At 40.4% G+C, this 65,211-nt stretch overlaps 2 protein-coding genes across 3 annotated transcripts; one reads left to right on the top strand and one right to left on the bottom strand.

The window, feature by feature from the left end:
* Positions 1-5,981: 5,981 nt before the first annotated feature.
* On the bottom strand, positions 5,982-53,440 carry CDK5RAP3 (CDK5 regulatory subunit associated protein 3). Of its 2 annotated transcripts, none has more exons than XM_070727414.1 (14): positions 53,423-53,440; positions 46,691-46,736; positions 46,416-46,547; positions 45,354-45,454; positions 40,271-40,319; positions 30,879-31,057; positions 29,666-29,802; positions 28,025-28,169; positions 25,396-25,521; positions 23,473-23,539; positions 15,628-15,716; positions 12,856-13,061; positions 9,335-9,506; positions 5,982-6,267 (listed from the first exon to the last, which is right to left on the bottom strand). In XM_070727414.1, exons 3-14 carry the CDS (start codon positions 46,456-46,458, stop codon positions 6,202-6,204), a joined length of 1,380 nt encoding a protein of 459 aa, XP_070583515.1. In that variant the 5' UTR covers positions 46,459-46,547; positions 46,691-46,736; positions 53,423-53,440; the 3' UTR covers positions 5,982-6,201. The 2 variants fall into 2 exon arrangements, with proteins under 2 accessions (XP_070583515.1, XP_070583514.1); XM_070727413.1 differs by lacking the exon at positions 53,423-53,440 and adding an exon at positions 48,043-48,197.
* Positions 53,441-53,827: 387 nt separating this feature from the next.
* PRR15L (proline rich 15 like) lies at positions 53,828-64,421 on the top strand. The gene is made up of 2 exons (XM_070727416.1): positions 53,828-53,918; positions 60,576-64,421. Exon 2 carries the CDS (start codon positions 60,601-60,603, stop codon positions 60,922-60,924), a length of 324 nt encoding a protein of 107 aa, XP_070583517.1. The 5' UTR covers positions 53,828-53,918; positions 60,576-60,600; the 3' UTR covers positions 60,925-64,421.
* Positions 64,422-65,211: the final 790 nt, after the last annotated feature.

Below are 65,211 nucleotides of genomic sequence, written 5' to 3'. Positions count from 1 at the left end.
CCAAGCTACTGTGTATTCCAAGGGTATATAAGACAGTTTCTGACACCCATTCGGGGTTCAGGCCATTTATTTTGTTATCTTGTGCTTGAACCTGCGCAATAAACCTTTCCTTCATCTAAAGTGCTGGCTTCTGTCTCGTCAATTCTACAACATTTATATATTTATATTTAATTGGATTTGTATGCTGCCCCTCTCTGAGGACTTAGAGCAGCTCACAGCATATATAGTAGACATAACAATAGAATAAATCCAATTAATACAATTAATTTTTTTTAAAAGAAGTCTAAAACATTTAAAAAAACATTCATTAACATTCACCCAATAACTTACGCTAAAAACATTAGTTGGTCAGGGGGAAGATCTAATTACCCCAGGCCTGGTGACAAAGAGGAGTTTTTAAACTCTTTCGGAAGGCAAGGAGGGTGGGGGCAGTGGGAATCTCCGGGGGGAGCTGATTCCAGAGGGCCGGGGGCCTCACAGAGAAGGCTCTTCCCATAGGTGCCACCAACCGGCATTGTTTGGTTGATGGGACCCTGAGGAGTCTCACCGGATGCTGGCAATTATGTGGCAGAAGGCAGTCTCAGAGATAATCTGGTCCTATGCCATGTAGGGCTTTATAGGTCATAACCAACACTTTGAATTGTGTCCGGAAACCAATTGGCAGTCAATGCAGTCCACAGAGTGATGAAGAAATATGGGCATGCCTTGGAAGGCCCATAACCACTCGCACAGCTGCATTTTGCACGATTTGAAGTTTCAAAACATAACTCCACACTGTGATTCACGTAGACAATTCAGCCCCCAAAACCCCATCTTTGCCTTGAATTTTGGTTGGATTGGTTTAAAATGGATTCCAGGGCATGTGGACCAACTAATGAGCTTATGGTCTTATAGGATACGCCTGAACGATGGTTGATTTTGGAGGCGCCAAATAAACCAGCTTTGCCACCGAGTCTCTTGCAACGACATGCCCAATCCAGCAAGACACCACTCCGCCCCAGCTTGTCACTCTCAGCCAGAGCCTACTTGTCCTCCTTCCACCAAGTTTCTGCCGCCTGCCTCTCCTAAATTCAGGGCCTCTCCAGCGCTGCACTGGCCTCCAAATATAGTGCCACCCAAGTGTCCGGCAGTTCCACTGAGCACTACTCTGGTTTTTCCTCCTGTTTTGGCTGCCGGTCCTCAACTGAGGCGATCTGGGCAGAGTCAACAGCCGCCTGTGTACCTACACATGCCCAATCCAGGGGAGTGAGGGTGTTAAGTCCTCATAATTATGACAGCAGCGGCTGCTAATGGAGCCTAGCTGGCTCTGACACAAGCAGCCGGCGAAACAGGGAAAATGGATCCCTGTTATTTGCTCAGAGTTTGACAGCTCCATTATAAAAGGTGCTGTCAAGCCACCTGTTCTGTTTTGTTCTGTGGTGCTGAAAGAAAGGTTTACTATTTACTGTTCACCTCTGAGTCTGCCTCCACTCCTGTCAGCCCTGTCATACCAATTTAATAAAAGCACTAACTAAAAGTCGTTCTTTACTTTCTATTGATCAGCGAGAACAGGGATTATCTCTTGATTTCAAGACTGGCACACATGAATATGTACACAGATTAGTTTTTGAGAGATTTGGGGATAAAAATAAGAATGGCATGCAACTGGTCAGAAAAGGGAGGAGAATCAAGATTTTTAAATTTAGCTGCAAATTTACTATTTGTTAAATGAAAGCAGTCCAGACCAGAGCGAAGACAAATGACAAGATAAATATTAATAAATTAATACAACTGAATAAGGAAATTTTTATGGTGGACATGCAATAAAGCAAAAAAAAAAAAGGAATATAATTCATACTTTTAATACAGAAAATTTTGAAAATGGAGACAAACTTTTCCTTTTGGGTCTAATGGAAAAAACTGGGTGGGTGGGTGGAGTATTGGAACTTTGTTATTATATGTTGACAATAGCAAGACTATTGTATGCACAAAAATGGAAGGACACTTCGATTCATATGGACAAATGGTTGCAGAAGTTGCCAAAATTTACTACTTTTATTAAAGAAAAGAATACGAAGTAGTTTTTCTTCCACTTGGAGATCGCTTCTAAACTTTGTACTCGAAGTAGAAAAGAATGAAACTTTGATTTGGGGTTTTACTGAGTAGATTGATAGATCTTTACAGAAATGGCTTGTTCATATTATTACGACAAAGAAAAAAGTTATGATTTGATGTTGAAGCCTTATTCTACTGCAACAGAGTTGGAAGTCAATGCTTCTTTTTCTTTTTCTTATCCTTCCCCACTTCCCTTCCCCCTTTTCCTCCCCATAGCTTTTCTATTTACTTTGCATTTTACAATATATTATAACTCAATAAAATGTTAAACCAAGAATTTTAGTGTCCCTTAATCTAAGATTCTTGCGGGATATATTTAGGGTCACATTTGCCTGTCTATATTAATAACTTGCCACCTATTAAACAATCTTTACATTTTATATTATTCCTTGCATCAAAGCATTAAGCCAATAGTACATGGAGAAGGGCGGCATATCAATGCAATAAATAAATAAATAAAAGAACCCCCAAAATATAGTCAATTAAATTCCTACAGCACAAATAAAATTACAGCAAATTTTCTGAAGGAATATAGGTAGAATAAGAGCAGTTAGGCCTAGCCAACTGCAAAACCGGTGTCATATTTTGTTCAATTGGCTTCTCTCTTAAATGCAGTATATACTCATACCTTGATATAGGAATCACTCCGCATTTTCCAAGAAATTCATTTTTAGCTGCAAATTTTGGGGATTCTGCCAAACATATTTGAAAGTCACCAGTTTGGGCACAGCTAAAATGCATCGACAAAGAGGTGACTCATACATGATCCTTACAATAATGCAAGAGTTAGAATATGTTTGCAGTTGGCAATGAACTTAAGAGAGTTACAAAAAGAGGGACTGGAGGTGACAAACAAGATGGTGAAACAGAAACTTTTCCTTTTGGGTGGCCATAGCAATGGTGATCCAATTTGGCTCTAAACAACCCAGAAGGCTACTGAGCTTTGATGAAAAAAGTCAGGTCTTTGCTCATTTTCCAGCTGATGGTCCGAAAGGGTAGCGACCGTTTGCTTTCTCCCTCTCGCTCCTCCCCACTCCACCCCACCCCAAGACAACTACCTCTATAGCCATAAGAGGGTGAAAGCGAAGAATGAAGGAGGGGCCAGAGAGTCCCACTTGACGTTAATGGATTGTAGCGGCTGTTGGTGCCTTATCTCTCTCTCCTTCACTGCCGGGTAGAGTGTGTCCACCAGAGTCCGCAGGGTCGGTGATTAATAGGGCCCATCACTCACTGTCCAGGATGGCTGAAAGGCTGTGTGTGGGGGAGGGGGCAGCCCTCCCCCCACTGCTGAGATAACAAGCAGCAGGAATAATGAACGCTGTCATTCCACTTTTCATTTTGATGGGAAGTCATTACGAGAGTCAACACCACCGACAAAGAGCAATGAATCAACTGCTCTCCTATGAAATTAAAATCGAATCACCTCCCCCCACACCCCAAAACGATCTCTCTCTCTTCATCTCCACCCCCAACAAATAAGAGAGAAAAAAGGGTGGTACTGGTACTCTTCTCTTATCATCTGCCAGGGTAAAAGACAATGGGCGCAGACTTGAGGCCACTCTGCCAGTGACTTGCCGGCATCACTGTCTATCTACAGCTTAGGGATGACTTGATTTAGCCTCTTCCAGGGAGCCAACTTCGAAGGGAAAGGCTGATTCACTATGTGACTGGCTACTGTACCATTTAGTTATCATCCGAAGCTGAATCACAGATGGACAACGTGGAAATGGGAGACTTGAGAAAAAAAACATCTGTTGATCTCTTCACTTGATGCAAATATTTCAGAGAAACAGCAGGAATAGAAGGTGTAGACCTAAAGCTTTGTCTCACATCTTAGAGAACATCCTGTATTCCAGATGCATTGTATGTATGAACAGATGCTATTAGGAGTGAGGTGTGCCCTTGGAATCACGAAGGATAAATGTAGTAACCCAAAATGCATTTGCTTCCTGTGCAGAAATGGAAGCCTCTTGAAAAGTGGAAGTAACTTGAATGACAGCCAAACTCTTTTTTTACAATCAAAACTGGAACCGTAAAATTAGAATTTAGAGCTGAAAGTAGTTGAATGCAAGTTCCTTCGTAGTCCCAAGGGTGCTTTTGCCCAAAAAAAACAACTGGACCTCTTTGGATTTGGTTCGGGTTTTTTAAAATAAAGTTTTGCTTCTCATCCAAGAAGCTTCCTTAGTTCTTAATAAGAACCGAAAGAGCTTTTTAGATAAGAAATAAAATGTTTTCGGTTAAAAAAAACCTCAAGAAAGTCCAGTTGCCTTTTGGAAAAAGCACCTTTGGGGATGACTGGAGAATTTCCATAGATACAAGCTCCTTCAGACTTTATGTGAAACCATTTAAATAAGCGGCAGCATAAAAGTACAGAGCACTATGACAGAAGATTCTTCCTTAGCATAACTGAAAGTTGAATACATATTACACCAATAGAGACAGGCAAACCTACTGTATTTTTCGGAGTATAACATGTACTGGAGTATAAAATGCACCTTAGTTTTTGGGGAGGGAAATTGGGGGGGGGGGGTGTCAGCTTCAGCACATTATTTTATCCCCTGGTTAGGGCTTAAAAAAAAACTTATTCAGAGCAAGTAGCAATTTAAAAAAAGCCTGCAAATATTAAGCAAGAGAAAGATATTAAGCAAGAGAAATAGCAGATGACTTGATAACAACGGGTACAGTATTTCCCTCTGATCAAGGAAAAAACTATTATATTTTTCAGAGTATAAGACATAGCTCCTCCCCCCCCCCGAAAAAGGGTAGAAATGTCAGTGTGTCTTATACACCGAATATAGCCATTTTTGGCCGCCAGGAAGCTCCGCCCCAGTATCTCATGTTTGCAAATTATGGGCTCATATTTAGCAAAAATGGAGTGCACAGAGGCATAGTTCCCTCTAAGCTGAGCAGTGAGCAATCGCTCACTTAAAAATCATCATCAACTCAGTTTTCCAAACCTGCCCAGAAGCCGAGAGGGAAAGAGTGAGAGGGAAGGAGAGAGAGAGGAAGAGAGAGAAACAGATAGAAAAAAGAGAGGAAGGAAAAGAGAAAGAAAAAGAATGGGAGTAAGGAAGAGAGAAAGAAAATCAAAATCTAGTTTGAAACTAGCTCAACTATTTAAGTGGCATTTTGATATTGATAGAGTTGCCCTATTATGAGCTCACTGTTATAGACACACAGTACAGTATTTTATTTTGAAATTCTGAGGCAAAACAGGGTGGGGTTTTTATTTGTTTGTTTGTTTGTTTATTTATTTAATATTTCTGTGCCGCCCAGTCCCGAAGGGACTGCCGCTCAGACACTATACTTTTCTGCCCCCCCCCCCAAAAAAAAATTAGAGGGAACACTGCACAGAGGATTTGGGAGGCCTGAACAGTATTCCTGGGGGTTGGAGGAAGGCAAAAACACCTCTGGTTTTTTAATAAAAAACAGGCAGAAAACGGGCTTTTTTCCCCCCAAAAAAATGAGGTTGCTTTTGCCTTCCCCAAACCCCTGGAGCACTCCCCAAACATCCTGTGTGCCCCATTTTTTGCAACAATGCATGAAAAACTGAGTGCTCCTGTGGGCTGGGGGAAGGCCAAAATGCCAATTTTTGCAAAAAAAACCTGGCACACACAGATGGTTTAGGTGGCTTGCAGAGTGCTTCTGAGGACAAACCCCCTTTCCCCCCCTTACTTACCTCTTTGAAATCTTGATGTGTCTTATATACTAGTGCATCTTATAGTCTGAAAAATATGGCCATCCTTTACTGGCATTCACAGAATATTCCTGCTGCAAATTTCCCCAGAAAGCAAGGAAAAATTAAAAATGCAATTAGTACTCCAGAGTAACAGGAAGATAGTTTTTATCTTCCTCAACCAGAGAATACATAATATAAACAAGAAATATAGTACTGAAACATCAGCTTTATTGACTCATTAAAATTATTAAGACGTGTTTATAGCTGATACAAAATGGAATCAGAGCCACTACAGGTCCCAAACTCTTGTTGCAGCCCTTGTCCTCCTTTATTACACTCTTTGATACTTGTTCTTTTCCATAATTATCTTCTTCTGTTTGAGGTGATGCTTAAATTTTGCTGCGGTCTCAGGCATGTTTGAGGAAGAATCAAAGGCAGGTGCCCATCAAGTTCACAGGTCGACCGTTATACCGCTTAGAGATGTCAGCTTTTATCTGAAACAAGACTTCTATCAATTATAAAATATTTTGGATTTTTAAACACACGAATTGTATACCTATTGCTACTGAATTAAAAAGGCACAATCTTTCATAAAATTATGGCTGCATTGTTAACCACCTCTTAGGCTCTGATTTGTATGTCCCTCTTCTCGTTTCAACCATGAAACACTGTTGTCAAACTCAAATAATCATAAGGGACTTATGAGGTTAGGTTTGGCAATTAGAACAAAGCTTCCTGCAATGGCATAACCCTGGAAAATGACATTGTGGTTTTTAATGGGTCTTAAAGTCTAAATGCATAATACTCCCACATATTCTGATTCACCTCTTACAAGTCAAGTTCAAACACTGCATAATCCTAATGAGCAGCATACTATGAGTCTACGTATATACAGGTAGTACTCAACCTGTGAGCACAACTGAGCCCAAAGTTTATGTTGCTATGTGGAAAATGTGTTAATTGCTCATTTAGTGGCTTTTCTTGCCACGTTTCTTAAGTGAATCACTGCAGTTGCTAAATTAGTAGCATAGTTCTTAAGTGAATCTGGTTTCCCCATTGACTTTGCTTGTCAGATGGTTGTAAACTGGGATGCTGCAACCATCATAAATGAGTCAGCTGTCTAGCATCCGAATGTAAATCACATACTGTAACTATGGGGATCATGGTCATCAGTGCACTGGTGTGCCTTTCTTCCCCTGTCCAATTGTCTTTCCTTTCTTTCTCCTATCTTTATATTCTCTTCCTTTCTTATATCTTCTCCTCTAAGTTCACTTTCACCCTCATTTATATTATCACATGTCTATTTTTCTTCCTATGTATTTGTGTATTGGATGAATGAATGAATGAATGAATGAGTGTGAAACATGCTCGTAAGTTGCTTTTTTCAATGCAATGATCCCTAATTTAAGTGTTGAAAGCCGAGGACTATCTGTATTGATAATTACATATCTTCATCAATAAAGGATATTTATATAATAAAAATGAGCAAAACCTATACAAAGAAGGAAAATACTAATGGTATCGAAGTCTTGAGTATCACTATAATTAAAATACATATCCAATAAAACTCGGAAAAGGGAAAAAAAGGAACATAAGAATGAATATCTAAATGACAACTTATACACATTCTTATTTTTGTGGAAAATTAATTAGGACAAGTATCCATCAATAACTCTCAACATATTACCAAAATAAACTTTTATTATATCAGGTTTCTATATTTAGGAGACCCAGAAGAAGCTGGTCAGGTTAATGGTCTAAATTATTCACGGAGGTACAACCATTCAATTGTAGTTTCTAAAAAAAAAAAGTAATAGTTGTAAAACTGAATTCAGCCTAAAGATTTTCACATGTCTCACGCCGCACCCCCATATTTCTCCTTCTCCTCCTGAGAACTCTGCTGAAGGGAAAAGAAATATTTGTTACAAGCAAGGGTCATGAAAATATCTGGCAGAATTTGTGTGTAAAAAGATCAAAGGAGTAAAGGAACATGTGGTCTTGCAGCCTTCCACCAATTCGTTCATCGTGATTAAATATATTTTCTCCAGGGGCAACAGCAGTTGTTCAGAGAGGGCTAATTTTCAGTAATAAATAAGCAGATAGATAACCAAATAAATGATAAGGCAGGGTTAATTCAAATTCCATTTCATACTACCCCAATAATTTCTTCAGAAAACATAAAGGAATTTTTATTTTTTTAAAAATATCATTGCAGCCCAAATATTTAATCTTTCATATTGAAGGCAAAATGCTCTCAGATTGGAATTTCACTTCCAAGATTCTCAACTTCACATTTATACCTACACATACTAATATCCTCACTTACTGCACTTCAAATTTCTGTTCTTCGTGGTCTAATAGAATGCCTTCGGTTTGCAAAGCTTTGCTAAAAATATCAAGTGATGTTGATTTATATTTTCTTTCACATTTGTGCCACAAGGGTCTGTTCTGGGTCCTATTCTTTTTAATATGTTTGTGAGTTACACAGGGGAAGGTCTGGTAGGGAAGGTTTGCCTATTTGCCGATGACTCTAAAGTGTGCAATAGGGTTGATATTCCTGGAGGGGTCTGTAATATGGTAAATGATTTAGCTTTACTAGAAAAATGGTCAAAGCAATGGAAACTGCAGTTTAATGTTTCCAAATGTAAAATAATGCACTTGGGGAAAAGGAATCCTCAATCTGAGTATTGCATTGGCAGTTGTGTGTTAGCAAAAACTTCAGAAGAGAAGGATTTAGGGGCAGTGATTTCTGACAGTCTCAAAATGGGTGAACAGTGCAGTCAGGTGGTAGGGAAAGCAAGTAGGATGCTTGGCTGCATAGCTAGAGGTATAACAAGCAGGAAGAGGGAGATTGTAATCCCCTTATATAGAGCGCTGGTGAGACCACATTTGGAATACTGTGTTCAGTTCTGGAGACCTCACCTACAAAAAGATATTGACAAAATTGAACGGGTCCAAAGACGGGCTACAAGAATGGTGGAAGGTCTTAAGCATAAAACGTATCAGGAAAGACTTAATGAACTCAATCTGTATAGTCTGGAGGACAGAACGAAAAGGGGGGACATGATCGAAACATTTAAATATGTTAAAGGGTTAAATAGGGTTCAGGAGGGAAGTGTTTTTAATAGGAAAGTGAACACAAGAACAAGGGGACACAATCTGAAGTTAGTTGGGGGAAAGATCAAAGGCAACATGAGAAAATATTATTTTACTGAAAGAGTAGTAGATCCTTGGAACAAACTTCCAGCAGACATGGTTGGTAAATCCACAGTAACTGAATTTAAACATGCCTGGGATAAACATATATCCATTGTAAGATAAAATACAGGAAATAGTATAAGGGCAGACTAGATGGACCATGAGGTCTTTTTCTGCCGTCAGTCTTCTATGTTTCTATTTTTCAGGGATATTATGACACAGGAGAATGATGTAATTTACGGCACAAATATAAGATATAGTGAACCAAGAAATAAACTGTATACTGAACTACAGAAAAACAGAAATGGTCTAAAGAAATCTTATCACATGAAAAACTGTGCAAATGACTTCCTGGATACTCACCAGTTTCTGAAAATCTCTGGTTTTCTCTACAAGTAAGTCGAGTTTTGGCTCCAGGTTAGCCTGCTCTTCTAGTGCCTCCTTCTGCCTTTGCACCATTAAATCCTTCTTCAGGAGCAGTAGATTGGCTTGATTCGATTTTTGGTGGAGGAGCTCAGTCACTCGGTCCACATATCTGAATCATAATGACATCCATGTAATATCTACAAACCAACTTTTATCTGCTCTATGCCTAATTATGAAATCTCAAATTAACACACGTACAATTACCAGACTTTGGATTCAATGGGCCAAATGTCTGTTCTGGTGTCCTCAAAATTACAGACCACTTTTTATTTAAAATAATCTGAAAAAAGCAGCTATACAGTGGTACCTCTACCTTACAAAATTTCTAGATAAGAACCGGGTGTTCAAGATTTTTTTGCCTCTTCTCAAGAACCATTTTCCACTTACAAACCCAAGCCTCTGAAACTGTAACCGGGAGGGAGAGGCTTCCATGGGGCCTCTTTAGGAATCTCCAGGGAGGAAACAGGGCCTCCACCTTCCCTGTGGTTTCCCCAATTGCACGCATTATTTGCTTTTACATTGATTCCTATGGGAAAAATTGCTTCTTCTTACAAACTTTTCTACTTAAGAACCTGGTCATGGAACGAATTAAGTTCGTAAGTAGAGGTATCACTGTATTTGCATATGCCATACTCAAACCCAGACAAGACAGAGTGGCTGTGGGTTTTGCCTCCCAAGGACAATTCCATCTGTCCATCCATTACCCTGGGGGGGGGGGAATTATTGACCCCCTCAGAGAGGGTTCACAACTTGGCCGTCCTCCTCAATCCACAGCTAACATTGGAACACCATCTTTCGACTGTGATGAGGAGGGCGTTTGCCCAGGTTAGCCTGGTGCACCAGTTTTGGCCCTACTTGGACAGGGAGTCACTGCTCACAGTCACTCATGCCCTCATCACCTCGAGGTTCGATTACTGCAACGCTCTCTATGTGGGGCTACCCTTGAAAAGTGTTTGGAAACTTCAGATCGTGCAGAATGCGGCCGCGAGAGCCATCGTGGGGCTCCCTAGATTTGCCCACGTTTCTGCAATACTCTGTGACCTGCATTGGCTGCCGATCAGTTTCCAGTCACTATTCAAAGTGTTGGTAATGACCTTTAAAGCCCTACATGGTATTGGACCAGAATACCTCTGGAACCGCCTTCTACCGCACAAATCCCAGTGGCCGATAAGGTCCTACAGAGTTGGCCTTCTCTGGGTCCCGTCAACCAGACAATGTCGTTTGGCGGGCCCCAGGTGTGTATGTTTTGTATGGTTTTAATTGCTGGGGTTTTATATATGTTTTATTTTTAATATTAGATTTGTTTCACTGTTATATTGTTTCTATTATTGTTGTGAGCCGCCCCGAGTCTTCGGACAGGGGCAGCATACAAATCTAATTAATAATAATAATAATAATAATAATAATAATAATAATAATAATAATAATGGGTTCGCCAATACTGCTATATATCTTTGATAAACAAATAAATTCAGTACGTGCTTCCCGAAAATAAGACCCTGACTTATATTCTGAAATAAGCATGACCTTATTGCTGTGCACTCAGGAGTCCAAATGGACCTATTATCTGGGGAGGTCTTAGTTGGGTAGACAACCCCCACCCAATAAATCAAAGTTCCATTGTATCATTGTGATATCTCAGAATCAGAGTATTCACAAGTCTGCCTGATCAGTCCCATCATAAAACTATCAGTAGACATCAGATCATTCAAGTTGAGTGTAGGAATCTTGTTGTGTTTTAGTTTTGTTTCATAGAAATGATAAAATACTTGAGAGCTGAAAAAAGGCAGGGGATGGTTTTAAGAGAAATAATTTCTGAAATAATTTCTTTTGCGGTAGCTATGAGAGCAGTGGGGAAGGAGAATAAATGCATAAAATGTTGATTTAGTATTTGGAATGGAGGAACACATTTGAATCTATTGATTTGAGATTAATCCAATGAACTAACAACTCGACCGTAAAGATGTTTACACTAATATAAGATTTACTTGGTTCGCTAGAATGAATTTCTAGTTAAATATATGTTAATGCCGAATAACTGGCAGCACAGGTTGGTTTCCAGTCCATGATTTGGCAGAAACTTAAGATGCCAGCCGCTCTTCCAAGAAAACAGAGTACATATGGTTAACGGATTGTCACGCATGCACTGCAATTTGTTCTTCCAAGCAAAATACACAGCAATGCACACAAGTAGGAGATTGTGGCACACTGTTTACCAATGCTTTGTCTGAGAGGCATTTTGGTATAGAGGTGGTTTTTAATTTACAACTATTTGCTTAGCTATTGTTTAATGTTGCAACAGCACTGAAAAAAGTGACTTAGTTATGAATATCTTAGCATCCCCATGGTCACATAATCAAAATCCAGGTGCAGTGGTACCTCGTGATACGAACCCTTCGCCATATGAACAATTCGAGATATGAACCCGGGTTTTGGAAATTTTTTGCCTCTTCTTCCGCACTTTTTTCCATCTTACGAACCCGCCGCCCGAATGCCGAACCCAATTGCCTTTTGAAACAGCAGGGGGGCTTCTCGGCAGCTTCCCAAACGCCGAACCCGGAAGTTCAGCAAAAGTTCGGGGTCAGCGCTTGGGTTCGGGAGGACGCCGAGAAGCCCCCCAGCTGTTTCAAAAGCTGACAGCCAAGCGGCGGGGCTTCTCGGCGGCCACCCGAACCCGAACTTTTGCCGAACTTCTGGGTTCGGCATTGGGAGAACGCTGAGAAGCGCCCGGCTGTTTCAAAAGGTGACAGCCGGGCGGCGGCATTTTTTTTTTCTTGCACGCATTAATTCGTTTTACATTGTTTCCTATGGGAAACAATGTTTCGTCTTACAAACTTTTCGCCTTACAAACCACCTTACGGCACCAATTAAGTTCGTAAGACGAGGTATTACTGTACTTGCAACTTACATGTATTTATGAGTGTTGCAGCACGCTGGATCACACGATCTCCATTTGTGACCTTCTGATAAGCAAACCCAATGGGGAAGCCAGATTCGCTTACTGATTATATGATTCAATTAATAATCATGGCAAAAAAGTCATTAAAATGGGGATAATTCACTTAACAACCGCCTCACTTAGAAGTTTTAGTCCCAATTGTGGTCATAAGCTGAGGACTCCCTATACCGCTTGTAGCAGAAAAGAAATCCCCTTGCCATCAAGCAGACTTTTTAAAAATTTGCACAAAACCAAATAAATCACAACCCAGTCCCGTAACACATAGGAGTCACTCTCCTAAGTAACCTTTTTCCTAACAATATTAATGGATACAAGAAAGTTGTTTCCCCCACTGTATGATACCAGAACTTCTACTGAAATGTAAATTCCATATTATAGAAATATTTGATCAACATTCAGGTATCATCTGTGAGAAGTTCATCTCTGAGAACATAAAGCACAGTTAATTTTTACCAACTCATTAGTAGCAGGACTGGAGTGAAAACATTAGTTTACCCACCTTGGAGAAGCAAGAATCATAAAAAGATGTTGCATTCTCAAGTTCGTTAGCTGTCCTATCAGATTCTGGAGGACTGCCATCATGGCTTCCAACCTCTCCTTGGTTTGGTCTTGCAAGATAGGTGGTGCGCGCTGGAACTGACTTACGGATAGAATATCTGCCTCTTCACTCATCTCAGCAATGCGTTGGGAAAGGAAGATCTCCAGCTGGGAAAGCAAAAGAGAAGTAAGAAATTTTTTAAAAAGACACTGCTATTAAAAGGAGATTTTTTACATCTGATTCAACTCTTAGAAATAAAGCTTACTGTGTGAGCGAGGTGGATAGAGGTGGAAGCAATAGCAATAGCATTTAGACCATATACCGCTTCATAGTGCTTTTACTGCCCCCTCTAAGCGGTTTACAGAATCAACATATTGCTCCCAGCAATCTGGGTCCTCATTTTACCCACCTTGGAAGGATGGAAGGCTGAGTCAACCTTGAGCCGGTGGTGAGATTTGAACTGCTGAACTACAGCTAGCAGTTAGCTGAAGTAACCTGCAATGCTGCACTCTAACCACTGTGCCCTGCCGGCTCTTACATTCGCTTTCTCTGCTGTATGCAATTTTTCTTCCATAGTGGAGAGGGGAAAAAATGTTTTTGCCAGATGTTTGAATGTCTGCATCTGATGTTGCCATTCTCAAATTCTGCTCTATGATCTTGGGAGTGGGCACTGCTTTGTTTCGAAGAATTGAACCAGTGCATGCAACCTCACAAAGACTGATGGAAAAGGAAAAAGTTAACCTTTTATTAAACTATTAACCTTTAATTTCGTCAATACACCTACCATAACCAAACTGGAAATTCAACCTGACTGCATGTTCAAATCATTTTGACTTTAAAGTCAGGATTTTATGCACCGATTCCTAAATTCTCATTCACATGACTGGCAAGTAAAAACATACCTTATCTGTTTTTGTATAAATCACTGTTGATTCTCCCCCCCCCCCCCCAAAAAAATGTTCTTCTGCATTAGATAAAACACAAGTTTTCATTTCTGCAAGAATTAAGCTATGAGAACATTAAAATAAGAAAAAACAAAAGGGGTTTTCAGAGGTTGATATAGAAGGAATTGGGAAGCAAGATTCCTGAATTTTCTTCAGTACAATGAACAAAAAGGGACCTTTATGCTCCTTGCTTTACCCAAAGATTACCAACATTTTCAGATATCCTCATGCAACATCACACAATGTATCAAAATATTCCAAAAGGTGAAATCCTGCAAGAAAACAATCATCTAACATTTTAACTTTTCATAATCTACCATATTTTTTGGAGTATAAGATGCACCTTTTTACAAAAGAGGGTGAAAACTGGAGTGTGTCTTATACACCAAATGTAGCCCCACCCAGTCACTCTTACTCTTTGGTCTCTGCCTGCCAGTAATTCACCTCCTTGCAACAAATAGTAACAGAACCTGATTAGCAAAAGCCACTGATTATCTGCCTCCTGACACTCAACTGATTGATTGAAGTTGCTACCAGTGCTAAAATGAAAGTGAAACTAAAGCTGCAGGGAGGCAAATTGCTTCAGGGAGAAACTGGCTGTTTGCAAGGAGGTAAATCAATACAGTGGTACCTCTACTTAAGAACTTAATTCGTTCCGTGACCAGGTTCTTAAGTAGAAAAGTTTGTAAGAAGAAATTTTTCCCATAGGAATCAATGTAAAAGCAAATAATGCATGCAAACCCATTAGGAAAGAAATAAAAGCTCGGAATTTGGGTTGGAGGAGGAGAAGGGCAGTTGCTGCCAAAGGAAAAAGGTGAGGTGAGGGGAATCAAAAAAATCCAAAACTTTAAGGCTTTTTAAAAAATAGGGACTCTGAGGTGGCGAGGCTACCTCCTTTACATTGCACCAGAGAGAGAAACCCAGGTGGGCGAGAGGAGGAACCTCCCGCTCCTTTGACTGAAAGGCTGCTGCTATCTGCTTCCTCTTCCTTCCCATGTTGAAGGGTTCCCTTCTCCTCTTGCTCGCTTGCTTTGTAGCCGGCACCTTTCCTTTACTGTGGTAATTCCTTGGTTTGGCTGAAGCCAAGTTGATCCGGCAGGGTGAAGCGCCCCCTTTTGCCTTTCCGCGTCCAGACGCTCTGGGAGGCAACCTCACGCTGGATGAATGGGAGGCAGGGCAAGGGAGTCACCATAGCGAAGTGGTTTATTCCCTCTCCAAGCACCCAGAGAAAGAAAAATGCTCCATTCACTCTGGGCTGCCCAGAACGAAGGGAGCGTTTCTTTTCTCTGGGTGCTGGCAGAGGTTTATTCCCTCTCCAAGCGCCCAGAAAAAGGAAAATGCTTCACTCGCTCAGGACTGCCAAAGCCTCCTTAAGCGCCACCGAAAGGCTCCTCTAACCACCCAGAAAAGCCCGAGATGTCTGGGATTAAAGGGGGAATGGCAGAAAACTGGCCAGGCCTTCGTGCCGATCTCAAATTTCCTGGGAAATTTTTCCGGGCTTGGGTTCTTAAGTAGAAAATGATTCTTAAGAAGAGGCAAAAAAAATCTTGAACACCCGGTTCTTATCTAGAAAAGTTCTAAGTAAAGGAATTCTTAGGTAGAGGTACCACTGCAATTATAAATGTCTATAGAATGTTCAAATGGCATCTTGGACATCACTTATGTTGAAAGGCAAGGAAATCTAAGAAACTAGGAAAGTGAGACACAGACGGCAAAGGTAGTTCCAGAATGGCTTTACAACATTAAAGACTGGAGGCAAACGGAATAAAATAAAAGTATCAATCATTACCTCCATGAGTTCATCAATGAACTGATTACGAGTCTCTGGAATTTCCAGAAGGGTGAGAGCATCGGAACCTCGTGCAACTCCTTCAAAGTCTAGATAGGAATAACAGGGGATATAGGTAATAGAGAAAAATATAATTCATTACATGTGTTTACGTCTGTGTGTGTTTGCATGTGTGCATATGTGTGCATATGTGTGTGTGTGTGTTTGTTTGTTTATTTTCCAAAACCCATGAGACAAAGGCTTAGTTTCATTCTCTGCCCATCTCCCGCAATCAAACAAATTAAGAACAAATTCCTTCTAAAAGGTCCTGAGCAATTTCCCAAGGTATGCCCATGTTACACCCACACTCCGCAGTCTGCATTGGTTGCAGATCAGTTTCCGGTCACAATTCAAAGTGTTGATTATGACCTATAAAGCCCTTCATGGCATCGGACCAGAATATCTCCGGGACCGCCTTCTGCCGCACAAATCCCAGCGACCAGTTAGGTCCCACAGAGTTGGCCTTCTCCGGGTCCCGTCGACTAAACAATGCCATCTGGTGGGACCCAGGGGAAGAGCCTTTCCTGTGGCGACCCCGACCTTCTGGAATCAGCTCCCCCCAGATATCAGAGTTGCCCCCACCCTCCTTGCCTTTCGCAAGCTCCTTAAAACCCACCTCTGTCGTCAGGCATGGGGGAATTGAAATTTCCCTTCCCCCTAGTCTTATAGAATTTATACATGGTATGCTTGTATGTATGAGTGGTTCTTTAAATTGGGGTTTTTTAGATTGTTTTTAATATTAGATTTGTTTATATTGTCTTTTTATATTGTTGTTAGCCGCCCCGAGTCTTTGGAGACGGGCGGCATACAAATCTAATAAATAAATAAATAAATAAATAAATAAATAAATAAATAAATAAATAAATAAATTTCAGTATTCAACCTAGCTCCATGCTCCTCACAATCACCAATGGAAGCTGCAGACAGCAGGTGTTGTACAAAGATGGGAACTAATATGAGTGCAGAATTATCCTCTCTAAGCTTACTGCCCAAAGTCTAATTCTCATGGAAATTTTATACATCTGTTTAAAGCCTCCAGTGCAATGATGGTGAACTTTTTAGACACCAAGTATTCAAACTTACACACGCAATGCGGTAAAAAGTAAGATCTTTTTCTTTCATGAGTTTCTGTTTCGCCATTTGCAGGGAAGCAGATGTTCATGAAAGAAACATCACGAAGATCTGATCTGGAACAGAGGGTGCATGTGCCAGCAGAAGAGGCTCCGCATGCCACCTCTGGCACATCTGCCATAGGTTCGCCATCACAGCTCTAGTGAATATCCGAAACCAAGTGGGCTACGAAGTTTTTCCCATTCACATGAGAAAAACTAAATGTAACAATTCATAACATTTGCTTAATTCTGTATCATAAGCCGCCCCGAGTCCTCGGAGAGGGGTGGCATACAAATCTAATAAACGAATAAACGAATAAACGAATAAACGAATAAACAAATAAACAAATAAATAAATAAATAAATAAATAAATAAGGATTGCGGATTCGAGCCTCCTTGGTGTGGGAACTAACAATTCCAAAATTTAATACTATGTACTGCATAAGAACACAATTTTTGATTATCATAAAAAGAATGCACAGAAGGAAATCCTATTTCTACATAGTGACTAGGAGGGATTTTGTATAGATGTTAGATTTTCTCTGAAAACATTGCATGAAAGCTGGCTGGATAACTTTGAACCAGTCCAATTGATTTTACAGGATTGCAATTATAGGGAAGGAATATTATGCACGCTTGCGTTAATTATAAAGTAATAAAAGTATGATTTTTTAAAAAATCGAATAAAATAAATAAATTGAGATAGAAACTTGTATAACTGTATTTATTTATTTATTAGATTTGTATGCCGCCCCTCTCCGTAGACTCGGGGCGGCTCACAGCAACAATAAAACAATGTACGACAAATCTAATAATTTAAAAACACTAAAAACCCCATTATTAAAAGCAAACATACACACAAAAATACCATGCATAAACTGTATAGGCCTCTGTATGGGGTGGGGGCAGTTCTAATCTCCGGGGGGGGAGCTGGTTCCAGAGAGTCGGGGCCGCCACAGAGAAGGCTCTTCCCCTGGGTCCCCCCAAACGACATTGTTTAGTCGACGGGACCCGGAGAAGGCCAACTCTGTGGGACCTAACCGGTCGCTGGGATTCGTGCGGATAATGGATATCAGAGGTGAATAATAAAATAACAGAGTCGATAGGGACCTTCAGGGTGTTCTAGTCCAATCCCCCAGTGCTCAAATAGCAAACCTTATACAACTTCAGACATGTGGCTGTCTATTCTCTTTTTTAAAGCTTCCAATTTTGAGCATCCACAACTTCTGGAGGCAAGTCATTCCAGTTATTAATTGTTCCAAATGTCAGGATTTTTTTTTAAAGTTCTAGTTTGCTTCTCTCCTTGATTAGTTTCCATCTATTGCTTCTTGTCCAGCCCTCAGGTACTTTTAAGAATAGGCTGACCCCCTCTTCTTTCTGGCAGTCCCTTAGATACTGGAAGACTGCTATCATGCCACCCCCAGTCCTTCTTTTATTAAATGAGACATAGCCAATTCCTACCATCATTCTTTATATGCTTTAGTTTCCGGGCCCCTAAGTGATACCAATAGGTTATCTGTGGTCATTTCCAACCTACAGGGCTTTCCTCCCACATTGCTTATGTCAATGGTCCATTCTAACCCAGAAAAAGTGCTCCATTCTCAGATTGGAACATCAATACCAAATCAACTCCATTTCAAGTAGTAGGCTCAGGACTACCTTCCACATTGGTGGGGATGGGGATGGGACAAAACCAATACAGTGGTACCTCTAAATACGAGCTGCTCCACATGCGAGTATTCCAAGTTACGAGCCGCGATGCGAGCGAAATTTCTGTTCGACACCCGAGCTCAAATTTGTGATACGAGCCGAGCTTCAGGATGCTACCGCTAGTTGGCGCATCGCCTCTCTGACCCAGAAGCCCCTTGCTTCCGGTTATCTCGGCCATTCGCACGTGTTAGCGCACAAAACAAAGTTTTATACCATTTAACTATGGAATTGTTGTTTTGTTTACATTTATGATAGTTTAAGAAAGTGTTGTTTACGTAGCCTACAGTACACAGCCGCACTCGTCTGTTGCCAAGGTAAGGTTATTGTACCGTGTTTTATACATTTTCTTATTGTATTTTGTACATTTCTCTTTTCATTATTTACTTTATTGTTTATTTATACGTGTTGCATATACATTTATTAATTAAAAACGTCTTTTTTCATAATTTAGGCTAACTTTGGGACTTTTTTGAGGGCTGGAACCAATTAGAATTATTTACATTAACTCATATGGGGAAAATTCATTCGAGATACGAGTTGATCTACTTATGAGCTCGGGTCTGGAACGAATTAAACTCGTATGTCGAGGTACCACTGTATCTCAATATAAAGGTTTGCATTTTTGGCAAGTCTTCTGTGATTGCAAATCAGCTAGTATAAGGAACTCTGACCCCTATTTGATCTTGGTTTAAGATGACCTTTTGAATTCATTTGAATTCAGATTTATTTCTCAGGCTGCTGACTTAAGAAGCAAATTAGCAGATTAATAGCAAATTAGCAGATTAATTAATCTACGTATGACTACCTACTCTGTTCTTAGCCAATCGGCTATCTCCACCTGGTGACCTCCAGATGTGTTTGAATCTATCATTGCTAATCATAGTCAAAGACAAGTGGAATTATTTCACAGCCTTATATATTATGAATGATGGCTTGAAGCAATAAATCCAGCACTGAAAGAAGCTTCCTCCAAACAACTCAATTAGATGTTTCCAGTTCATATGCTGGCAAGAGAAAATCCATTTTGACGAGTTATCACCAGCAATTTCAAATATGAATTTTAGCGTTGAGAGTTACATCTATGTACCACCAATGGATAAAGCAAGGAACAACCAACACAACTTGAAAACAAATAGAAGAAATTCAAAAAGAGATAAGTATGAACCACTGTTACAGTAAGAGACTATCACTTTTACCGGTCCAATCGTGAAACCCATAGAGGGGGTGGATTTGCCATCTTCTACAAAAAAATCACTAAACCTTAAAAATATGCAAGTTAAACATGAACTCAGTCTTCCAGAAATCATCATCTGCGAACTGACCTTAAATACCACACTTTGCTTCCTACTTTGCTAAAGAGCCCAGTTACAACACCCCACATGTGAACAAGTTAACTTCACTACTAACATGGCCAGCCTCCAACCCACATCCTCTAATTTTTCTTGGCGACCTCAATCTACCTCATATTAATTGGACTCTAAATGAATGTACAACAGAACCCACAACTCAACCTTCTACAAAGCTATTACTAATCTAGGGCTCAAACAACTAGTAATAAGCAATGCTAGACTCAGCAATTATCTCGTTTTTCACCTTTTGCAACATTTACACTCAATTTATGGACTACAAACAATAGAGCCCTTTTCCTGCAGTGACCAAAGCATGATTGACTTTTGTCTCAATGTAAGAGAAGAATAAAAGCCCCCTATTCCCTCATATGACTCTATGTTCTGGTCAGGGATTGAAACAAAAGTTGTTACAAAGGCATGAATACATACTAAAATGTTCTTTGGCATGCTAATCTGCAGTTAACCTTAATAAACAGAATATGTCTGGCCAATATGTGGAAGACACAGGACAAGCTGACCTGATAAAGATATAAACTTGGAACATAAGTGGAAATATAAGTGAATGATCATCTCAGATGTTGGAAACTACCAAAATCCAGCTGAATAAGAGCCAAAAGATGTAAAAATTTGCCAATAATGTTATATAAGACTGTTTTGCAATGGAGGAGTGTCTTAGAGAGGGAAGGTCTACAAAGGACAGAGAAAGAAGTATAAATATATGGCATATGGTATTTGGAAATTACCTCTGTGATACGGATATTTATTCTATCCCCAGGTCGGTCATGCACACGTCCTTAAAAATAAAAAGCTTTTTCTTTTATTATTCTTCTGGATTCCTGTTATTTTATCTCACATGCAATACACGTCCTTGCACAAATGACCACAATAAAAGCATAACCAATTACAATTTTTAAAAAGCCAACTATGATATCACAGATGCTGACCTCTCATCTCTTGATTGGCAAACATTTTTCTCTTATTGTAATACTGTACTGTTGAAGACTACTACAATATCTTTTTACTCAAAATGCAGAGAGTCATTAAATTATATGCACCACTAATTATCACCAAAACCAAGAATAACTAATTACCCATAAAAATAAGAAAGCTCTAATCCAAAAAAAGATCCCTTTGGTGGAAAAACAAAACTGGCTACATTGCTAACTTTAAAAGCTGCTACAAAAATCTATGCCACTAATTAAAGACTAAATGTATCAATTATCACATCAATCAAGAAGAAAACCTCCTGTGCACAAATTCCACATTGCACATGTACCTTCTACAATTTTGTAAACAACAAACTCAAAGACTCGAGATCCATTCATCCATCTCTCTGGAACCAACTACCCCCCAAGGTTCGTACTGCCCCCACCCGACTGGCTTTCCAAAAAGTCTTGAAAACCTGGTTCTGCTGGCAGGCCTGAGGGCCATGAGAAACTGACATTCCTCCTGATTCCGGCCTCAATAAGATATGAATTGGGTTGTAAGATATTGTGTGACTGCATGAATGAGTCTGAATGAGTCTGTTTTATATTATTGTTATTGTTGTTTATTAATTGCACATGGTTTTTAAAAAACTATTCTTATTGCTATAAGCCACCCTGAGTCCCTCGAGAATGGGTGGCATGCAAATTTAAACAAACAAGCAAACCCCACACCCAAATAGTAAAGATAATAATAATAGTAATAGTAATACTAATAATACTAATAATACTAATAATAATACTAATACTTATTATTATTATTATTATTATTATTATTATTATTATTATAAGCCACCCTGAGTCCCTTGAGAATGGGTGGCATGCAAATAATTGGAATCAATCGTAAATCACCTAGAAACTAACAACCTACTCTCAAACAAACTATTTGGTTTCAGAAAAAAATTATCCACTAATCTGCAACTCCTACACTGCAAAAACATAAGAACTTCACAACTCGACCAAGATAAATCAATAGATGCAATTTATATAGATTTTTGTAAAGCCTTTGATTCAGTAGTACATGACAAACTACTTCGAAAACTAAAATCTTATGGCATCTCTGGTCCTTTTCATTACTGGATAATTGCGTTCTTGTCAAACAGACTATAAATGGTTAAAATAGGGAGTGCCCTAATCAAATCCTACACCTGTCAAAAGTGGTGTCCCTCAAGGCAGCATTCTAGGACCAACACTATTCATTCTTTACATAAATGATCTTAGTGATCATATTATAAGTAACTATGTTCTCTTTCCTGACAATGTTAAACTATTCAACACCACTGACAATACTCTACCCTTCAAAAAGACCTAGACCAAGTATCACAATGGTCTGATAACTGGCAACTTCCAATCTCAACCAATAAATGCTCTGTCTTACACATTGGCAAAAAGAATCAGAACAGAAAATACAAACTTGGAGGATATAACCTTGCAGATGACCCTCGCTCTGTTAAGGACCTTGGAATACTCATATTTAATGACCGAAGTGCCAGAGGCCATTGTAACAACATTGCCCAAAAGGCACTAAGAGTTGTTTATCTAATACGTAGGTTCTTCGCTGACAATATTAAACTGCTAACCAGAGCATACAAAACATTTGCCAGATTAATTCTCAAATATAGCTCGCCTGTCTGAAACCCGCACTGCATATCAAACATTAATACAATTGAGAGAGTCCAGAAAAATTTCACAAGAAGAGTCCTTCACTTCTCTGCTTGCAACAGAATACTTTATTCCACTCCGACTTGAAATTTTGGGCTTAGAAAACTTAGAGCTATGTCGCCTTCAATCTGATCTAAATGTAGTTCATAAAAACATCTACCATAATGTCCTACCGGTTAATGATTACTTCAACTTCAACTGCAACAACACACATGCACAAAATAGATTCAAATTCAATGTAAATTACTCAAAACTCAACTGCAGAATATAGGACTTCAGCAAGAGTGGTAAATGCATGGAACACACTGCCTGACTCTGTGGTTTCTTCCCCAAACCCCAAAAACTTTAACTTTAGACTTTCTACAGTCGACCTCACCCCATTCCTAAGAGGTCTGTAAGGGGCATGCATAAGGGCACCCATCAGGTCTACCGTCCCTGTCCTACTGTCCTATTGTCCAAATTTACCTATACCTACTTTGCTTTTGTTTACGTTTATACTGCATACAAATCAAATAAATAAATAAATAAATACCTATTATTTATTTATTTATTAAATAAATAAATAATTATCTTGTACATGTTTTGACAAATAAATAAATAAATAAATAAATAAATAAATATCGTTGGATAAGGATCCCACAACAGCAACAAGAATCACATAGACAATACCGCCCTCTTGTGTCTAACATTTACATCTCTCTTTCACATCAGGCCCTCTTTTAATTACAGCTGGGATAAAACTTCATGATAAATTTGCAGGAACAGCTTTTCTGTGAGAGCTGAAGTGCCCTAAGAAAGGATAAACTGTTCAAGGAAATGGGTCTCAATATCTCCTATGTCTGTCAGTTCTCACCTTCAAATGGCCCTGGTGTTCAAATAGTTTCCTCGTTGAGGCCAGTTTTGGACGGGGAAGACTTTATTCCCCAACGAGCTTCACCCTAGTTCATACGAACGCATATTGCCCTCCTCCTAGCAAGACAGGCACTTACCCTCACTTAACATTTGAGCCGTATCACCCTTCCTCTCTCCCCAGTCAATGCCTGAAGAGCTGCTCTCCTATGGGAAGGAAGGCATAGGCTGTTTCAGTGGATTTGTTTCTGCAAAGTTGGCACGAGCAAGTGATGGTGATGACACGTGGCAACAATACCCAAAGCTAACAGATTCACGATCCCAAATGTTACGTTTGCATTCCTGGCCCATTACTATATGGATGCACATAATGCTTGCATGAAATATGGGCTGGTTCATATGTAGAAGGAAGGTATCTGTCAGAAATTTAACTTTAACTATAAACAAAAAGTGTGAATTCGGTTCATCAAAAAGAGGAAGTCTTCCATGAATGCAATTTAAATCCATTTTCCTTTACCAATCTTGATCCAGTTTTAAGTATGGCTTAGGTCAGAGGTGTCAAACTCAAGGCCTGGGGGCCAGATCCGGCCCACGGGGTGTTTAGATCTGGTGTGCAGGGCCGCCTTTAATAACAGCAAAAGACTGGCCTGTGGTGCTTCTGCCAGTGAAAATGGAGCTTGGGAGGGCTGCCCACAGCCTTCCTGAACTGTTTTCACTGGCAGAGGGTTGCAGGAGGCCGTCGTAGCTGAAAATGGAGCTCACAAGCCCATTTTCACTGGCAAAGCACTCAGGCCACCACCGGTGCCCCCGACACGAGTGACGTCTAGCTGGCCACGCCCTCCCAGGCCCACCAAGGTCAAACACAACCCTGATGTGGTCCTCAATGAAATCGAGTTTCTCACCCCTGGCTTAGGTGTATTGCACTCTAGCTTAATTCTGGCTTGTCTTTCTTATTTTACCCATTAATATATTATTAATAGAAGATCCATTGACATCAATATTAAAATTAGTAGAATTAATAGAAGAATATGGAAAAGTAGCTGGTTTGAAAATTAACAAGGAAAAGACACAAATGCTTGTAAAAAACATGACGGATTTACAGAAAAAAACAACTAGAAAAATTAACAAATATGAAAATTTTAAAAAAGTAAAATATCTAGGCATTTGGATTTCTGCAAAAGTTATGTCTTTGAAAAATGATAATTATATAAAGCTATTAGGTCAAATTTAAAAAGATTTGGAAATATGGAATAATTTACAGTTATCTCTAGTAGGAAGAATCTCTACAATTAAAATGAATATTCTTCCTAAAGTATTATTTTTATTTCAGGTAATTCCAATAAATCTAGGCGGGAATTTTTTTAAAGAATTAACTAAGACTACTAAAAAATTTATATGGCAAGGTAAGAAACCAAGAATAAAACAAAGCTCACTAGAAGATCGGAAGGAGAGAAAGCCTAGTGCTGTATTTGAGTACAGTGTTCCCTCGATTTCCGCGGGGGATGCGTTCCGAGACCGCCCTCGAAAGTCGAATTTCCGCGAAGTAGAGATGCGGAAGTAAATACACCATTTTTGGCTATGAACAGTATCACAAGCCTTCCCTTAACACTTTAAACCCCTAAATTACCATTTCCCATTCCCTTAACAACAATTCACTCAACATTATTACTGGTAATCACCATTGAATAAGACACTTAGTGATCTTGATATTTATAAACATAATTATTTATTAACAATGATTATTTTTTTTGTTATTTATTTGCAAAAAATATTAGTTTGGCGAAGACATATGACGTCATCGAGTGGGAAAAACCGTGGTATAGGAAAAAAACAGCGAAGTATTTTTTAATTAATATTTTTTGAAAAACCGTGGTATAGGCTATCCGCGAAGTTCGAACCCGTGAAAATCAAGGGAACACTGTACATTCTCTTTTTAAATTGTGTGGCTATGTACCAACATAATCCACATATAAAGTGCAGTGAACATGTTTTCAACAGCACTTATGAAACTTGCACGAATACAGACTTAAATATACTAGTAGGTAGATATGGAAGATACGCACTTGAGCTTCTGGCTCCAAAGAAATTCCCCAGTCTATCTCCTCATTTCCTTCTTCAACTGAAATACCATAATCTATTGCCTCAGAGATAGAAGCTGTTTCTTCTGTTCCACGGTCACCCCAGTCAATCTGCAATGGAAAACAAGCACGGGATCTATCACTAAATAATTTGGGAGAAATCTCATGATTTTAAGGTGTTTTTTCCCTTTCAGATCAACTCCTATGCTTTAAACCCTTGTGTCTTTTTATTTTGAACTCCTAAACGCAGTTTACATGGTCATGATTTTCACGCTTTTTATTCTTGTTTACAGAACGTGAAAATAGAAAATATATCCCTTAACATTTGAAAGCTTGGAACTTTCTGTGCTGGCCACTTAGAATGTTGATTATCTGGGCACCCATCTGGCCAATAAAATGAGACAAATTTCAGATATATGAGGACAACATGGGACTATTTTAGGATAATTATTTCTACAGATGCTGCGTTTCTGTTACAGTAAGTATTCTTCTTTGTGAAATACCATTCCCTTAGAGATGAAATGCTCTAACATTTTTATTACAATTCTGGCACATATTTTTATTCATTTCCGCATCTGATACCTCATGATGGTAATCCTCTGTTAGTCATAACTACTGATTTATATTGTTTGCATATTTTAATATATTTTAATATCTTTAATGCTACATCAGTTTTAGGACATTTTAAATTATGTAACAGTTAGTATAAATACCTTTTTTGTGCAAAACATATTTTAATATGTGCAAAACATATTTTAATATTTAATAGTGCCTGAAACTGTATGGCTAGCCATATCATATGTAATCATAGCTAGGCTGAAGTTCTGCACCCTTCTTCTTTTTCCCATTAGCAGATGTATATAAATCAATAAAAATGTGCAAAAGTTTCCATTCATACTTCATCTAAGCACAGAGTTGAAATGTGTAGGACTGGGACACCAGTAAAAGGGCAGGCCAATAGAAATGGCAGCTAAAGAGATACAGGAAGACTTGGATGGCCATTGGCCATTCAACATCAAACAACAGCAGTGAATTCTGGGAGTTGAAGTCCACAAGTCTTAAAGTTGCCAAGTACGAAGACCTCCATTTTAAGGATGTATTATCACTAATGCCCAGAAAAACAAAAATGTTTTTGGTTTAAGTTTGACCAGACTGCAATCACTTCTCAGAATTCTCTGGCCAAACTTCTGAGCCCTAATAGATTTATTTTGTCAATAGACCAAAACACATTTTTGTATTTTTAGACCTACCCTAACAAATCATACATTGTATTTAGTGAAAAAGAAGAAAATTCTGAATCTAAAGCAGACCCTCAAAATGGACAGAAAACAATTGTATGGTTCCATTCTCATATTCACAAAGAATTTGAGGTAAAGCTTTTATATTGGGTGAGATCATGCAAGGTCATGGGGTGAGGTACGCCGATGATACCCAGTTGTACATCTCCACCCCATGTCCAGTCAACGAAGCAGTGGAAGTGATGTGCCGGTGTCTGGAGGCTGTTGGGGTCTGGATGGGTGTCAACAGACACAAACTCAACCCTGATAAGACGAAGTGGCTGTGGGTTTTGCCTCCCAAGGACAATTCCATCTGTCCGTCCATCTCCCTGGGGGGGAATTATTGACCCCCTCAGAGAGGGTCCGCAACTTGGGCGTCCTCCTCGATCCACAGCTAACATTAGAAAACCATCTTTCAGCTGTGACAAGGGGGGCGTTTGCCCATGTTCATCTGGTGCACCTGTTGCGGCCCTATCTGGACCGGGAGTCACTGCTCACAGTCACTCATGCCCTCATCACCTCGAGGTTCGACTACAGTAATGCTCTCTACATGGGGCTACCTTTGAAGAGTGTTTGGAAACTTCAGATCCTGCAGAATGCAGCTGCGAGAGCAATCATGGGCTTCCCCAGGTATGTCCATGTTACACCAACACTCCGCAGTCTGCATTGGTTGCCGATCCGATTCCGGTCACAATTCAAAGTGTTGGTTATGACCTATAAAGCCCTTCATGGCATCGGACCAAAATATCTCCGGGACCGCCTTCTGCCGCACGAATCCCAGCGACCAGTTAGGTCCCACAGAGTGGGCCTTCTCCGGGTCCCGTCGACTAAACAATGTCGTCTGGCGGGACCGTGGGGAAGAGCCTTCTCTGTGGCGGCCCCGACCCTCTGGAACCAGCTCCCCCCAGGGATCAGGACTATCCCCACCCTCCTTGCCTTTTGTAAACTTCTTATAACCCACCTTTGCCGTCAGGCATGGGGGAACTGAGACATCCCACCCCTGCCTTTGTAGCTGTATGTATGATATGTTTGTTTGTATGTTTTTTTATATATTGGGGTTTTTAGGCTTTTTAATGTAAAATTGTTATTTTACACTTTAATATTAGATTTTGTTTTTATCATTGCCGTGAGCCGCTCTGAGTCTGCGGAGATGGGAGGCATACAAATCTAATTAATAATAATAATAATAATAATAATAATAATAATAATAACAACAACAACAACAATAATTTAAAAAAAAACAAAAAAACATAATATTTTGTGAAGAGAGAAAAAAGGTGTTTTTCAGATAGATTCAGTATATATTATCCGGTCCCTTTGGTCTCCTTCATACTCACCGTCTCCACTTCAACCATTTCCTTCCCATCCGCTGTCTTTGGCCGTTCCACCAATATTGGTTTGACTCCTCGCCTCCACTCAAATATAGTGGTGTTGCCTTTAGCCTGCACATGTCTCAGCAATGGGACTACTTGTTCTGTAGAACTAAAACACACAAAAGGGTGCCGCACTTTGCACTTTACTAAAGTTTGTAAAAGCAAAGGTGATCTTCATTCTCTTGGAAATACATCTATTTATTTATTTATTAGATTTGTATGCCGCCCCCTCTCCGAAGACTCGGGGCAGCTCACAACAGCAAAACAGTACAAATCCAATAGTTAAAAACAATTTAAAACCCTTAATATATTTTTTAAAAATCATACATCTCAGATAAAACCATGCATAAAACGGAACCGGACCAGGGGAATCAATTTCCCCATGCCTGACGGCAGAGGTGGGTTTTAAGGAGTTTGCAAAAGGCAAGGAGGATGGGGGCAATCCTAATCTCTGGGGGGAGTTGATTCCAGAGGGTCGGGGCCACCACAGAGAAGGCTCTTCCCCTGGGTCCCGCCAGACGACATTGTTTTGTCGACGGGACCCGGAGAAGGCAAACTCTGTGGGACTTTACAAATTGAAGTAGCTGTAAAAAGAACTTTATGTGTGGGTTGTGGGGTGCTTGCAAATTTCATTCCAGGATCACAGGGACTAATTACAGGGCTCAGATAAATGAAGCAGCTCACATAATTTTCAAAGGGGAAAAATATCTAACTAATCCATGTTTATCCGACTAATTAGTAAAATCACTGACCATGTCAACATTTCCCAGGGTTTCTGATAAGAGCTTTTCTAGCTCAGCTTGAAGATGCATATATTATTCTTCTGAAGAAGAGCCTCTCTATTCAACCATGTATATTACATCATACAACCTGACCTTATCTGAATGGGACCACTGGGTTATTTATTTATTTATTTATTGGATTTGTATGCTGCCCCTCTCCGTAGACTCGGGGCGGCTAACAACAGTAATAAAAAACAGCATGTAAATCCAATACTAAAACAACTAAAAAACCCTTATTGTAAAACCAAACATACATGCAAACAAACATACCATGCATCAATTGTAAAGGCCTAGGGGGAAAGAATATCTCAGTTCCCCCATGCCTGACAGCAGAGGTGGGTTTTAAGGAGCTTACGAAAGGTGAAGAGGGTGGGGGCAATTCTAATCTCTGGGAGGAGTTGGTTCCAGAGGGCCAGGGCCACCACAGAGAAGGCTCTTCCCCTGGGCCCCGCCAAACGACATTGTTTAATTGACGGGACCCAGAGAAGGCCCATTCTGTGTGACCTAACTGGTCGCTGAGATTCGTGCAGCAGAAGGCGGTCCCTGAGATAATTTGGTCCGGTGCCATGAAGGGCTTTATAGGTCATTTATAGGGTTACCTAAAGCCTCTTCAAACCAGAGATGTTTTACAGTCCTCTTAATTCTGATTTCTCTCTCTCTCTCTCTCTCTCCCACTCCCTCTCCCTCTCTCTTTACATGGAGGCCCACTTTTTGGCATAGAGCTCCTGTCCCTTTCCAATTCATTCACAGATTTTAAAGAGTGAGGAAAACTGTATACTTCTCCCAAAGTAATTCTAAACCATTCCAGCTAGTAAGTACCTACCCATCGCAAACAAATTGCACACAGGCCTGGTATAGGTCGATAGCTTCCGAAAGTCCCTTGGCACCAGCTCCAATCTCTTCCAGTTGTGATGGCAAGTCTTTCACTAAAGCTAGGAGTTCTTGACGTATATCATCCCCCTGGTAGAAATGGGACATATAAAAACAAGTGGACAATGTTCAAAAGAAGGTTTTCTAAAGGTATAACAAGCAGGAAGAGGGAGATTGTGATCCCCTTATATAGAGCGCTGGTGAGACCACATTTGGAATACTGTGTTCAGTTCTGGAGACCTCACCTACAAAAAGATATTGACAAAATTGAACGGGTCCAAAGACGGGCTACAAGAATGGTGGAAGGTTTTAAGCATAAAACGTATCAGGAAAGACTTAATGAACTCAATCTGTATAGTCTGGAGGACAGAACGAAAGGGGGGGACATGGTCGAAACATTTAAATATGTCAAAGGGTTAAATAAGGTTCAGGAGGGAAGTGTTTTTAATAGGAAAATAAACACAAGAACAAGGGGACACAATCTAAAGTTAGTTGGGGGGAAGATCAAAAGCAACATGAGAAAATATTATTTTACTGAAAGAGTAGTAGATCCTTGGAACAAACTTCCAGCAGACGTGGTAGATAAATCCACAGTAACTGAATTTAAATATGCCTGGGATAAACATATACTGTATCCATCCATACAGAAAATAGTATAAGGGCAGACTAAATGGACCATGAGGTTTTTTCCTGCTGTCAGTCTTCTATGTTTCTAAGGCCTCATGAGTTTGGAGCTTAATTCTGAAGCTACAATCATTAACACCCCTACCCCCTCCAAGCATTATTCCCCCGTGAGAAATAAATGTGATCTCTGAACGTTTTGCCTTATCTCCAATTCTTTAATGGGAAGGGAACCTGACAAAAAGTGACTGTGGGATCGTGACACATGTCTGCAGGGAGTCCGTTGTTTCCAATCAACCCTATATTCTAAATATAATTTACTTTTTTTTTTTAAAGTATAATCTGTGCCGCCTTCAACACACCTAGACATATCACAAGAATAGGATGCAATCAAATTTAAAAATTCATCAAGAGCCATTTTTCCCTACTGCAGAAAAAGAATCACAAGGCAACAAATTAATTGAACTGGGGATAAACCCCATCTTCTGCCAAAATGTTCACGGTAGACTATAATTCTGGGCTTGGAGAGAAGCATCCCTTTATACCGAAATTCCGTACTGCTTGCAGGAACCGCAGAAACGCTCCTTCATCTCAGCCGCCGCCATCTGACACTCCTCCTCCTTCCGTATGTATTCTTGTTGCATTTGCTGACATTTGCTGATCTGTTTCTTGAGGGAGGGGATCTCATAGTTGACATTTCGCACCAGAAGGCTGGCCAGTTCCACTGCAGGAGAAAATTAAAAAAAGAGGCAATGTGTTTCTTCCTGCTTCTGCCTATGAGCAAACGCCTGATGACATTTTGGTAAGGAAAACCGTACACACCCAATCAAAGCAATACAGAACAGGAACAGGCAACAGGAACAGGCTGCCGATCGGTTTCTGGTCACAATTCAAAGTGTTGGTAATGACCTTCAAAGCCCTACATGGCATTGGACCAGAATACATCCGGAACCGCCTTCTACTGCACGAATCCCAGCGGCCGATAAGGTCCCACAGAGTTGGCCTTCTCCGGGTCCCGTCGACCAAACAATGTCATTTGGCGGGCCCCAGGGGAAGAGCCTTCTCTGTGGTGGCCCCGGCCCTTTGGAATCAACTCCCCCCAGAGATTAGAACGGCCCCCACTCTCCTTGTCTTTCGCAAATTACTCAAGACCCACCTTTATCGCCAGGCATGGGGGAACTGAGACATCCTCCCCCAGGCTTTTCTATTTTATGTTTGGTATGTATGTGTTGTATGGTTTTAAATTGTTGGGGTTTTAGATATATTTTATTTTAATATTAGATTTGTCTCACTGTTATATTGTTTTTGTATTACTGTTGTGAGCCGCCCCGAGTCTTCGGAGAGATGCGGCATACAAATCTAATTAATAATAATAATAATAATAATAATAATAATAATAATAATAACAACAACAACAACAACAACTTTTCATTGGCCAGGAAATATATGTCAGGGTCAGGGCCACACCTGACGTAATATTCCAAATTGCAGAGAAAAGAACTGTAATCAATGTAATGACTTTAACAAGGTAAAATTTCTTAGTCATGGTGAATCTACAGATTGCAATATAATTTGATTGGCTGAGAAATGTATATACCATAATGCACCTTTGCACAGGTGTAGCTTGTGAATTAGTATGGTTTAGAGTGGCTAGAAGATATTGTGGCTAATGTGGATTAGTGTGGCCTTTTTGTGGCCTGTGGTGGCTGAAGAATATCATGGCTGAAGACTTGTAGCTGAGTATTGTAATTGAGAATAGTAAATAGAGATTTGTGAGTTTTTTGCATAGTATCTTCTAGAGACAGATAGCTACAGTGTAAATAGTTAGTGTAGGTTTGCTATGAAAGAAGTAAATACAGTGGTACCTCGGTATTCGACCATAATCTGTTCCAAAAGTGTGGTCGAGAACCGATTTGGTCGAGTTCCGAATTAATTTATCCCATAGGAAATAATGGAAATGGGTTTAATTGGTTTCCAGCCCCTATTTCCTTTATTTCCTATGGGATAAGATATGAGGTCTAAGCACTCCAAGCTGTAGTTAGGGGGGGGGGGACAGTTTCGGGGGGGGGGGGGCTCCTTTCCTCAGTGGTTCGTCTTCCCTTTAAGCAGTTACACCAACTTTCTCTTTCCCGAGAGTAGCGACGGCAGCAGAGGCTTTCCTTAGAGCAGCAGCAGCGCGGGAACGTGAGATGAGAAAGGGAAGCCTCTGATGCTCCCGGCGCTGCTGCTGCTCTAAGGAAAGCCTCTGCTGCCGTCGCTACTCTCGGGAAAGAGAAAGTTGGTGTAACTGCTTAAAGGAAAGGAGCTCCCCCGAAACTGCCGGTATTGCAGCCGCCCCCCCCCCCCCCCCCACTCCCTACAGCTTGGAGCACGACTGGGAGGCTGTTTAGTGGGCGGCCAGAATGGGCGTGTCGGATTCCGACTCCCATTCCTTCTCACCCCGTCCCCTCATTTCGGATAATAAACAAATTTTTCTGTAGCTGTTCGGTATCTGAATTTTTGTTCAGATACCAAAGCAAATTTTTGCCGAAAATTTTGTTCGGTATCCGAAATGTAGGAGAAAGGAAGCGTTCGAGTACCGAGGTACCACTGTATTTTCCTAAGAAACACTGCTGTACTTGTCTTCAATTATCTTCAAGACTACAAGACTATTGCTTTGGTTGCACTGATGGATAATCTCTGGCGGGCCCGGGATAGAGGTGACTCCTCTTTTCTGGGGCTACTTGACCTCTCAGCAGCTTTCGATACCATTGACCATAGTACCCTTCTGCGACGGCTAGAGGGATTAGGAGTGGGAAGCACTGGTTTATGGTGGTTCTCCTCCTACCTCTCTGGCTGATTGCAGTCAGTGTTAGTGGGAGGACAGAGGTCAACCGCTAGGCCCCTCCTATGTGGGGTACCTCAGGTATTGGTCCTCTCTCCTCTCCTATTTTTTTTAATTATTATTATTATTATTATTATTATTATTATTATTATTATTAATTTTTAATTTATTTATTAGATTTGTATACCGCCCCTCTCTGGAGACTCGGAGCGGCTTACAACAATACAGAGTACAAATCTAATGGTTAAAAAAGGACAGTTTAAAACACTTATTATAAAACAGTCATGCATCCCAAACAAACCATACATAAAATGAAACGGCCCGGGGGAATCAATTTCCCCATGCCTGATGGCAGAGATGGGTTTTTAGGAGTTTGCGAAAGGCAAGGAGGGTGGGGGCAGTTCTGATCTCCGGAGGGAGTTGGTTCCAGAGGTTCGGGGCCGCCACAGAGAAGGCTCTTCCCCTGGGCCCCGCCAGACAACATTGTTTCGTCGATGGGACCCGGATAAGGCCAACTCTGTGGGACCTAATCGGTCGCTGGGATTCGTGCGGCAGAAGGCGGTCCCGGAGATATTCTGGTCCGATGCCATGAAGGGCTTTATAGGTCATAACCAACACTTTGAATTGTGACCGGAAACTGATCGGCAACCAATGCAGACTTTGGAGTGTTGGTGTAACATGGGCATATCTGGGAAAGCCCATGATTGCTCTCGCAGCTGCATTCTGCACGATCTGAAGTTTCCAAACACTCTTCAAAGGTAGCCCCATGTAGAGAGCATTACAGTAGTCGAACCTCGATTTAATATCTACATGAAACCGCTGGGCAAGATCATCCGACGATATGGGGTGAGTTACCAACAATATGCTGATGATACTCAGCTGTATATCTCCACCCCATGTCAGTTCAGTCAAGTGGTGGAAGTGATGTGCCGATGTCTTGAAGCCGTTAGAGTCTGGATGGGGGTCAACCGGTTAAAACTCAACTCTGACAAGACTGAGTGGCTGTGGGTCTTCCCTCGTAAAGGCGATATCATCTGCCTGTCGTTGGTACTGGGAGGGGAAGAAATTTTCCCCTTGTATAGGGCTCACAACTTGGATATCCTCCTCGATCCACATCTCTCGTCTGTGGCTAGGGGGGCTTTTGCATAAGTTCATCTTGTCTACCAGTTGCAACCCTACCTTGGCCAGGAGACGCACCGCAGAATCACTCAAGCCCTCCTCACCTCCTGTCTTGTTTGTTGCAATGCGCTCTATATGGGGCTACCCTTGAAGAGCGTTAAGAGATTTCAGATGGTGCAGAATGCAGCAGCATGTGCAATAGGTGTTGTTTATTTCCTTTAAAGCCCTAAATTACCCCAACTTTACGCATGCTGCATTGGTTGCCAGTCGGTCTCTCAACGCAATTCAAGATGTTGGTTATTACCTTTAAAGCCCTAAATGGCTGAGGGCCAGACTATTTTCGGGACCGTCTCTTCCCTCATACCTCGCTGCGGCCAGTAGGGGCCCACAGAGTTGGCCTTCTCCAGGTCCCATCCGCCAAACAATGTCGGTTGGTGGGACCTCGGGGAAGAGACCTCTGTGGCGGCTCCGACTCTTTGGAACCAACTGCCTCCAGAGATCCACATTATCTCCACCCTACCGGTCTTCCGGAAAGCTGTTAAGACCTGGCTTTTCTGGCAGGCCTGGAATTAGGCTTTGTTTGCAAGTGTGTATGTTTTTTATATTACTGTTATTATTGACTTTTATCATTAGATTTTAACAATAGCTGTTTTTATTGTTGTTGTATTTATTCCGATTGTGTCCATTTGGAGTAAGCAGCATATAAATACAATACATAAATACAGTTCCTGATATCCTGGTCTGAGGCAGTCTGGCTACCTGCTCTAGCTATCTGGTTGGGCTAGCTTCTGCAAAACCCTACTCCAACAACATTGTTGTGGTTAGCTCTGGCCCAGCTCCTGCCCCAAGGACTGTGGATGTGAGGGAGACATCCACATGCTGCAGGCCTGTTTTGCCCCCAGTGGAATCTGCTGATGAAGGCTCCTCTGACCAAGAAGACATAAGTGACAGGGAGGAGGAGAGTGTGGCAGACAGCTCAGAAGGAGATCAATTATCTAGCTCCTCCTTGGATTCAGAACAAGAGTTAATGATACAGCCACGCATGCGGAGAGCGATGCATAGGCAGCAACAACTGAGAGATTATTATCAAAGAAAATGAGGCCACCTGTGGTTGGGTGGGGCTGTGGTAATTAGTGAGGCTGCTATAAATAGCAGTCTGTGGTTTTGGCCATTGTGGAGGATTATCTGATCGTGTTTCGTGACTGCTTTACTGACTTTGACCTTTTGTGTGCTGATTTTTCCCCACTTTGAAACTAAACCAGAGCAAAGTGTGTTTCACTTTGTGAAAGAAGGACTGTGAATTGCCTCACAGCTGCAAGCTAAGTATCACAGAACTGATAAGGGACTTGTACAAATTACCAGTTTGTTTGGAGACCAGTGCTCTTTGCTATACCAAAAGAGGGCTTAGTTTAAGTGAATTTTCATTATAAAGAACATTGTTTTGAATTTTCAAACGTGTGTGTGTTTGAAATTTGTACCTGTGAATTTTTGGGAGGAGTCTGCAAGAGAGCCCAACAGAACAAACATACCTATTAAAAGTACCATGTTTTTCAGCTGGAAGCCTCCATACTCTATCTTCACAGCAGAAAGAATATTGATTTACCAGAAAGGAAGACCATCCTGATGTTAAGTTCACAATTACTCCAAAAAATGAAGAGTGTAGGGAGGGGGGGGGATCATAAGCAGAAAAAAGTGCAGCTTCCCTAACTTGTCAAAACTAGATTGCCAAAGCTAAATGCAACTAATATTAGAGATTCCTAAACAAGGGAAAAGTGTGTATCTGTATACAGATATTTATAAATGTATGTGTGAACATTCCAGAAGCCATGCTCCAAAAAAAGAGAGCAAAGTTGGACCAACATACACGTTCCCTCCCACGCACATGAATTAATAACTACCAATTAAAATTAATTGCCTATAAATAATACACTCCCTTTATAGGATTAATTGATCTCCATCTGTATAGAGCAACCTACTCTCATAGTCTACTCACATGCACAAGCACCTTCTAGTATAAAGGAGCAATAAAAAAGAATGGATAGTTGTACTGAGACAGGAAAGAAAAGAGATTGTGGGAATGGAGGTGAAACAAGGGAAGCGTAACCAGACTGGGAGAAGAAACAGGGGGAAAAGCTCTGTCCATATGGTAGGCAAGAAATTCAAATTTACAGCATAATCATCCCCTGCCAAGCAAAGACTAATCTTCAAGGGACTCATACTTTTCAGTACTGGTAATTCGAACCTCCTACTCACGACAGTTGGTTAATATAAACAACTGAATACAGAACTAGCCATTTGGTAAGAATAAAGCAGATGTTGCTTTAACTTCCATGGCAAGCAGACTAAAAAAAAAGAATTGAGGTGGGTTAATTTAAGTCTGCCTATTTTTTTCTTCTTTGAAGAAAGAAACTTGTGAAATGAGAATTTGGGGAGGGGAGAGTTAAGCCACGAAGACTATTTTTAACCAATATGTTAAATATTGCTAATATTTCATAAACTGTTCATAAAGTGAGCCTAAGGAGAAGGGCGGCATTTAAAAAAAAATCAAATAAATAAATGATAAATCCCCAAATATATTTCCAGAAAGGAAAAGTCACCTTCTAAACGCGAGGCAGTAGCTGACTTACAGCAAGGTACACAAAATACATCTCTCTGAAATTTACATTGAGTTGTTTCTACGGCTTTTAAATCCTTGAACACACACAACTATTTGATATAAACCAAAGGCTCAATACTTTTGCATTAACACATTTTGTTGCTGCAGGAAGAAAATTAATGCCTCTGCAAATTGTTTGACATTTCTGAGGCTTGACTAGTTGGTTCTTCAAATATTAAGGAAGATTGGAAATTAACTCCAAATATTTGAATTGTTTTTTTCATTTAATGTTGATTCAGTTATCTTATAATCTACAGTTATCCTTGGAACAGAATCAGGAACAATTTTAGTTGCGGAATAATGTTCAAAGTTGCTTTCCTTAGGCCAGTGATGGAGAACTTTTTTTGGTTCGTATAACAAAGGGGGGGGCGCGTGTGTGCTTGCCTACCCATAATTTCATGCTGCCCCCACTGCATACGCCCGTGACCGCCTCCTCCCATTCCTGGCACATGATGGCACGCCCGTTTTTCATTCTCCCCAGGCTTCAGAGCCTTTCCAGGAGCTTGGGGAGGCCAAAAACAGCTTCCCCTAGCCCCAGAGGTACTCAAATTCTAAATTAATCCTTACTGGTGAATTTAACATCAGAATTATCTTCTTCACTCTTATTATTGGCGGGACCCAGGGGAAGCGCCTTCTCCGTGGTGGCCCCGGCCCTCTGGAACCAACTCCCCCCAGAGATTAGAATTGCCCCCACCCTCCTTGCCTTTCGTAAGCTTTTGAAAACCCACCTCTGCCGCCAGGCATGGGGGAACTGAGATACTCTTTCCCCCTAGGCCTTTACAATTTTATGCATGGTGTGTCTGTATGTATGTTTGGTTTTATAATAAGGGTTTTTAACTGTTTTAATATTTGATTGTTATATGCTATTTTTATCACTGTTGTTAGCCGCCCCGAGTCTACGGAGAGGGGCTGCATACAAATCCAATAAATAAATAAATAAACAAACAAACAAACAAACAAACAAATAAATAAAATAAATATTCACCCCTTGACTAACATGCCACATACTTTAGGATAGGTGTCAGCAACTTGCGGCTCTAGAGCCATATTGGGCTCTTTGGGCCCTCTGCTGTGGTTCCCTGTTGGGTGACCCCACCACTGGCTGGCCCCGCCTTTCATCCTCCCCTTCCAGTCACTCCTTGCCTGACCTGAGAAGGTAAGGGGGATGGTGGGAGATGGAGAAACGGCCAGGGTAGAGACAGGGAGATATAGAGAGAGGGTGGGAGAAAGAGAGACATAGAGAAAAACATAGAGGGAGGGTGTGAGAGAGAGATATGTCAAAATGATTTTGTTATTCCTGGTGCTTTTTAACAACCAGTTATCTGCCCTAATGGTGCTGGACAGGTTAACCATCACCGCTCTAGATTAAGAAAGGACAAGAAAGAGCCGAGGTGGCGCAGCAGGTAGAGTGCAGTACTGCAGGCCACTAAACCTGACTGCTAGATCTGCAGGTCAGCAGTTCAAATCGCATCGCAGGCTCAAGGTTGACTTAGCCTTCCATCCTTCCAAGGTGGGTAAAATGAGGACCCGGATTGTGGGGGCAATATGCTGGCTCTGTTAAAAAGTGCTATTGCTAACATGTTGTAAAACCGCCCTGAGTCTAAGGGGAAGGACGACATTAAAAAATTGAATAAAATAAATAGGTAGGTAGGTAGGTAGGTAGGTAGGTAGGTAGATAGTTAGATAGATAGATAGATAGATAGATAGATAGATAGATAGATAGATAGATAGATAGATAGATAGATAGATAGATAGAAAGATAGATAGATAGATAGGTAGGTAGATTTTTATTTTATTTATTAATTTATTTATTTATTTATTTATTTATTTATTTATTTATTTATTTATTGGATTTGTATGCCGCCCCTCTCCGTGGACTCGGGGCGGCTAACAACAGTGATAAAAACAGCATGTAACAATCCAATACTAAAACAACTAAAAAACCCTTATTATAAAACCAGACATACATACAGACATACCATGCATAAATTGTAGAGGCCTAGGGGGAAAGAATACCTCAGTTCCCCCATGCCTGATGGCAGAGGTGGGTTTTATGGAGCTTACGAAAGGCGAGGAAGGTGGGGGCAATTCTGATCTCTGGGGGGAGTTGGTTCCAGAGGGTTGGGGCCGCCACAGAGAAGGCTCTTCCCCTGGGTCCTGCCAAACGACATTGTTTCGTCGACGGGAACCGGAGAAGGCCAACTCTGTGGGACCTAATCGGTCGCTGGGATTCGTGCGGTAGAAGGCGGTCCCGGAGATAATCTGGTCCGGTGCCATGAAGGGCTTTATAGGTCATAACCAACACTTTGAATTGTGACTGGAAACTGATCGGCAACCAATGCAGACTGCGGAGTGTTGGTGTGACATGGGCATATTTAGGGAAGCCCATGATTGCTCTCGCAGCTGCATTCTGAACGATCTGAAGTTTCCGAACACTTTTCAAAGGTAGCCCCATGTAGAGAGCATTACAGTAGTCGAGCCTCAAGGTGATGAGGGCATGAGTGACTGTGAGCAGTGACTCCTGGTCCAGATAGGGCTGCAACTGGTGCACCAGGCGAACCTGAGCAAACGCCCCCCTCGCCACAGCTGAAAGATGTTTCTCTAATGTGAGCTGTGGATCGAGGAGGACACCCAAGTTACGGACCCTCTCTGAGGGGGTTAGTGATTCCCCCCCCCCCCCCCGGGTTATGGACGGACAGATGGAATTGTCCTTGGAAGGCAAAACCCACAGCCACTCCGTCTTATCAGGGTTGAGTTTGAGTCTGTTGACACCCATCCAGACCCCAACAGCCTCCAGGCACCGGCACATCACTTCCACTGCTTCACTGACTGGACAAGGGGTGGAGATGTAAAGTTGGGTATCATCTGCATATTGATGATACCTCACCCCATGCCCTTGGATAGATAGATAGATAGATAGATAGATAGATAGATAGATAGATAGATAGATAGATAAGGTAGGTAGATAGATAGATAGATAGATAAGATAGAGATAGAGAGATAGATAGATAGATAGATAGATAGATAGATAGATAGATAGATAGATAGATAAGATAGGTAGGTAGATAGATAGATAGATAGATAGATAGATAGATAGATAGATAGATAGATAGATAGATAGATAGATAGATAGTTTACAGTGATCTTCTTCAAATGTTAAACCTTCTGATCTCTGAAGGTGCTTCTGAAAGGAGGAAATGTGATTTTAATTGCTGGTAGGCAAGCAATGTAAATACTGAATTTATATAGCCTTAATTGCAGGCTAAAGAAAGGAGTGGACTCGTTATAAGAATTGTATGAACTTCTGTGCAACACAGGGAGGCTGCCTTTTGCCTTACCCAAGTAAGTGTTATCCTTTTCATATAGTGTTACAATTTCTTGCCAATCCTGTAAAAGAGGAGCAGAAAAGACAATGAAAGAAAGAGACTACTACTGTGATATATGCAACCCATTCTCCATTTATTCTAAGGGCCAGAATGCCATCTCTCAGAGATGGGAAAAACACTACAGCATCTCTTGCACTTTGCCCTTATTCTTAAAACTGAAAGCCCCCAAAAGAAGCTTAAATAGAAAATAAACCAGGTAGAAAAATTTAATTTACTGAATGAATAAAGGAAAATCAATCAAAATTATAAGAGGTTGAGCTAGCCTTTCGAAGATTTGCCATAGCGCTATTAAATCAAAAAATTATAGTTCACTGCTTCAGCTAGGCAGACTGAAACTTACATATTTATTTATTTCTCCCTCAAGTTCATTCAAATATTTTAAGCTTGTCTTCATCTATGAAAGAGAAGGTATTACACCTGCATCCATAACCCTTGATTCATACACAGCCTTAATCTATTATTTTTCTAACAATGGTTTGGTGAACAGTGATCTGAGTCATATTCAATGCTTAACTTTAACCCATTGTTTACGCACTATACTGAGTACATTTTCATAAAATGTATTTTATGTGTATTATTTACAGTGGTGGGATTCCCCAAAAATTATTACCGATTCTCTGGGCATGGCTTGGTGGGCGTGGCATGGCATGGCTTGATGTGCACAGCAAGGAAGGATACTGCAAAATCTCCATTCCCACCCCATTCCATTTCCAAATCCCCATTTCCACCAAATCCGAATAGATAAGGGCAGGGCCAGTCAGAGGTGGTGTTTACAAGTCCTCCAAACTACTCAAAATTTCCGCTACCGGTTTTCTAGACCTGGTCAGAACCTGCTGGATTCTGCTATGCAGGTGATGTGTTTTTTAGGCCTCAACACTCTTCAAATTTGCTATATTTATGTTTGGCAGAAGTTACACTTTTGGGGTTCTGTTGGACTCACAGCTCCTGATCAAATGAGAAAATGGCAGTTCACTCTGGATGGCAAACCTATGGCATGGGTACCACAGGTGGCACGCGGAGCCATATCTATTGACACGTGAGCCGTTGCCCTAGCTCAGCTCCAGTGTGTATGTATGTGAAGTGGAAGTGATGTCCCGGTGTCTGGAGGCTGTTGGGGTCTGGATGGGTGTCAACAGACTCAAACTCAACCCTGATAAGACGGAGTGGCTGTGGGTTTTGCCTCCCAAGGACAATTCCATCTGTCCGTCCATCACCCTGGGGGGGAGTTACTGACCCCCTCAGAGAGGGTCCACTCTTGGGCATCCTCCTCGATCCACAGCTCACATTAGAGAAGCATCTTTCAGCTGTGGCGAGGGGGGCGTTTGCCCAGGTTCGCCTGGTGCACCAGTTGCGGCCCTATTTGGACAGGGAGTCACTGCTCAGTCACTCATGCCCTCATCACCTCAATTCGACTACTGTAACGCTCTCTACATGGGGCTACCATTGAAGAGTGTTTGGAAACTTCAGATCGTGAAGAATGCAGCTGCGAGAGCAATCATGGGCTTTTCCAAATATGCCCATGTTACTCCAACACTCCGCAGTCCGCATTGGTTGCCGATCAGTTTCCGGTCACAGTTCAAAGTGTTGGTTATGACCTCTAAAGCCCTTCATGGCACCGGACCAGGATATCTGCGAGACCGCCTTCTGCCGCACAGTGGCCAGTTAGGTCCCACAGAGTTGGCCTTCTCCGGGTCTCGTTGACTAAACAATGTCGGCTGGCGGTACCCAGGGGAAGAGCTTTCTCTGTGGTGGCTCCGACCCTCTGGAACCAGCTTCCCCCAGAGATTAGGATTGCCCCCACCCTCCTTGCCTTTCGTAAACTCCTTAAAACCCACTTCTGCCGTCAGGCATGGGGGAACTGAGACATCTCCCCCTTGCCCATGTAGTTTTTGTGTATGATATGATTGTGTGTATGTTTTTATATATTGGGTTTTTTTAGACTTTTTAATGTAAAATTGTTATTTTTAGATTTTAAATATTAGATTTGTTACCATGTATTGTTTTTTATCACTGTTGTGAGCCACCACGAGTCTACGGAGAGGGGCAGCATACAAATCTAATAAATAATAATAATAATGTGCCAGCCAGCTGATTTTTAGCTAGCACAGAGACTCTGGGAGGGCATTTTTGGCTCAAAGAGCCCCTTCAGCGGGGTGGGGGAGGGTGTTTTTACCTTCCTCCGGATCCAGGGAAGCCTTTGGAGCCTGGGAAAGGTGAAACACAAGCCTACTGGTCCCACCAGAAGTTGGGAAACAGGCCATTTCCAGTCTTCAGAGGGCCTCTGGGGGGGGGGGGAGCTGTTTTCGCCCGTATTAAGTTATGGGTGTGAGCACTCACACATGTGCAATAGCACGCATTCACGCCCTTTCAGCCCCCGAGGGGAAAAAAGGTTTGCCATCACTGATCTAACCCAACGTGCTCTTCTAGTGGTCCTCGACCTACAACCACAATTGAGCCCAAAATATTCATGGTTAAGCAAGGAAGTTATTTAGTTTTACTCTATTTTATAACCTTTCTTGCTGCAGTTGTTTAATAACACAGTTGTTAAGTGAGTCTGGCTTTCTGCTGACTTTACTTGACAAGAAGGTTGTAAAAAGTGATCCCACGAGCCCAGGATACTGCAACCATCACAAAATATATTAAGTTGCCAAGCAACTGAATTCTGATTAAATCTATGAAGATATCCAGATGAAAAATATTACAAGTCACTTTTCCCAGTGGTGTTGTAGCCTTAGCCACTAAATGAAATGTTGCTAAGTCGAGGACTACTTAAACATGGGACTAACATTCAAGATTGTTCGGAAGCTGCACCTGGTCCAGAATTTATTTATTTATTCTCCGAAGACTCGGGGCGGCTAACAACAATAAAGAAAACAATGTAACAAATCTAATATTAAAAAGTAATCTAAAAAACCCCAATTTAAGAGACCAATCATACAAACAAGCATACCATGTATAAATTCTATAAGCCTAGGGGGGAGGGGAAAAAATTCAATTCCCCCATGCCTGACAACAGAGGTGGGTTTTAAGGAGCTTGCGAAAGGCAAGGAGGGTGGGGCAACTCTGATATCTGGGGGGAGCTGGTTCCAGAGGGTCGGGGCCACCACAGAGAAGGCTCTTCTCCTGGGTCCCGCAGTGACATTGACCAGTGATGTGCTAACTTTGCAGCTTGGTGGGCCAGAAGAGGGAAAAAGAGAGGGGAACCAGGCCTCAGAAGCACGTGCAAATCCACTCAAGCAAGAGAGAATCCTTTGGGGCAGTTTCATGCTCCTTCAGGCTTCTCTGTGCCAAAAGCTTTTATAAAAGGACAGAAGGCCTGACGCAGTGTGAAACCACTTCCCTGAAGCTTTTCGTCCATTTGCAAAACCTTTTGGTGCACAGAAGCCCTTGGAGGCACGGTCTCATGCTTCTTCTTCTTTTTTTTAAAAATTAAAAATAAATTTTATTTACATAAATAAATGCAATAACATTACAAGAGAAAATACAAACACATAAGAAAAAAGAAAGAGCAGGCGGGTGCACGACAGGCATATATCGCCAGGCATGGGGGAATTAAGACATCTCCCCCAGGCTTTCCTATATTTTATGTTTGGTATGTATGTGTTGTATGGTTTTTAATTGTTGGGGTTTTTTAATGTAATTTTACTATTAGATTTGTTCCATTATTATACTATTTTTTATTACTGTTGTGAGCCGCCCTGAGTCTTCAGAGAGGGGCGGCATACAAATCTAATAAATAATAATAATAATAATAATAATAATAATAATAATAATAATAATAATAAAAGATCTGTATTGAAAATATGAGCTAAATATATTCTCTATAGCCAGGTACACTATAGCTATAGGCCTCATGCTTCTTCTGATTACCAAGGCTGACACTCCAAAAGCAGATTGGATAACCTGCGCAGGCAGCCTCAATTGAGTCAGCAAAGCTAAGCAGGGTGCGTTCATCTCTCTCTTAGCCTCTGCTCTCACTACTTCACTTTTGGGGCATTGAGAGCAGGCAGCTTTGTGGGCGGGAGGAAGAGGGGAAACGGGCCGTGTGAGTGGCCGGCTCTCATGTACGTACACAGTTCATGCAAGAGACGTCTTTGGGGCAGGTAGAGCTGCACATATGCATACACAGTCTGTCTCTTGTGCTGTCCAGCAGTTCTGAACAGGCCATGGCCCGGGGATGAGCACATTAGAGCACATCCACATAAACAATGAATGAGCAGCAATGGCTCCCATTAAGCTTCCAGATTCAAGGAATTGATCCCCACCTTTAAAACCTTACACGATATGAGGCCAGGCTAGTTTTAGGGCCACTTATCGCCAGGGGTTTCTGCCTGTCACACCAGATCTGTGAGGTTGGCATGCTCCAAGACCCCTTGGTGTTACCTGGTGAGGCCTGGAAAGCAGAGATACACATGGCTCAAATTTCATGGCCTTCAGGAACCAAAGAAAACCTGGCTTTTATCCCCAATACTGGGTCGAAGATTTGATGGGCCAGGCTATCATAGTTAATGAATGCAATATTTTACTTGTGTCTCAATGTTATAGTTTTTTTGGTTTCAATTTCTTATTATTTTTATCAAAGTAGATAGATGGACCATATACATTTACTTAAAAATAAATCCCATATAAATAATGTCTCCACATTGTGTTCTGAAAGTCAGATTTATTGGATTACTATGCCTTTCATCTCAGATTCAATTTAACCAATACTTTCATTGGAAGTGGGCAAAAACATGGAAATCTGATATTCTTGATTCAACTGTTGAAAAATCCAAGGATTAGTAAACTGCTAACATTGAAGGAACTTTAAAAATCAATAGAGTTGATATGTCATATTAAACTATATGAGGTTGGGGTTTTTTAGCACAAAGAAGTGAACCTTAATTAATTAAAATTAAATTAAATTAAAATTTTAATGTTTTGCAATTCATGAGTATGGGTAATACACAGGGGAACAGCCAACTCTTGGAAAATGTAGTTTATTGAGCAGTGTGGAATGTAAAATATGCTGTTTCCTTATTCCTGATTCACTCACCTTCATTCGCTGGGAAGAATAACGACCAAATATGTTTTTAGAAGAGGCTTCTGTCCTTTTGAGGATTTCCACAATTCTGAGGCAGTGAAAATAGTGAATATCTGAAATCAGAGATAGGAGGATTGTGAGATTTTGATTAAATACACTGTATTCTATAAATGTCTTATTTTTCTTTAAAAAATGAACAGCAAAAATCCCAAGCTTATTATCTAAGGTTAATTATATATTCTAAATACAAGGTTAATTATACATTCATTTGACAACTTTCATAAAGTTGCTCTCTACATTGGGCTACCTTTGAAGAGTGTTTGGAAACTTCAAATTGTCTAAAATGCAGCTGCGTGAGCAGTTATGGACCTTTCAAGGCAGTGATGGGCTCCTATGGGAACGGCCAGGAACACAGTTCTGGTAGCAAAATTTGAAGCTCCACCCCAGAGCACCCAATTTGCACTGAAAGATATTGAAACAAGATGCACAAGCCACGCCCACAGTGTGGTTTTAAAAATTTTGGTAGCCCATCACTGTTACAAGGCATACCCATATTTCACCATCCCTTGGCTGCCGATTAGTTTCTGGACACAATTCAAAGTGTTGGTCATGACCTACAAAGCCCTACATGGCATCTGACCAGATTACCTCCGAGACCGCCTTCTGTCGCACGAATCCCAGCGTCCGGTCAGGTCCCACAGTTGGCCTCCTCAGGGTCCCATCAACCAGGCAATGTCAGTTGGCGGGACCTAGAGAAAGAGCCTTCTCTGTGGGGGGCCCAGCCCTCTGGAATCAGCTCCCCGCAGAGATTCGTACTGCCCCCACCCTCCTTGCCTTCCGAAAAAGTTTAAAGACTTATCTTTGCCGCCAGGCCTGGGCTCATTAGATCTTCTCCCCGACCAATGAGTGAATGGTAATGAATGTTTTTCATTATATTAGAACTTTTAGGTTTTTTTAATTACATTAATTGGATCCAGATGTATTGTTATGCTTTCTTTGATATGTTGTGAGCCGCCCTGAGTCCTCGGAGAGGGGTGACATACAAATCTAATCAATCAATCAATCAATACTCACAGGCACCAGACAGAAGACATTTGATTTCTTCATTTTCTGGCATGTCCTGGATAGCCAAAGCAATTTTTTCACGGATGATGCGGACCTGAGCCTGCCATTTCAGGCTACAATGTCGCCTATCCACCAGCCAATCTTTTCCAAAAAAAGGAGATACACATCAAAAGAAAAGTCAGAAAGATCACATATTTATTCCAGGACATATTTATACATGCAGTACTTTTAAAGCAGCCACTTGTTTTAAGAGTAAAGCAAGTAAAGAACATAAAGACACCTACCAAGCAACTTGCTGGTCTGTATATCAATTGGCAAGTTCTGATAGTCCTGTTGAAACAGAATCAGAGTGATTTAACAAGAGTCTCAAAGAGATTTAACTCAGTGAAATTACTATGTCAATAATATGTTAAACCCCGACATATTAAATCATTGAAGATTTAAAAGAAATAACATGTCCAATAACATTAGTCTATTAAAATATATTGAATTAAAATGCCATTTCATGCTTAATTCTTGCTCCAATTACAATTATTGGTTTTACAAATCACAATATGCATGGAGAGTGTTTTTGGCAAAGTTGACTTCAGTTGGTTATAATTAGTTGGGCTTACATAACACACAACCTACACCCATGACTTACAAAGTATACCATGGTTAACCTCTTTGTGCTAAATCAAAAACACCTGAATAGAATAGAATTATAGAATAGGATTATTATTCTATTCTACTCTATTCAGTCCTGTGCTTAATTTGTCAAAATCAACACCCTAAATTAAACCTTCAAAGTTTATGATGGAAATACTTTCAGTTAAATAACTGTATACATAGATTTTTAATATCTTGAAATTCATATGTGCTTACGCATGATAGATTATCTGTCTTTCCTCCAAATGTCTTAGATTTCTGTCACTATGTTAACAATCTGCACATTTACACCAGTATCTCTCAACCTCAGCAACTTTTAAAGTTGTGTGGATTTCAACTCTCAGAATTTCCTAGTCAGAGTTGCCTCCTAGACAGCAATTTGAGGAACTGAAGTTCACATTTTTTTTTAAAAAAAAGCTTTGGTTGACAAACACTGTATTACACAAATGTGAATAAAATATTTCAGCATCTGCTGCTTCTAGGGTACAGTATTTTAAGATAAAAGCAAGATGCCTCTCTCATAGACAATAAAATAGCAATTTCTAAAAGCAAAATGGCTTTGAAGCAAAAGCAGAAGATTCCCTGTAAAGAATGAAATCAGAGGTAAGACTTTGTTTCAGTGAGAACCTCCTTTAGAATTTCTGGAAGATTTCTTTTTTGAGTCAGTGTTTCCAAAAATGTTATATTCACTCTTGGTAACTGCATCCTGGAAGTTATAATTAGAAGAATTAACGGAGGACAGTGCGTGGCATTCGTTTTAGAATTAAACCAGGGGAGTTTAATGCAGATGCAAAATAGGATCTTCTGCACGAGCAGAGAGTTCGACTAGAGGACCTTTAAGGTCCCTTCCAACTCTGTCATTCTCAAGCCTACAAACAGTGGGATTGCGAAGCAATCTCAGGACGAGGTGTTTACCCCCGCCCCAAATACCCAAGTTCTGTTTCCCATCAACTGCCCCCTATCTCTATCATTACACCTTCTTTCCCACCTGCATTTCTATTGCCTCCGCCGCCAAAAGAACTCGCTTCTCTTCGCGATGTTACTCTTCCGCCTCAACCACCAATCGGAGGAGACGCAGGACAGAGTTATTCTGCCGTAGCCAATAAGGAACGCAGGCTTCAATATGCAGAGGCCGCCTTCTGTAGGAAGTGAAATGTGGGAGCTGTACAAGGCCACGCATCGTTTCTGTGATTGGCCAACAAAAACTCACACTGTAAAAAAAAAAAAATCACTTAGGGGAGGGGGGTGCGGGCGGAGCGAGTGCGGGCAGGAATGGAGTTAGGAAACGATAGTGGTCGCCAGGTGGTGCTCAATATTTACACACGGATTCAGATTCTTCGACGTTGAGGTTACTTTTGTATGAGGGAATTGCGCACGTACAAATTTGAACCCTAATGTAGATGAAGCAGAAATGCTAAACCGTTTCAGCTAAGGACATGACCAGTGGTAAAAGGATTATCTGCAGATGAAAGGTTTAAGTCAATCCGCAAGTCCACCTTTTTGGAACCCGCATTGCATATGGGACATTAATACAATTGAGAAAATCCAGAAATATTTCACAAGAAGAGTCCTCCACTCCTCTGCTTGCTACAGGATACCTTATTCCACCAGACTTGAAATTTTTGGGCTTAGAAAACTTAGAGCTACGTCACCTTCTTCTGATCTAAATGTAGTTCATAATATCATCTGCCAGAATGTTCTACCTGTCACTGAGTACTTCAGCTTCAACCACAACAACACATGAGCACACAAATAGATTCAAACTCAATGTAAACTGCTCAAAACTCGACTGCAGAAAATACGACCTCGGCAACAGAGGGATCAATGCCTGAAATGCACTACCTGACTCTGATTTCTTCCCCAAACCCCTAAAACTTTAACCCTAGACTGTCTGCAGCTGACCTCACCCCATTCCTAAGAGGTCTGTAAGGGGTGTGCATAAGTGCACCATCTTGCTTACCGTCCCTATCCTGTCTTATTGTCCAAATTTACCTATACCTACTTTGCTTTTGTTTATACCTGTTATCTTGTACATGTTTTGACAAATAATTTTTTAAAAAGTTCTTTAAGCCTAAATATTGTCTTTATTCCCTAAGAAAACCTATCAGAGAATATTACAGTATTCAGAAATTAGACAGCTTGAGGTAAAGCAGTAGTATAATTCCTTCATGTTATATAGTCACCCAAGTCAAGGCTGCCATTACACCAGCTATTTATTACAGTATTTGGATGCTGAGAAATGATTACATAATGAGACTGCCTTCAAGTAAGTTAAAGGATAACAGGACTAATAAGATCACATTGGGAAATAACTTCAAAAAATAATTTCAAAATTAGCCATTTCTTCCAATCAGAAGTTAATGTTGGAGTTGCATAACCTAGTAATAATAATAGTAATACCAAACAGTGTAAAAACATCTATTCTCCAAGTTGAATTGTTCAGCAATTCTAATGTCTCATGTACAATGGTAGAATATCTGGTACCAAAAGTGTATAATAAATTTCCAATATTAAATGTTTATAATTTCAGCTTTTGTTTTAGTAATACTATTTTAAGGTGCCCACACGTTTGCCAAACATGTGACAGAACATTTTGTTTCCGTATCGGCTTTACCAGTTACCTGCAGACATATCATGTACCACCCACAACCCATTAAATGTCAAGGTCCTCTTCGAATATGGACGAACATCACTATTTTAAGATGAGACTGTCTTTGTTAAAAAGGTGAAATCACAAAGCTTTGCATTCAGTCCATGTGTTTGCTTACAGCAAAGGTCATACATCTTTCATAAATGACTTACTAGATCACATACAAAAAAAATATTCTAAGCAATTGTTTTATGTTCCAGAGTGTGAATGACTTAAATAAGAATGTTTTGTCATTCTAGAAAGTCTCCAATTTCCTTTATATGATTTATGTGTCAGTTTTCTCCAGGCATGCTCCCCTGTATATTATATATGTATTAGATTATAAAATATTTGCCTTTAAAAACTCTAATACATAGTTAGGACATCGGGTTGTGGAAAGCAAATTTATTTATTTTTTTTATTTATTTATTGATTGATTGGATTTGTATGCCGCCCCTCTCTGTGGACACTGGGCAGCTTACAGCATGTCCATAAAACAATATACAGTGGTACCTCGAGATACGAGTTTAATTCGTTCCGGACCTGGGCTCTTAAGTCGAGCAGCTCTTATCTCGAACGACTTTTCCCCATAGGAATTAATGTAAATAATTTTAATTGGTTCCAGCCCTCAAAAAACTCACAAAGTTAGTCTAAATTATGCAGAAAGACAAGTTTTTAATGAAGAAACGTACATGTACATATAAATGAATAATGAAGTTTCTTTCACTTAACTTGTAAACTTTCTTAAACTTTTAAATTTACATATGTTCAACTTCTCTGCCACCCAATCCTGTAGGACAGAGGTCCCCAACCCTTTTTGCACCAGGGACCGGCTTTAAGCGATCAAGAGAGGAATGGGTGAATGAATGGACGGAGGGTGGGAAGGAAGGAAGGAAAGAGGGAAGGGACAGGAACAGAGGAAGGAAGCAAGGAAACTTATGAAAGGGGAGAGTAAGAGAGGAATGAGTGAAGGGAGGGAGGGAGGGAAGAAGGTGGGAAGGAGAAAGAAAAGAAGAAATAGAGGAAGGGAAGGTAAAAGAGAGAAAGAAAAAGACCAAGAAAGAAAGCTGCAAGCACCCCCCCCCCGAGCCCCCCAGGCCGGCTGCAACCTTTTAAAACACACGCGCCGCTTCGCAGCTGTCTCCTGAAGCCGAACGCGGAAGTTAGCGTTTGGCTTCAGGAGACAGCTCCTTGGCGCTTGTATCTCGAATTTGGGCTTGTAAGTAGAACAAAAATATCTCTCACCTCCCAGCTCTTATCTCGAGTTGCTCTTAAGTAGAGCAGCTCTTATGTCGGGGTTCCACTGTACAATTTACAATCAGATCCAATTAATATAAATAATTCACTAAAAACATTATAAAAAGCTAAGTATCATAATCATTCATTCAATATAACCAACATTAAACATTCAATGGACATGGGCCAATTGCCAGTTGTTACTGATATATTGGTGTTGAGTTTGGACTTAGACATGCCAAGAAAATAGATCTTAAAATCAGTGGAACTTCCACTTGATTTGGAAGGCCTTCTCTAAATGATTTGCATTTAACCCATTAAACATACATGGCTGAGATAATTTTGGTAATATCATATTTAAAGCCCCATTTGTCTGGAGTGAGGGTAGATTCAAGTGGCACACAAATTTAAGAATGCTTAAATAAAATCCAAGCTGGAAATAAATAGTATGTGGGTTTTAGATGAGTGGAGGATGCCCAACCTTTCTCACATTACCTTTGCCCTGTCTCTACTTTTAGAAGTTATAAAGGTCATGATTTCATTATGACTAGGATAACCAATTGAGTTTGAAATTTCACTAAGGCTCAGTCCCAAAATGGTGCGCTGATATAAAGTTGAATTATGGGAAATAGATTCAGTTCTGAACAATTAAAATTACAGATTATTTTCCACTCTAAATACTGTATGATGTTCATCTCTTGGAAAGATTTGCTGTTTTGGAATAATGATTTGCATTGGAAAACAACTGAATGGTCTCTAACCTGGATTACTGGAAGCTGTTGGCCGCTGAACAGGAAAAAGGAAAAAATTACTTCCCCTCACCCCAACACAGAAAGAAAAAGAAAAGAAAAGAAGTCTAAACCGGTCTGATGAGTGCCTGAGCCAGAGTCTAGTCTGACTAATCCTCCAAAGAAAAGAATAGATGTAAAAGAACCAAACTAGTAAGAACTAGAGATGTTAACCCTTTGGTTTCAATGAAGGATAAAGAAATAGATATTAGAAGATTGTTTGGCACTGCTAAGAACTGGAACCAGGAAGTTCCACCTGTTCATATCAAATTAAATGTCAGCTTAAGAGTTATTTTGTTTTATTTTAACAAGGAGTTCTTTGTAAAATGGATTAAGCTGGGAATTAGTGCTCCTAGTTTTTCAGTGGGCATACATTCTGCTGTACCCATATTGCTTTAACAACTAGAAAATTACATTTTGTATCTCACAAAATTGGATTTGGAGGATTACATAGATGAATAAATTGGTCCCCATGAACCAGAACCTTTTACTGGGCTTATCTGTCCTTGGAATTTTACTCAGAAAAAGATTGGGTTGAAGTTTTCTTTTTCTGTTGTCTAGTTTAGACTGGAAACACTTTGGAAACTCAAATCTATATTTTTAATTTGTGTATTTATATTGTTCCACAAAGAACAAGTAGCTTGGAGACACTGTATAAATAAATAGTCACAATTGTGGAAAGCTTTGCAAACATCATGCTAGTAGACAAGATTATTTCCTTATTATTTTATTTTTAAAAAAAAACTCCATTTAACTTTGTCCAGTATTACAGAGGCCCAAGCCCCAGCATAAACTGAGGCAGAGCATTTAGAGATATATCTCTAGAGGGAAAGATTTCTCCCTTTCTTAAAATCTGCAGATTATAAAATTATTTTAGGAAGAAGCTTCAATGGTTATTTTAAAATTAATTAATACAAAATTAGACCCTTCCCATCTAGCTTGAAGCCTTTATTCTAAAAGTTTAAAACTTCAATAAGGCTTTCTGGAATACCCGAAATATTCAAGGCAAGTTTTCATGAATGGAACAATGTGATCTCTAAATTTTGTCCTCAAACATTTTATTTTTGTAATAAAATATAACCAATAGGTGGTTTACACCCTATGCTACAACTATAAATACCTAACACACTATCTTTCATTTACTTGCTTACCTATATTGCTGGGTGATTAGAAGGATAAAAGAAAAGTACAATTGAAATAAATACAGTAACTGGAACTAGAAGTCACAAAACAAGTATTTATAAAACAGTAGTTCACACATCATTTATCGTTTGATTACTGTGATATAAAGTGACTCTGAGGATTAAAACCCATGGAAGAATTTTTATGAATTTTCAGTTAACTTTGTAGTTGACATGTTTTTCAGTGGTTGATTCCTACATTTGATTCCGGCAGTTAAAAAATAATAAACTAGACCAGATCACTAAAAACTGACCTTGAGGGAAATTATCTTCAATAAGTTGACAGTATACAGTATCATAAATGATACTTGCAGAATAATAGTGTTACCATGTACTGTATTTGTACCTTGCAGGACCTATTTGTACCTTGCAGGACCAGTTACTTATCAGGGTGCAATTCTAGGTAGTTTAAATTTTGCCTTGTTAACTCAGTTTGGATTATAAAGTCCAAAGCTCTGTGGGCATGAACATTCAGTAATGCATTTATTGTCAGTGGTTATCAACATAATCCACCTAAGGAAGTAAAGTGTTTACCTTTTAAAAACTTTGATTCAGTAAATAAAACTTTAAGGCTTCGTGGATGCATTCACAACATCCAATGGCTGAAATTCTGGAATTTAACACACACACCCCAATACCACCTCCTTCTTTTCTGCAGGTAAAGTCAAATGGAATTGCTCTAAGGCAGCAAAAGATCTCAGCTTAGATTTCTCTAATGAATATTCAAATCTGTCCCTGCTCAGCCACTATTCGCTCCTGTTTACTTTAGGCAGGAGTGGCTCAGTCCCTGGTTAACCTTGACATACAGAGGGAAGGAGAGAGAAGTGAAGCACAAATAGGTATGTGGCACCTCCACACACCTGAGATGTGAGAGTCACATTTTTACTGGTTGCCAAAGCCATCTCTGCCAGTTTTGCACAAAAGTAACTCAACGTCTAGCTCAGTGTATCGGTCTACCTCACACCTTCTTTGCCCACAAGAGTTGAAGATACTGTTCAGTGACGGACAGATCAGAGACCAGACAAAGCAGGTATGTTGTTAATGGCACTTTTAAGGGAAGAGGGGAAGGAAACTCATTCCATACCTGGAAATGCTGTTTTTTGTAGTCTTCACAAATGCTTAATTGATCATCACAGCAGATATAAAGATAAAACATTTCACTTTGCAAACCTGAGTTACTGCTAAAATATACTTAACAGAGATAGAGTCTAATTATTCAGTTCAGATATCAGGCAAATTAAGATTTTAAATTTCCATTCTCATTAACCTCCATTCAAAATAGCAAATTACAAGGGATCATAAGAACTGAAGTCCAAAACATGTGAAGAACATTAGTTTACTCAATTCTGTCCTAAGAATTGAGAGACATAAGAAATGTATGTCTTGATACATTTATTTATTTTACTGCCTATTTCAAAGGTATCCATCGATTTGTGAATTTTAAAAAATGCTCTGCTTTCTGTTATCCATGTAAAACATTGGATTAGAGTCATTATTATGCCACTCCAGAGGGTTTTTTTCTTCTTCTTCTGGCAAATGAATCCTTCTTGCTCTCTATATGGAGAAAAGGAAGGAGAAAATGAAAAGATACATCTGTACAGAATATTTCAGTTTCTGACCTCTCAAGGATGGATGAAATCAAATGCTAAATGCTATATTGGGCACCCAAGAAGGGCACATATAACACTCTACTCCATGAACTGTATTGAGTGCCAGTTTACTTTGATTTAAGATGTTGCTTACGATCTATAAAGCCCTATGTAAAATAGAACCATACTGCCTACAGATCCAGCTTCATTCCACTCAGACAGGCAAGGAATGCATGTTGCAGATATTCTCCTGATCAAATAACTCCATCTGGCAAGGTCTAGGAGAGACCTTTCTCTGCCGTTACCTCCATTGTATGGAAATAGTTCAATGACTACTTCAGCTTCAACCGCAACAACACAGGAGCACGCAACAGATTCAAACTTAATATTAACCGCTACAAACTTGATTGTAAAAAATATGACTTTAACAATCAAGTTGTCGAAGCGTGGAACTCATTGCCAGACTCAATAGTGTCAACCCCTAATCCCCAACATTTTTCCCTTAGACTATCCACAATTGATCTCTCCAGATTCCTAAGAGGTCAGTAAGGGGCGTACATAAGTGCACCGGTGTGCCTTTCGTCCCTTGTCCAATTGTTTTTCCTTTATCTCATATATCATATATATTTTCTTCCTTTCATATATCCTCCTCTATTTTATATTTTTATATATATATATATATTACCTCATGTCTATTCTCTTCTATGTATTGTGTATTGGACAAAAAATAATAAAAAAAATAATAATAAAAAGGACATGTTAGTTTATCTAGTTATCTATGATTCCCAATAAAAGATGGGTCATGGACCCCTCCTTTCTTCTTTCCCCCAACCTGCTACCTTTGTCATTTGTTGGAACAACTCCCATAATTCTGAACCAGTATCGATGTCTAACACACAGGGGAGAACATTTCCAGGTTGATGGACAAAGAGAACATGAATAAAAAAAAAATTCTTTGTTCTTCAGAGAAACATAAATAAAGTTTAAGCATTGTTTTGAAGACAGCTTATTTGAATCTGTAATTTAGTAACCAAGCTTAAAAATAACGTAATGCATCTGGAGGATACTTATTTATTTATTAGATTTATTTGGTTGAAGAATGCTGGCACTGAGTGATATAGCCGTTGTTGGACTGGAACAGTGGTTCCCAAAGTGGGCTGTACCATCCACTGGAAGGCAGTGAGATGACGCTTAGGGAGGGTGCTAAGAGGAAAGAGGTGGCAGGGGGATGCTAAGAGACCACATGGAAGGCAGGAAATCACGTTAGGGCAGTGGGGAAGGGAGATAGCAGACTACTACCTTCCCAGCAGCCTGTAATGGTTGGCGGCCATCCACACTGCGTTCCTGGGAGCCCCCCTGCTTGCTTGCTTTCTAGGATTGGCATACAACCCGACCACTGGAGGGAAGGAGGAAGGGAGGAAGGAAGACAGAAAGGAAGGGAAGGAAGGAAGGAAAGAAAGGCAGAAAGAAAGAAAGAAAGAAAGAAAGAAAGAAAGAAAGAAAGAAAGAAAGAAAGAAAGAAAGAAAGAGATTCATGACAACAATCAAGGCCAAAATTTTGGTTGCTAAGCAAGAGCATAGTTGTGAACTGCCCCAAGTCCATGGAGAGGGGCGGCATACAAATCAAATCAAATCAAATCAAATCAAATCAAATCAAATCAAATCAAATCAAATCAAATCAAATCAAATCAAATCAAATCAAATCAAATCAAATCAAATCAATAGTTAAGTAGGTTTCACTACATTTTGCAAGTTGGCCACGCTCCCCTGGTCACCAGACCACCAAACCATGCCCACCTGAAGGGGGTGGGGGGACTGAGGATGGGTTTGTAGCACCAAGGGGGCAGTGGACTGAAAAAGTTTGGGAATCACTGGACCATTCATCTATGTTTCTAATACAGTATATCTTTCTGATTCCACTTCTGAGCTGGAAGATAAGGTTGGATTTTAACAGCTCCCACGGAAATCTATAGACACAGTGAGTGGGATCCAATATATGATATATATGGGATGAGAGAGAGGCTGCCTCTTATTTTTGCTTAGCTCACAGAAATAGACAGGCCTTCAAACAGAGGGTTGAGCTCAGCCTCGGTTTCATTGAGGTGTTTGCCTATTTGTAAACTGTTATCATGGCATCTCAAACTACAGTATCCTTAGATCATACAGGAAACAAATGTTTTAACTTAGAATAAACAAATTCACTTACATGTAGCTCCTGCCCTTGTTTTTGATCTGAATAGATTCAAAACAAGAAGTTACACCTTGAGCAAATATAAAATCCAGGGCCAACCAAAAGATGAATAATAATAATAATAATCAATGTATAATAATAATTCAGAGATACTCTTCCTTTGCTGACTTAATAAGCATTCCATGCAGTTTTCGTTCCTATTTCTTATTTATTTACTTACTTACTTACTTACTTACTTACTTACTTACTTATTTTATTGAACAAGTATAGGATTATAGTTCGTATTAGCATAACATAAGTAAAAAGCACCTAGATGGAAAGATTAACAATTATTGTAGTACTTTATGGGCAATTTTTTTTATTACCAAGAAGATATAAGAAAAGAGCCGAGGTGGCACAGTGGGTAGAGTACAGTATTGAAGGCCACTAAAGCTGACTGCTAGATCTGCAGGTCAGCGGTTCAAATCTCATCACCGGCTCAAGGTTGACTCAGCCTTCCATCCTTCTGAGGTGGATAAATGAGGACCCGGATTGTGGGGACAGTATGCTGGCTCTGTTAAAAAGTGCTATTGCTAACATGTTGTAAGCCGCCCTGAATCTAAGGAGAAGGGCAGCATAAAAACATAAATCAATCAATCAATCAAACAAGCAAACAAATAACTATTTTCCTCTGATCCAAGGCTGGTCCATATGGATCATTTAACAGGACTCATAAGACACACTGGTGTTAGCACTTCAAGGCACACCAGATTAGGACACCAAAGTCATGTATGCCAACACTACTTTTAATGGTTATAGAAACAGAATATTGCAAATCTAAATTTCCTTCTCATGCCGTTATTATTGTGAGAACTTGGAAGAATCTTGTCTTGAGATTATTTCTCAATTCTGACCCAGCCTCAGATTTCTTTTATTTGATTGTTGTTTTGATTGTGGTTCTTCCTCCTATTCCTCAAGGTTATTCCTTCTGCCCATTACAACTGGCTTGAGTTGGTTAGCTTGGCATAACGCATGAATTTAATCACCGTGGTTCCTGAGAATACTGAAAATTGTTCTCAAACCAAATAAAAATAAACGTGGCTTTGTAAAATGCATGGATTCAACACGAGGATTATCAGAAGCACATTCGGCAGTTCCTAAGCACCAGCATTTATATAGTACATTTAATTTTTTTCAGAATGATATGAGTAAGTTCATGAACAGATGGAAGAATTTAGTCACAGACAAATTGGCTGAGCTAAGATCATTCATATGTACAAATAAGATATGCTTCATCAAATATTTTCCTGACTTAATATTGATACTTTACAGTATGTATACTGTGTCTCTGCCACCATAAACTAGAATATGAAGCAACTGAAAACAATCAAAAATAAAATGTTCAAGGAAAAGCTTGATTTTTGTAGCATGGGGGGGTGGGGGGGAGAGAAAGAGGTAAAGACATTCAAACCAAGTAATCTTTTAAGCAACATCTCATCGTTTTAGGTTCTGACTGCAAGGACTATATGTTAACACTGTGATAGTTGTGGGCTTTATAAAGTTGTCTTTAAAGTTGACTTTTAAAGTTGCCCAAGAGTTGCCATTCTCTACAGGTCGCCCTAGTAAAGAAACTATTCTCAATTTCAATCTCTCCCTTCCAACTCAAGCTTCAATACCTGCACCTTAAACATAAAAAATATATCTTTCCCACATACATGGAATTTAATTTTGTCCTCATCATTCGTATTATACATTTTTTTTCTCTAAGGCACTAAGGGCATAGTCACATATCAAGAGAGAAAGTTCATATTTTCTTGCTTATGTTATCCATTTAACTTGCATATTTATTTTTGGAATGAAACTAGGAATTTCGGGTGAAATGTTTATTATGTGTACATCAGGAATATGAAATAGAATAGAACAGAACAGAATAGAATTCTTTATTGGCCAAGTGTGATTGGGTACACAAGGAATTTGTCTTTGGTGCATATTCTCTCTTGTACATAAAAGAAAATATACATTTGTCAAGAATCTTGAGGTACAACAATTAATGGCTGTCATAGGGATCAAATAAGCAATCAGGAAACAATAAATATTATTAAAATTCTTATGGATACAAGCAACAAGTTACAGTCATACAGTCGTATATGGGAGGAGATGGGTGATAGGAATGGTGAGAAAAAAATACTAGTAATAGTAGTGCAGACTTAGTAAATAGTTTGATAGGGTTGAGGGACTTATTTGTTTAGCAGAGTGATGACGTTTGTGTAAAAATTGTTCTCGTATCCAGTTATCTTGATATGCAGTGTTCTATAGTGACATTTTGAGGGTAGAAGTTGAAACAGTTTATGTCCAGGATGTGAGGGATGAGTAAATATTTTCACAGCCCTCTTTTTGACTCGTGCAGTATACCAGTCCTCAATGGAAGGCAGATTGGCAGCAATTGTTTTTTCTGCAGTTCTGATTATCCTCTGAAGTCTGTGTCGGTGTTGTTGGGTTGCAGAACCAAACCAGGCAGTTATAGAGATGCAGATGACAGACTCAATGATTCCTCTGTAGAACTGTACCAGCAGCTCCTTGGGCAGTTTGAGCTTCCTGAGTTGGTGCAGAAAGAATGTTCTTTGTTGTGCATTTTTAATGACATTTTTGATGTTAGGTGACAATTTTAGGCCTTAAGATATGATAGAAGCTAGACATTTGAAGGCCTCTACTGTTGATACCATGTGGTCTAGTATTGTAAGGGGTGATAGGATGGGAGGGTTTCTCCTAAAGCAGTGATGGCGAACCTATGGCACGGGTGCCACAGGTGGCATACAGAGCCATATCTGCTGGCATGCAGGCCATTACCCTAGCTCAGCTTCAACGTTCATGTGTGTGCTGGCCAACTGATTTTTAGCTCACACAGAGGTTCTGGGAGGGTGTTTTTGCTTCCAGAGAGCCTCCGGGGGGATGGGGGAGGGCATTTTTACACACAGACACACACACACACACACGGCTCCAAGGAAGACTTTGGAGCCAGGGGAGGTGAAACACGAGCCTACTGGACCCATCAGAAGTTGGGAAACAGGCCGTTTCTGGCCTCCAAAGGGCCTTCAGGGGCAGAGGAAGCTGTTCTTGCCCTCCCCAGGCATTGAATTATGGGTGTGGTCACTCGTGTATGCGCGACAGCGTGTGCACACATATTTTTGGCGCTCAAGGAAAAAACGGTTTGCCATCACTGTCCTAAAATCTACCAGGTTTCTGCAACACTCCGTGGCCTGCATTGGCTGCCAATCAGTTTCCGTTCACAATTCAAAGTGTTGGTTATGACCTTTAAAGCCCTACATGGCATTGGACCAGAATACCTCCGGAACCGCCTGCTACCACACAAATCCCAGCGACCAATAAGGTCCCACAGAGTTGGCCTTCTCCGGGTCCCATCGATTAAACAATGTCGTTTAGTGGGCCCCAGGGGAAGAGCCTTCTCTGTGGCCGCCCCGGCCCTCTGGAATCAACTCCCCCTGGGGATTAAAACTGCCCCCACCCTCCTTGTCTTTTGCAAACTACTAGAGACCCACCTATACCGCCAGGCATGGGGGAGTTGAGATACCTTTCCCCCAAGCTCTTTATATTTTATGTTTGGTATGTATGTGCTGTTTGGTTTTTAATTATGATAGGGTTTTATATGCTTCTTTTTTAATATTAGATTTATTTTGCTATAATATTGTTTTTTATTATTGTTGTGAGCCTCCCTGAGTCTTCGGAGAGGGGCGGCAGACAAATCTAATAAATTATTATTATTATTATTATTATTATTATTATTATTATTATTATTACTTTAGTTTAGAAATTGTTCTAAATTTGTTGATCATTTATGGGGGAGAGAAAAACCAGCTAATGTCACAAGATCACAACTGATATGTGGTTTTTTCCCCCCTCTTTCCCAAAGGTGACCGATCCTTCCTGTTGGCTTCATGGCAGAAAATAATTATAGTTGGTGGAAGTTTACCTTCCTCCGAAAGAAAAAATCAACTCCAAAGGTATTGTATGAATGTCCGGATATTTATGGAGTGTCCAATGATGAGAGTCTACAAGAGGGCATGCCAGCAGATGGGAGCAGTGGAAGCCGCAATGAGCAGGAATTCAATGCCCGGTTAGAGAAAATTGTGGACAAAAGCACAAAAGGAAAACATGTCAAAGTTTCCAATTCTGGACGCTTCAAAGAAAAGAAGAAAATCAGGGCGACTTTGCCCGAAAATCCCAATTTCTTTTCTGAAGGGGAACGGGATGAAAAATAAGGGCCAAGTGAAGGAGATGCTTTTTGCAAGCCCTTTTTTGAGGACTTTTCTCAAGAGAAGCTGATGTTGACAGATCAGGTTCATTACATTTGCTAATGAAGTTAACAAGGGAGCCATCTGAAACTATAGGATCGGGTCCTGATTTTCATGTGAAGTTTCCCCAAAGGATGAACACTGTGTTTTATTTTGTTTTTCCCTTTTTTTAATTTAAGAAATAAACAATGCAAGATTTGCATTAAACACAAGCTTATGAAGGACTTACAAATGAGAAAGGAAATTTGAGAGGCCAAGCACACAACAGGGAACATACACAGTACTGCTAAATTCAGATCAATTACCCCTCCTTAGCTACCTTGCTAACTTTCTAATCAGAGTAAATAGAAAATGTTTGTTTTGCCTCTCAGGCCTGCTCAACTCTTGGCATACTTGGGCAGCTGTTCTATAGGCCTCATTGGTAATGGCACCTGCTTTCATCCTCCTACCTTCCTCCCTGCTGTAAGCTTCCTTGCAACAGCAGTTGAATCTGGCTACCACTGAAAATTATCCAGACATTCACTTTATATAGTTTTATATAAATGGAATATGTAGATGGGAAATGCTTTTTATAGGTTGAGTTGCTTCTTATAGGTAATCTTTTTGTGGCTTCTTAGATATCATTAACTGAGGCCAATCAATCTGATGGCCAATACAGCGTTCCCTCGATTTCCATGGAGGATGCGTTCCGAGACCGCCCACGAAAGTCGAATTTCCGCGAAGTAGAGATGCGGAAGTAAATACACCATTTTTGGCTATGGACAATATCACAAGCCTTCCCTTAACACTTTAAACTCCTAAATTACCATTTCCCATTCCCTTAACAACCATTTACTCACCATTATTACTGGTACTCACCATTGAATAGTGATCCTGATATTTATAAACATAATTATTTATTAACAATAATTATTTTTTTTGTTATTTATTTGCAAAAATTATTAGTTTGGCGATGACGTATGACGTCATCGGATGGAAAAAACCGTTGTATAGGGAAAAAAACATGAAGTGTTTTTTAATTAATATTTTTTGAAAACCCGTGGTATAGGCTATTCGCGAAGTTCGAACCCGCGAAAATCGAGGGAACACTGTATATGGAAAGATTTTACAGGAGTTCATACAAATCTTTATTTTTAAGAAACTTGAAAACAATCTGATAATTACCACAGCCAAAAATAGATATTGCCAAATGTACTTAAACAAAGGTTTTGTCTGGATATAATCCTTAGATTGAGGGAATGCTGGAGGGGTAGTTTAACTTAATTGCAGAAAAGCACTTTATAAAATAGTCCATATTCTGTTCAGCATGCTACTTGAGTGTGAGCGGGATGGGTGGCTAGCTACACACCTGACTCAACAATTGAGCTGAGTGCTACGGTAATACAGTAGTCCCTCACCTATCGCTGGTGTTATGTTCCAGACCTGGCCGCGATAGGTGAAATCCGCGATGGGGAATTTCTCCTCCTTCCCAGCTCTTTCTACAACCCCAAGCACACCGCTGCCGCCGCCAACCACTAAGCGCGTCTCCAAAGACTGCCTTCTCGGCACTGGCGAGGCGGGTTGAATGAGGGGACGGGCCTCCGCCGGAGCTCAGTCCCCGCCCCGCTCATCATTCGCCCAGCCGCGGGCTGGTTGGCTTGTCCTGTATCTGTGCCAACGCTGACTTCAAAACCCGCGATGAAGTGAAGCCGTGGTGGGTGAAGCGCGATATAGCGAGGGACTACTGTAAGTGGTTCCTTATCAAATTGGAATACGGTACTGTAGGAAGAAAAAAGTCAGGAGAAAGGCATCAGAAATAAAATGGAAGCTGACTGGCTGTAAGGAAAGACAGTGACAACAGCAATGTTTCTGGGTTAGCCAACCCCTTGGCTGGATTAATGTATGGATCTTTATAGGATTCTGGACAGAGGTAGGTTCTACTTGCCTTCCCTACTGGTTCGCATCACATAGGAAGTGCGCATTTTACACACTTCCGATGTCACTTCGTGCAAATGACTGTCTGCACATGCACAGAAGCCTCTGTGCAGGCCCAGGAGGTTTTTTGCCAGTCGCTTTCAGGAAGCAGCGACAGGAGGATCAGTTCGGGATTGTAGCCATCCATCCATCGCCGCTGGTTCGGCAAGCAGGGGCAAATTCCCGCCACTGGTTTGGTCGAACCAGGCTGAAAAGGTAGCAACCGGGTGGAGTCCGGGAGAATGGCGGCTTATAAATAAAATAAAATAAATAAATAAATCCACTACTGGTTTGGGGATTTTGTGATTAAGATGCTTTAGGCTAGAGGGATTGTGCAATGTAATGTCTTTTGCTATTCTAATGATGGTGGGTTAATTCTAAATGTCATGTCCTGTCGTTAGAATTTGGATGAGGGGTGTACATTCTTAATCCTATCAGCTGTAAGGCAGGAGGTGTTTCATTTATGAATAGATTGGCCCAATCTTTCTTAATAGGTGTTCTGTCTGGGTCCCTCCAGAAGCAATCACCAACCCAAAAAGAGAAGCCAGACACACTGGTAAAAATCAAAGGCAGTTTATAGAATTCAAAGCAAACACAGGTAACAGAAAATGTCCTTACAAACAGGAACACGCTGAAACTTCAAAGATGTTTCATGAAGGCCATGAAGTAAAACAGGATTCGTGCTGTCAAAAACAACGCCGGAGATAACAAACATACGCCTCCCCCAAGTCTTCCAGTCTTCTAGGCCACAAGCCAAGATCAGAGACGCCGAGAAGCAAAGCAGGGTCACAGAACTTCCAGTTGATAACGCTCCACATGGCTGAAAGGGCTTGCCTGCCTTTTAAACCCTGCTGAGGAGAACCACACCCAAACCCAGCTGTTGCCAATTCAGTGATGCCAATACCTTTCTAATTGGTCCCGTCTCTGAGCTGCACGTCGCTGTCTCATGTCAATTATAGCCTGTGCTTCCTCATCCAATGAGGCCAGGCTACTGGCTGGGGAGAGCCCCCCCCCCCGGGGCTCTCAGGCTGCTCCCCCTCATCCTCTTCCTGACTTTCCTCTCCCCCGTCTGCCTGGTCCTCCCCCTCCTGTTCACTGTCCTCCTCCTCCGGGCCTGGATCCAGCAGAGACGCAGCCGGTCCCTGAGGAGCCTCAGGCTGAATCACAACAATAGGTACAAAATATCCATCTCCAAAGACGCCAGTTTCTGCTTGAGAAAGACTGGAGCTATTTTCTGCCTTTGTTAAGATTGTTTTTCCTGTATTTTTCCTTTGGGGAAACGTATTCTGCATCTTTTTAATATTTAAGAATAAAAATATCTTAATCTGGGGAGGGAGGGCTTCCTACAGTATCATGTGAGTGTGAATATTCTAGGTCCTGAATTCTGAAACATTGTTTATTACTTGGATAAGGAGATGAAGGAGATCCTTTCCTGAATTTCCTGATGATATAAAACTGGATTGAATACATTTCAGAAGAGAAATAAAATTTAGTAGTTTTTATACAAGAAATGGGTTAAAATATTATTTAATGGAGATGATTGAAACATTATTTTCTAAGGAAGCAAAAAAAATTTGTACAAATTGCAGTACTAATAAATTGTAAACTGAATGTGAGATTTTTGGGTCAACAATGTAACATGCTTGAGGGGAGAAAAAAACACCAAAAAGTAAATATAATTTTAGGTAGGATATACAGAAATATTTTTTTAATAAAAAAATCTACTTGCCAGTTTGTTCTGCATTTGATATGCCCACTCTGCCTTGAATACCGTGACTAGTTTGGGGTTCTGATTCAGGCAATCTTTATAGCAATGAGGGTAACAGTGGCTTCATTTTCAAACCATTAGACATGAGTCTGCGGAGAGGGGCGGCATACAAATCCAATAAATAAATAAATTAGACATGTGGAATTCAGCTCCTAGAAATTGACTTCACATATATGTGAATTCTGGGAGTACATATATCATCATCATAATAATTTATTAGATTTGTATGCCGCCCCTCTCCGCAGACTCATGAAGTTGCCAAGTTTGAAAAACACTGGATTAAATGCAGAGGGATGGTTATCTTTGAGAAGAAACCAATAAGAGCTATGGTCATGTTTTTCAAATATTTGACAGGATATTACAGTGATAGCGAACCTTTTTTTTTTGCTCGGGTGCTAAAAGGGCACACGCACGCACAATATCGTGCACGGGTATGCCCACACCCATAATGCACTGCCTTCCCCTCGCGCATGCATACACAACTCCCCTGCACTCTCCCTCAGTGCATGTGTGCAGGCCTCACTGAAGTCTTT

This window comes from Erythrolamprus reginae, chromosome Z, assembly GCF_031021105.1.
Source record: "Erythrolamprus reginae isolate rEryReg1 chromosome Z, rEryReg1.hap1, whole genome shotgun sequence".
NCBI classification, from domain to species: Eukaryota; Metazoa; Chordata; class Lepidosauria; order Squamata; family Dipsadidae; genus Erythrolamprus; species Erythrolamprus reginae.
This window is presented reverse-complemented; position numbering and strand designations above follow the sequence as displayed.

Bases quoted from the DNA above. Each gene is read 5' to 3' on its own strand.
- CDK5RAP3 (XM_070727413.1), bottom strand. The intron at 45,455-46,415 runs GTGAGTATTGAT...CTCTGATTTCAG, and splicing joins ATGTCTTCTGTCTGGTGCCT to ATATTCACTATTTTCACTGC. The intron at 23,540-25,395 runs GTGCGTATCTTC...TCCTTCCCATAG, and splicing joins CTTTGGAGCCAGAAGCTCAA to GAGAGCAGCTCTTCAGGCAT.
- PRR15L (XM_070727416.1), top strand. From the start codon at position 60,601: ATGGCAGAAAATAATTATAGTTGGTGGAAGTTTACCTTCCTCCGAAAG.